The following is a 68,059-nucleotide window of genomic DNA, read 5'->3' on the forward strand; positions in this document are numbered from 1 at the left end:
GACTTCTGGCTTTTCTAGTCAATTAAAACGTAGATCATAATTTAATTGAAAATGCTAATAGGTAGATGTAATTGTTTTGTACATGAGCACATATGTTAACACAAAGAATGTTCTACATGTTGTGAATAAAAATTCATTCATATTGTATGTTTTGATTTTTAAACTTGTTTGGCTTTTTTCAATGAAGGATTTGTTTCTGTTATATTCTACATATTTTACCAAAAGTAATGATTCACCTGCAGGCTCAGATCTACCATACTCCCTACATTAAAGGGAATAGTATTTGTGAATTTCTTTTTTGTATTTGTGGTATTTTATTTTTTAAAAAAATTAATGCTTCTTTTTGAGAGAGAAAGAGTGAGAGAGAGAGAGAGAGAGAGCACAAGCAGGGGAAGGGCAGAAAGAGAGGCAGACACAAAATTCAAAGCAGACTCCAGGGGCGCCTGGGTGGCTCAGTCGGTTGGGCGGCCGACTTCGGCTCAGGTCATGATCTCGTGGTCCGTGAGTTCGAGCCCCGCGTCGGCTCTGTGCTGACAGCTCGGAGCCTGGAGCCTGTTTCAGATTCTGTGTCTCCCTCTCTCTGACCCTCCCCCGTTCATGCTTTGTCTCTCTCTGTCTCAAAAATAAATAAACGTTAAAAAAAAAAAAAAATTTAAAAAAAAAAAAAAAGCAGACTCCAGGCTCTGAGCTGTCAGTACAGAGCCTGATGCTGGGCTTGAACTCAGGAAGCATAAGATCACGACCTGAGCTGAAGTCAGAGGCTTAACTGACTGAGCCACCCAGGCACCTCTATATTTATGATATTTTAAACTGTTATAGTTGAGACTAAAATGTGTCTGCTGCCTATGGAACGGAAAAATGTAAGTTCCACAATTTACACTGAATCACTACGTGCCTTCTAATCTCACTTTTATTTTCTCCCTGGGTTCTTTGCTTCTCAATTCCACTTCAGTTCTGCCATTGTTCTGATTCTGGCTCTAAACGCAGCTAAAGAGACTGAAATCTTAATCTCTCACTTTAATTCCTGTCAATTATTTTTCCCAGAGACGGTCCTTTCATCCGCTCAGTTGAACTCCCTTCACATATACCAGCAATCCGTATGATACCATGAAATGCAGACACTTACTTTTTTACTTTTAAAGTGATTGTCAGATTATCAAATCATGATTCTTTGACTAAGGGAAGCTACCCACTCTGTCCTGGGGATCCTTTATGCTGATTAGCATGCCTCATTCTAGTTCCTGTCTCCTTTCCAAGGACTCCTAGATATAAGAGTTTGTATTAACACTTTAATTCCAAGTATATGTTCCCATTTCTTTTTTTAAAAAAACCCCATGTTGACTTTCTTTCGTAGATGAGGAAATTCTTTCTTTATAGGAAATGGAAGAATTTTCCCAGAGCTCTGGGGAAGATGGTATTGCAATGCTTTCATTGAGATCAGTAATCAAAAATCTCACAGAAGAAAACACAAACATAATCAGTGGCCCTTGCCCAGATCTTATGGAAAGTTAGATAAACTTTAAACTCTATCATACTATACATTGCTTTCTACAAAAGGAGGTAATATTTCAAAATGCACGTGTAACCAGATATCTTTTTATTCATTTGCTTAAATTCTGCAAATCTTGCTTTGGATTGCTTTCAGGAAGTTATATGTTATAAATTAAGGATAAAATTCGGGCAGTATGGCTAGGAGCAAAAGAATTTCTAAATTCATCCATCAGGCAGGCTTTATTCCCATTGAAGGGGGTGGGGCAGTTTCTAGATAAAGTGTGAAACCTGCAAGAAGTTTCAGAGGGAGTCATGTTACTCCCACTACCTGTTAACCAGTGTAGAATTGGCAAAGTGTTGAGTTTACAAGCTCTGACTCTAGATTAAAATGACCTCTAACTCCTGCCTTTGCTCATATTCCCTCTTTTGCCAAACCAAATGCAGTGTAAAATTTGGGAATAGCATACTTATTTTATCTCCTGAGAGAGATTCATAGGCCATGATGAGTCCACTAAAACTCTGTGGAGTAGAGGAGAAAAACCAAAAGCCAGTCCAAAATCGCTAGTCCTTTTTCTAGTTTCAGGTGGGAAATGGCAACAAAAATGTTGGGACATAGGTTCCTGAATTTAATGTTTCCTCACTTGCCCATCCAGAATGTGATCAAGCCAATCAATCCAATTTCTTCTAAAAAATAAGGTTAACAACTTGAACATTCTCAGCTGGGGTAAGAGTGTACAGATATACACTTGGTTAAAAAATAAGTGGGCAGAATTATATCTAACCTAGGAAAAAGAAACAAACACTCTTCTCCCTCTGCAATCTTAGTGTTTTTCTAAAATTATAAGATCAGCTTTCTCATTGTTTTTGAACTACATGCCAGGCTCATGCCTGATCTAAACTCCTTCCAAGAAACCTACACTACTTATATCACAGTGTTATTTTAGAAATGACCTAGCATATAGTACATAACAACTTGTAATTTTAAAAAATGCCCTAGGGGCACCAGAGTAGCTCAGTCGATTAAGCGTCAACTTCAGCTCAGGTCATGATCTTGCCCTTAGTGGGTTCGACCCCCGCATGGGGCTCTGCTGACAGCTCAGAGCCTGGAGCCTGCTTCAGATTCTGTGTCTCCCTCTGTCTCTGGCCTCCTCTGCTAGCGTTCCATCTCTCTCTCTCTCTCTCTCTCTCTCTCTCTCTCGTGCATATGTGTATAGAACGGTTATATCTTCTTGATGAGCTCACCCGTTTATCATTATATAATGACCTTCTTTGCCTCTTGTTATCAGTTTTGGCTTAAAGTGTATTTTGTCTAATATAAGTGTAGTTGTCCCCCCTCTCTCTTTTTAAATTTTTATTTATTATTATTGTTGTTATTATTATTTTGGTTTCTACTTGCATGGAATATCTTTTTCCATCCCTTCACTTTGAACCCATGTGTATCCTTAAAGTGGAAGTAAGAAGCTTTTAGGCACCGTGTAGTTAGCTGGGTCTTTTTTTTTTTTTAAATCCATCAGGCCACCCTGTGTGTTTTGATTGGAGAACAATCCATTTATATTTATTATAATCATTGATTTGTAATGATTTGGTAATGCCATCTTATTAATTGCTTTCTGGCTGTTCTGTAGTTTTATTGTCGTCCTCCTTTTACTTTCTTTCTGCCTACCTTTGTGGATAGGTGATTTTCCATGGTTGTGTGCTCTGATTCACTTCTCTTTATCTTTTGTGAATCTACTATAGGTTTCTGCCTTGTTGTTACTATTAGGCTTACATAAAACATCTTATAGATAAAAACAATTTATTTAAACTGATAACAACTTAAAGTCAATTGCATAAAAAGTTCTTCCCTTTACTCACCCCTTTTATTTTGATGTCACAATTTACCTCTTTTTATATTGTGTATTCATTAACAAATTATAGTTGTCATATTTATTTTTAATTATCTTTTCCTTTAACCTTTATATGTATATTTACTATTTGACTACTGTGTTGTATATTTTCATATGTTTTCATTGAAAACATGTCGGGTAAAGGACTTTTTCATTTAATTTCAGCTAAAGTACTCCTTTCACTGTTTCTTGTAATGTGGATGTGTAGTAATTTTTATTTTAAAGAACTTCTTTCATTTCAGCTAAAGAACTCCTCTCAGCATTTCTTACAATGCAAATATGGAATAATGAACTCCCTCAGCTTTTATTTGTCTGGTAAAGTCTTTATTTCTTCTTCATTTCTGAAGGATAACTTTGCCCGATAGGGGATTCTTGACTGGCAGTTTTTTCTTCTACCACTTTCAATATATCCTTTCACTTCCTCCTGGCCTGTAAGGGTTTTGCTGAAAAAAATTTGCTGATAGCCTAATGGAGGTTCCTTTATAGATTACAATCTTCTTTTCCCTTGCTTTCAGGATTCTCTCTTTGTCTTTGATTTTTGACAGCTTCATTATGTCTTTGAGAAGATTATTTTGAATTGTAGTTATGGGTGATCTATTAGTTTTGTTAAGTTGAATATCCAAGTCTCTCTCTGGTTTGAGCAGGTCTCAGCTAGTATTTCTTTAAATGAACTTTCTGCCTCCTTCTCCCACTCTTCTCTTTCTGGAATTCCAATGATTCATTTATATGTAGATAAGTTTTCTTTTTACTGATGTTCTATAGACTTTTTCCACTGTATTTTATTTTATTTTTTTTTAATTCTCCTCTGATTGGCTTATGTCCAAATTCCTATCTTCTAACTCACTAATTCTATCTTCTGTTTGGTCGATTCTGCTGTTGATGGTCTCTATTAAATAAATATATATTTTTTATTTCATCCACTGTATTCTCCAGATCTACAGTTTCTATTTGATTCTTTGTTATTTCCATCTTTTTGTTAAATGTTTTATTTTCTTCATGTATCATTTTTCTGATTTTATTGAATTATTTATGTTTTTTTTGGAGCCAATAAAGTTTCCTTAAAATGGCTATTTTGAATTCTTGATTGGGTAAGTTGCAGAATTTTGAGTCTTTGTGATAGTTACTGGACAGTTTTGTGACCTTTTGGTGATGTCATGTTTCCTTGATTTTTGATGTTCCTTGGAGTTTTGCATTTGAGGTTATTGGTCACCTCCTCCAATTTTTACAACTGCTAACAACTGAGACATACATTACATTGGTTTTGCTTATATCTGGGGCTTTCTCAGTGTTGTATGGATACACTTGTTTCATGCTTCTTGCCCCCTTTTGTGGCAGAAACCTTAAGCTTCTTATGTCTTTTCCAGATCTTAAAGCTCATCAGGCCAGTTGCTTGAAACTTTGCTTTTGTTTTCCTAAAGAGACACTACAGTTCAAGTTTGTGGTTTCTCCCTTGCCCATAGACCTTGGCTAATTTTCTGTGCACAATCCCTTTCTAACAGAGCTTACCTTTACTGCCAATCTCAGATATATGTCCAAGTAGCCATTCACAGAGTTGGGGGAAGTGTGAGTTTGGCCTTTGAGCACTGAAAAAAAATTAAAAATAAATAAAAATCATTTCAAGTGCTAAACGTACTTTGATTATTGAAGTGTAAGTGCTCAAACTAGTTTAAAGAATATTTGTTGGCAAATGCTCACCATATTTTAATTAAATGTGATTTACTTCCTACAGCTTCATCACTCACTGAAAACAGAAATTCTAGATTTGAATCTTAGAGTCCAGCTTTGATCAGGTTTGGAGAGATCAATAGTGCTACATCCATCGTTAGAATCCCTCCTTATGCAGGCAAATTCCTTCAAAGGGAATGGCCAGAATTTTGTGTTTCAAAAATAAATCACCTCAAAAAGAAATTTACATTAGATTTTAAATTTTATTATGGTATATGGAGCTATTTAGGAAAGTTGTTTCTTTCACAACTTACAGTAATTTTTCCTCATGGCTTTAAAGATATTTTACTTAGATCTTCTCCCTCTATACATATCCTTCAATAGTGAAAGTTCTCAAATGCAATTCATCTAATGAAGTTAAAGTCTTTGAATAATTATTCTTTCAAAATTGTAGGCTATATTGTGTTATTGAAAGTGTTTTTATGAATAAGTTGTATATAAAGCTATTTTCCCCGTAAACAAAATTTAGGTTCTCTTTTCTCATTCTTTCTATGTTTTCTCAAAGCTCTTTCTTTCATCTCATCTCTTTAACATATAAACACTGAGTCTTTCAGCAGAGGTGATATTAAAAATAACTCCTTCTCTGTGTTTTAAGTAATATAAGTCTCTAATAAATGACAAAATAAAAAATTATAAAGATATTGGGAAAAATTAGAAACTAATTCACAAAGATTTAACAATTCCTCACAAAAATTATTTCATGATGAGTTTTCTATGAGGAGAGACGTGTAAATATCTCAGTTGATCAAGAAGTTCATGATCTAAGATCTATAATAACAAAATAGTCTTAATCTCACAGCCTAAATCCATTTCAAAATAAAACTCTAATGATATGTTCCTGCCAGGAAAGTTTACAACAGGATTTTTTTAAGTTCATATAAAAAGTATGAGGTGATTTTAGGGAAAAAATAACATTTTTAAACTGGTACATATAAGTTTGGTATATTTCCTAATTAAACTTATCAGTAAAAATTATCTCACTCCAACTTAAACTATAACAAAACCCTTAGGGTTACAGTTACTTAGTATTTTCTTTGCAATTCAGATCATTAAAGATCTTTCCAATGATTGTCCTTAAGAATATCTTCTAATTACAAATTTGTCATTATTTCTTAACCAAACGTCCTTTCCCATTTCTTATCTTTCTTAAAGTAATTAGGCATTCAGTGGAATTCTAATTCCATGCTTTAAAAAATAGTTTTGAATGAGAAATATATGGAAAAGTATTTATCCTGTTTAAGAATATAAACTCCCAACTCAAAGGAACCAGCATATTTAATGAAAAATATACTTACACTTGAAGACATCTGACATGAGTTTCCTTAAACAAGGAGACAACGAAATAAGCATAAAATAGAAAAATAAAACACTGTAATTAGCTTTTTCAACCACACACACGCGTGTGCGCACGCACACACACACACACACACACACACACAGTGTTCTTTCTTTTCCTCAAATAATCTGGAGAGCTCTAGAGGAAATGACCATGTATCTGATTCACCAGCCCCCAGCTAACATACCATAGCACTTTTTTCTGAAACTGGGGCTAAAAATGTGAAGAAATCATTACTCAAATAATAAAGTGAGGCATTTCAAATCACATATTTTATTTTCTAACTTTATGCTTTGGTTCACTTTTTTAAATTCCCTAAATCAGACATTATTTTGATTATATCTGTTATTCACCACAGAATTGCTAAAAACCACTGATCTACAGCCAGTGAACTTATCTGTTATCAGTATTATTTGTGCAATGTTAATAGGTGCATCCTGGCATGAGTGTAAACTATTTTGTTCTTTATTAGGGGAAAAGGGTGCTTATTTTGTTTTCTTAATCTTAGGAAGTCTGGAAAAATAAGAGGGTGTGCACTCTCTCAGTTCAGTAAGTCACCAAACATCTATATTAAGAATATTCCTGGGGTGCCTGGGTGGCTCAGTAGGTTGAACATCCGACTTCGGCTCAGGTCAGGATTTCATGGTTCGTGAGTTGATGGTTCATGTAGTCAGTTCATGGTTCATGACAGCTCAGAGCCTGGAGTGGGCTTCAGATTCTGTGTCTCCCACTCTCTCTGCCCCTTCCCCACTTGCTCTGTCTCTCTCTCTGCAAAATAAATATACATTAAAAATATTTTTAAAAAAAGAATATTCCCTTGCCACAAAGCTTCTTCAGTTTCTGCTTTAATTTGTCTACTCAAGACTATTCCTAGTTGTTTGCACTGCTTAAAAATAGGTTTGGACTTCCATTTCTGGTCCTTATGGTGTTACTGTGGGCAGACTAGACCTCTACTGTAAATAAATAGAAAATGTGAAAATTATATATAACAATTATTTTCAGACATTGAATATTAGGCATCACAGGAAGATGATAACTAAAAGAAGGTAAACTAATGAAGTGAATCTTAAGGTCTCTCCAGTTTTCTGACTACAGCCACTATGTAATTTGCAAATTCAAAATAGCCCACACTATTTTCTACTAAAAATTAAGATACTGAGAAAGGGCTTTGTTTTGACACGCAAAAGTCAGTTTTCACACATGACCTTAAACTATCTTGATTTTAATACCAATTTATATCTCTCAGCCTTATCAACTGTTTTAAATGCTAAAATTCCAGGTTAATGGAATGTGACCTTTCCACAGAGCCCATGCAGATAAGAAAGATAAAGTAATTCTCAGTATACGTGGCTATTGCTGTCAGGGAAAATAGCCAGAGTGGAAAAGATCCAATTTGGGAAACTGGCACCCTCAACTATTCCATATCAGGGATACAGTGTTCGACTCTATAGCTAGCAGATTTGATATTCTTGACACTCAGTTTAAATAGTAGTTAGATCAGCTTTGGTAAATAGAAGTCCATACATGCAGGCCTAAACATGGCCTTACTGTCTGCTACGATGGTCACTTTGTTAATTTGTTATTGGGGCCAGCACTGAGATGGCTGTTTATAGACACTGGCTGAGTGATTTTGCCTACTTTAGTGTTTAGCACCTATTCCATGATAGATGTTCTCTGGTAGGCATTAACATGGCATCTCATGGTCAAGGGTTCTAACAGGGTCCTGAAACATGCCAGGATTTCTTTTTTTGAAATGCATGTAATCCTTCAGTCCAGATGGCATCATCTGGCTGTGCTGTTATCCTCCTAGGCTTGCCAGAGATTCTGCACGTATAGAATGTGCAAAGCCTTTTTGGCTGCCTATATATTTTACCCTTAGCTCTGCCTGCTGTATATAACCATATCCATAGCTTTACATGGGTTAGGACTGCCTGGTTGCCACTCTGACCTTACTGCTCATTGTGATCATTGTGACCACTTGGCTTCTAACAATTGAGTGCTGTCAACTTGTTTTTGAGCTGTTTTGTAACTACAAACAGACCTGGCCATCAGAGGACACCACACTGAGCATTCCTTATAACTTCAGTCAGTACACAATCACTGGCAGATTTTCCAGATTTATGTAGCATCTCTATCTTAATATATGCACTTCTCCAAGCCCTTTGATTCCTTCTTCCACTGTTTCCCATGGCACTTCCAGCATGTCAGTTTCACTTTGTGTGGGCCATTCCTTACCACCGCTTCCTGAAGTGTGAACAAAGGTATTGAATTCTATGTCCTGAGAGAGAGTGCTCCAAAATAAAACTATGCTTCCTTCTGCAAGCTTATATTCCACTTTCCTAAATCCAGTCCCTCAGCATATAGTTCTCTATATAATTTCCCAGTCCCCACTAGGAGATATTGGCTATGTCCTCCAGTTTTTTGAGTTTGAGTAATATCTTCCTCGTTACAACTGGCGGTGAATGAGCCAGCTCCAAAATCCAATCTCAGTGTCTACTCTGATTCCATTCTTGATTCCATTATCAAGCTGAAGATAAGCTTGCAGGGAGATTATTAAGGAGTGATCTTGGAAGCAAAGTCTGTGAAAATGAAGGATTTGAAGCAAGATTGAACAGTGGAAAAAACAGAGACAGGGCACCTGGGTGGCTCAGTTGGTTAAGCATCTGACTTTGGCTCAGGTCATGATCTCACAGTTTGTGAGTTTGAGACCTGCAATGGTCTCGGTACTGACAACTCAGAGCCTGGATCCTGCTTTGGATTCTGTGTCTTCCTCTCTCTCTCTGCCCCTCTACTTTTCGTGCTCTCTCTCTCAAAAATAAACACTTTAAAAAAATTTAAAAAGATGGAAAGAAAAAAGAAAAAAAAGAGACTTACAGTATCCCTCCCCTTATCCACAGTTTTGTTTTCTGTGGTTTCAGTTACCCCTGGTCAACTGCAGTTCAGAGGCAGATGATTCTTCTGACATATCATCAGAAAATCAAAGGTAGTCTAGTGCTATATCGCCATGCTTACATCATTCACTTCACTTCATCTCATCACATAGGCATTTTATCATCTCATGTTATCGCAAGAAGAAGGGTGAGCACAGTACAGTAAAATATTTTGAGAAAAAGACCACACTCACAGAACTTTTATTACAGTATATTGTTTTAATTTTTCTATCTGTTATTTAGTTACTGTTGCCTAATTTATAAATTAAAACTTTAGCTTAGGTATGTATGGATATGGAAACATAGCATATACAGGGTTTGGTACTATCTGTGGTTTCAGGCATCCACTTAGGGTCTTGGAACATATCCTTGCAGATAAGGGGTGGGGAGATTACTGCAATGAAGCTTCAGCCTAGGTCTCAACCAACCCAATCTGAAAGTAAGATCACCTTTAAGAGTTTCCCCAAATTGAAATGAAGAGGCAGGCATTGGATATGGGCTGCCCCAGGAAAAAGACATCACTTTAGACTACATAGTTCTGTTCAGCAGAAGCAGCTCTTAAAGGAAGCTGATAGACGAGAGCTGTCAATCTTCTCATCAGCGGAGGAATAACTTCTATATTCCCAAAAGGAGAATCTGGGTAACACATCAAACATCCACCAAAGGGCATTGCCATATTAAAGGATGTTGCAACTCTGTGGACAATGCTTTGCTTAGAATCTTCTGTCCAAATCCTTTTTAAGAGAGAATCTCCTCTCATTTCAAGTCAACAGATTATTGATAGCAAGAAAACAAACCTATTCCATGACATGAGTCTTCCTCTTTCTACTTGTAATTTGAAGAGACTTCCTGATAAGATTTTTAAAATACAATTTACATGGATTACGAAGGTAGACTGCAAAACAAAGTTCAGAAGATACCTAGAGGATAAATACTTTGTCAAAGTGTTGAGGAAGTAAAACTAACATAAGAATTTTGCAAATGTTCAGAAAAGGAAAATATCATAATTGGGAGGTAGCATTTTCAAATGAATGAAAGTAATTTAAGTGGGACTCAAAGGGCACCCAAGTATGGATAAAAAGAAAAAAAAGTAGTAGTAGTATCTACAGTCAGAAAAACAAAGGCAAAGAAATGAAATAGAGCTAAATATAACGTGTAAAATATGGAAGAGGAAATTCAGAAAGCTGGTTTGGAAATGCTCAAATCAGAATAGATTTGCTCTAACACAATGCTGCTTTCTTATCTGAAGATTCCCTATATGCAAGGTAGTTTCTTTCTAGCCCAGCGATAACAGTATTTCCAGTGATACTGGGATTAATTAGAGGCACATACAAATACAAGATCATCTACCCTTTTCCTTATTTATTTGCTTACCGAAACCTCTACTGTTAGTTCGTACCAGTTATATTTTAACTACTTCATTCATTCATTCCTGTGTGTGAATGACAGCCGCATCAGAAGTTAAGAGAGGTTTATAAAAAAAGGATTCATTTTACCAGAATGTCTAAGAAACGGACTTATCTTTCCGTGCTGTATTTTTATCTCAGCTGTGGGACCTGTGGCAAGGTGCTAATGTGGCGATTGGAATAATTGTTAAATCAATTTAAAAACAATACTGTCTGAACTTGCTCAGAGGGGTCATGAGGTGACTGTTTCATCCTTGCGGATTGCACCACACCATCTGTTCTGAAATTTGAAGTGTATCCTACATCATTTACTAAGAATGAATTTGATTTGCTTGTCATGAAAAGTTCAAGATGTGGGTATATGAATTAGCAAAGAGTAAAATGTGGACGTATGATTCAAAAATGCGAAAAAATAAATATTCTGATACTTCTCCAAAGCTCTGTGAGGGATGCAGTTTTGAACGAGGAACTTATGAAGAGACTGCAAGAATATAACTTTGATATTAGTTTTGGAGATGCCATTTCTCCTTGTGGTGAGTTACTGTCTGAATCATTTAACCTACTTTTGGCCTACCGTCTTTACTTTACCACTAGCAATATGTATGCAAAACTGTGGAAGGCTTACGTGATCTTCCTTTGTACCTGCTGTCATCTCAGAACTTAATGACAAAGTGATAATTACGAAGAGGGTGACAAATATGTTGTATTACTCCTATATTTTGACTTTGTATTTGAGACCTTTAATAAGAATTGGGATAAGCTTTACAGTGAAAGATAAGTCAGTAGTTTATTACATTTTATCTAAAGTAGGTGGAAAGAAACCTTATTTTATATATACCGTACATAGATATACTACACATAGATACATAGATATAGATGATATAGATGTAGAGTTTATATATATATATATGTGTATATATATATATATACACATATGTATATATGCATATAATATGTATATTATATATATATATAATTTTAAACTAAAGAGAATTTATATTTTCTTAGGTTTAGTGTTGAAATGGATATATAATAGTTTCTCAATCAAAATTTATCAACCATTCAAGAGAACTTGTGTAATCTAGAACTCTGTGACACTAGAGATGTCCCTCCACTTGACATTGATCTACTATATTAATATTCTTAAGGCTTTAATTATTTAAAGAGCACTGTGTTTTTCATAAATCCTGATGTCTCTGTTATTTATTGCTGTGTAACCCACCATCTTAAAACTCAGGGTTTAAACCAAACATTATTTGCTGATCCTACAGACCAGCAATTTAGGCTGGGCTCAAGGAAATGTTTCTCTTTTGGGGCTTTCCTGGGCTCACTTATTAGGCCCCAGCTAAGGAGGAATGGTCCAAAAAAGTGTCACTCACATGGCTAGGGTTTGCTAAATTAGCAGGACACTTTGATTCTCACTTCATATGACCTATCCAAAGACAAGCATGTGCTTTTTCCAGTGATAGTAGAAGTCTACAAGAGCTCACATGAAAGTTCTAGGCCTAAGCTTAGAAGTCATACTATGTCACTTTTACCACTGCTATTGGTAAAACAGGTCATGAGGCAAATCCAATCCAAAGATTGGAGAAATAGCCTCCACCTCTTGAAAGAAGAACTTGCAAAGAATATGTAGCTATTTTCAATGCACTACAGGAAGAAACTTCATTAAATATACTTATAAAATCAATGAAGGTCAGTTATGAGGAAACATATTTTCCAAACCTCTTTCTGTTTTAAAATATTCTTCATATATAAGAAATAATGACTATTTTGTGTGAACTTTACATTTGCCTGCCTTTACAATTAAAATTTACTATGCACTTATAGCTAAGGTACCTTTCAGCTTTCAAAATCAAAGTCCTGGGGCGCCTGGGTTTCTCGGTTGAACGTCCGACTTCAGCTCAGGTCATGATCTCACGGTTCATGGGTTTGAGCCCCCAGTCGGGCTGACAGCTCGGAGCCTGGAGCCTGCTTCTGATTCTGTGTCTCCATCTCTCTCTGCCCCTCCCCTGCTCATTCTCTGTCTCTCTCGGTCTCTCAAAAATAAATGTAAAAAAAAAAATCAAAGTTCTTATATCTCTCTTCTAGATTCAATTTTTTTTTTACTATTATATCTGTTCTAATTCTTTCATCTAATCATCTAATATCTCCATTAGAAAGGAAAATTGCTTCATTGTGGATAAGTTGTCTCTGGACATTATTTATATCACTCCTTCCTTCTCAATGGATTAAAAATCATCTGCTAGGTAAATCTAAAACATTGGGGATTACATTAGAATTATCAATATCTGTTTTCTAATGCTAGATTAACTACTTACTCTCAGTTTTTTTTCTGCTTGAAAAATAAAGCAAAATGTGAGGGTCCAGTATATTTGTCATATCTGAATGATTGATTTCTAATCATGATCCTATGAACACATTCATTCAATAAAGAAGTTTATTGAGCTTCACCTATGTTTCTTGTTTAAAGGGGAAATTGATAAATATTTGTTGAGAACTTACTCTCTCCCGGGAAATCTTCTATGTCCTTCATATTTATTCACTCATGGAGGACACACATAGAAATTCTTTTTATAGGCACTATTGTTCTTCTCCTTTTACAGATGTGAAAACTGAAGTACAGAAAGTTCAGGTAACTTACTCAAGTTCTCATAGGTAAGAAATGTTGGGATGGAATTGAAACACAGCAGTCTGGCCCCTGGACCTAACAAATTTGCATATTGTAATAACTGAAAGAAAAGAGAGAGACCCCAACTTCAAAACCTATTGCTGGGAGAGACACTGTACTAAGTACCAATTATACTATTATATAGAAGACCAAGAAAGTTAATTTTTCTTAATCTGAGTGGTCTTTTTTTTTTTTTTTGAGATAGAAAGAGAGAGAGAGGGAGCAGGAGTGGGGGAGGGACTGAGGGAGAGGGAACAAGAGAATCTTAAACAACCTCCACACCCAGCATATGGCCTGATATGGGGCTTGATCTCATGACCATGAGATCATAACCTGAGCCAAAATCAAGAGTCAGATGCTTAACCAACTGAGCCACCCAGGCGTCCCCTGAGTCCCCTTTTTAACAGATGCTTTCCATTGCCAGCATATGTCACCAACTACCCAAACTTAACTTTACCAAAAAAAGTGTTCTCTTATGACAATTTACTCAATAGAAAGAGCATCTTTTTGTTGAGCAGTATTATAAACATTTTGGAAACCTAAGAAAAATATCCCTTTCAAATGGAAGTTAACTACCCTCACATAAATGTCATAATTATTCTTAGGAGCTAAAAGGTATGTCAGATTAAGGTTACTGAGAAAATAAAGCTCTTAGTTATTAAAACATTAACCTGTGACTATATATTTTGTATGAGGTTACTGGAGGCAGTGGGTTAGAGAATACAAGTAAGACTAAAGCCTCTAAAATAAATCTGCTAAAAATTAAAGAATCACAGGTCATAGAAAAGAAACTCTTCTTTTAGGTAAACCTAGAACATTGGGGACTTTTTTGACTCTCTGAGATTCCATTGCAAGTTCATGAAAGGTAATGTGAAGGAAAACAGGGCATTGAATGACAACTAAAGTAGAAAGCTGGATGGTAAATGAAGTGAGAAGGTGGGCAGATCCATGATCAAAAACCAAACTGAAACACAAAAAACACTAAAGAGATAATACTAAGACCAAAGTTTCTAAGATAAATCTGCTAAAAATTAACCAAGAATCATAGGTCATAGAGAATAATCTTTTAGATGATGCAATATATGGACTTACACAATAATATGAAAGAAACAGGGCATCAAGAGGCAAACAACCAAAGTAGAAAACCGGATGGTGAGTGGAATGGGTGGTTGAGTTGATGGGTCTGTGGGAATAAAAAACTAAATAAATAATCCAAAGTCATAAAGAAGCAAGGGAACCCTTATTTTGGGTAAATAAGGGGACAAAGATGCAAAAGACTGATACAAATAAACATGTACAACAAGAAGTTTTCCAGCTTAGTTCTCCAGAAGTTGTTTGCCTTTTCTTGAACAGGCACCAGTCACAGCAGTGCTGATTTATTCTAGGCCTAGAAAGTGACAAAAGAGATCGCTTGGCTAAATTACAAATATATAAAAAGGAAAATTTACAACACTTTGAAAGTGAATCTCTCTTACCACCCACTCCACATGCTTAGTAATATTTATCTTCAGTTTTTTCATTTTATTATTTTTCTGGAGACCAGAGACACAAATTTAGAAAACATTTAATGGACTGAATCATGGAACAGTTCTTCGGCTCCCATTCTTTCCAGGCAGTTATCAAGCAGCCTTCCCTTTACATTAAATCATAATTAATTCATGTCAGAATGTTTAACGTTTCCTCAAACAGATAAAAATACATGACATGGATGTGGAGGTGAAAGACATCATTTTATGTAGTGCATCTCATTCATGATGCACTTTACTGATTACAGAAAGTCCAGGAATTTGGTCCTGCAATAACTTTTCTTTTGTAAAATATACAGGAAAGGATGAGTCTGCAAAGCTATGGAAAGGGAGGCATGTTGATTCCTGGTGAGGTGTGCATCATCAGGGAGGACCTTTGAGCCACTGGGGTTTCTCTGCTTGCCTTTCCCTATACTTCTAAAGGATAATCAGCTTCCTGTCTTTGCTGTGGTGGCTGGCTGAGTGCAACTGGAGACCAGATTGAGGTAAGTGTGATCAATGCAAAATTTTCATGCTGCAGACCCATATTTAATATGGAAGATCAGGGTGAGATTTAGACAACGCAAAAAAACCATAAAATACCTAGGAATAAATCTAACCAAAGAGGTAAAAAATCTATACACTGAAAACTATAGAAAGCTTCTGAAAGAAATTGAAGAAGACACAAAGAAATGGAAAAGATTCCATGCTCCTGGATAGGAAGAACAAATATTGTTAAAATGTCGATACTACCCAAAGCAGTCTACATATTCAGTGCAATCCCTATCAAAATAACACCAGCGTTCTTCACAGAGCTAGAACAAATAATCCTAAAATTTGTATGGAACTAGAAAAGACCCCGAATAGCCAAAGCGATCTTAAAAAAGAAAACCAAAGCAGGAGGCATCACAATCCCAGACTTCAAGCTATACTACAAAGCTGTATTCATCAAGACAGTATGGTACTGGCACAAGAACAGACACTCAAATCAATGGAACAGAATAGAGAACCCAGAACTGGACCCACAAATGTATGGCCAACTAATCTTTGACAAAGCAGGAAAGAATATACAATGGAATAAAGACAGTCTCTTCAGCAAGTGGTGCTGGGAAAACTGGACAGCGACATGCAGAAGAATGAACCGGGACCACTTTCTTACACCATACACAAAAACAAACTCAAAGTGAATGAAAGACCTCAATGTAAGACAGGAAACCATCAAAATCCTCGAGGAAAAAGCAGGCAAAAACCTCTTTGATCTTGCCTGCAGCAATTTCTCACTCAACACGTCTCTGGAGGCAAGGGAAACAAAAGCAAAAAATAACTACTGGGACTTCATCAAAATAAAAACCTTCTGCACAGGGAAGGAAACAATCAGCAAAACTAAAAGGCAACTGACAGAATGGGAGAAGATATTTGCAAATGACATATCAGATAAAGGGTTAGTATCCAAAATCTATAAAGAACTGATCAAACTCAACACCCAGAAAACAATCCAGTGAAGAAATGGGCCAAAGACATGAATAGCACTTCTCCAAAGAAGACATCCAGATGGCCAAGTGACACATGAGCAAATGCTCCACATCACCCATCATCAGGGAAATACAAATCAAAACTACAATGAGATACCACCTCACACGTGTCAGAATGGCTAACATTAACAATTCAGGCAACAACAGACGTTGGCAAGGTTGCAGAGAAAGAGGATCTCTTTTGCATTGTTGGTGGGAATGCAAGCTGGTGCAGCCACTCTGGAAAATAGTATGGAGGTTCCTCAAAAAACTAAAAATAGAACTACCCTACACCCAGCAATTGTACTACTAGGCATTTATCCACAGGATACAGGTGTGCTGTTTTGAAGGGGCACATGCACCCCCATGTTTATAGTAGCACTATCAACAATAGCCAAAATATGGAAAGAGCCCAAATGTCCATTGATGGATAAATGGATAAAGAAGAGGTGGTATATATATACAAAGGAGTATTACTCGGCAATCAAAAAGAATGAAATCTTGCCATGTGCAACTATGTGGGTGGAACTAGAGGGTATTGTGCTAAGCGAATTTAGTTGGTCAGAGAAAGACAAAAATCATATGACTTCACTCATATAAGGACTTTAAGAGACAAACGATGAACGTAAAAGAAGGGAAACAAAAATAATATCAAAACAGGGAGGGAGACAAAACAGAAGAGAATCATAAATATGGAGAACAAACTGAGGGTTGCTGGAGGGGTTGTGGGAGGGGGGATGGGCTAAATGGGTAAGGGGCACTAAAGAATCTACTCCTGAAATCATTGTTGCACTAATTTGCTAACTAATATGCTAACTAATATGCTAACTAATTTGGATGTAAATTTAAAAAAATAAAAAATAAAACGAGTTAATAAATGAGACATAAATAAATAAATAAATAAACATTAAAAAATCAGTAAAAAAAAAAAGAAAAAGAAAACAACTTCTTATTCAGTCACTCACATCAACCTTGGGGCATTTCTCCATTTTCAGTGAGGAGCAAAGTGAGTTCCGAGCTGGGTCCAGGTGCCATGTGAAACTCAGTCACATGTGTCTTCGTCAAATGATGAGGATCATTAGCACGGAAAATAAAGCACACTTAAAATGCCATAGGGTTAAGTAAAAATACCACAAATATCATAAAAGAGACACAAGCCTAATGATACGGAGATGGAAAACAAGATAGCCATTTAGAATGTAATATAAATCATATAAATGCTCACAGAGAAATACTCACAGACATATCAGTCATCTTGAATTTGTAATACATGAAAGAAAATGACTTTTTATTGAATATTTGAACCTAGAAAGGCTGCAGAAGTGGGAGTATTTTATTAAATACATAACCTTTTCACGCACAGGTTCTTCTTTTCATTTTTGTTTAAATGTTTGTTTAAACTTTAAAACACGGGCATACTTTGAACATCCTGCCCCACAGAGATCTGAAACTGTATTACTATATCTTCTAAGAAATATAAACAAAAATTCACAAACTAATATATCTTTGTTTCTCTATTTTCTTTTTCAGGAAGATCCACTACATTATGTGAAATGATGGGAAAAGCTGGCATGTGGCTGATACAAAATATTGGGATTTTGAATTTCCTCACCCCCTCCTCCCTATCCCGCCCCCATTAACTAATTTTGCATTCATTGGAGGACTCTACTGAAAACTTGCCAAAATATTGCCTAATGTAAAACTTTAATCCCTTAGAAAGAGTCTTCCATCCGACATTCAGGCATCTTACCGAAAAGACATGGGGCAATGTGTAAAATTTCTTCACACCAGTCCCTCACATGACAGTGTTTCATAGTTCACCTATCACCGAAGATTCTGGGCTACGTAACCGTTGAGAAAAGTGTGAAAGAAGTGTAAGATCATGTGGATATAGCCACTATAAAACAGTCTTTCACTGTCCAACATGTAAGAAAGGATAATTTTTCCCACAAATGTGTGTGCTGCTTCCGCTAGATGCTAGATTCCACCCTCTGCACTGAAGGAGAGTGAATGACATAAATGCAGTCACTGCTCTTGGGAAACTTATAGAATAAGCAGCTATGAAAACTACAGATGTTGGGGCACCTGGGTGGCTCAATCAGTTAAACACCTGACTCTTGATTTCAGCTCAGGTCATGAACTTACTGCTCATGAAATCAAGATAAGATAGAGTCTAGTGTTTTGATACATTGTATTATGATAGCCAGAAAATATACAAAGACCCCAATCCTGACAGTAATACCTTTTCCGTAAAATATGGTTGTACAAGAAAAAAAAAAAGAGAGAAAAATGGGAAGAAAAAAAAAAAAAAGGTTTTGCATACCTACCTTATTGGATCGGTGTGAGAATAAAAAGCTCTATGACAGTCATTTTTCATTATTTGCAGATGACATATTTTCAAACTTGTCTACTCACTAAAGTTTATTGGTAACCCCCAAACCAATACGTGTAGCGCTTTCATGGTCACTCACAGATATGCACAGAGCAGCAACAAACATAGATTCACCCAATAGGCATGTTCCCCGTTGAGGCTGAATAAGGCCATACTCTGCCTTGTTGTTTCATTTCAGATTATAAACAAGTGTCCCTTTCCTAGTATATTTTATTACATATCTTTTGCATTTCTGTGCTCTTTCTTGGTGATTTCATTGTTTAGAATGGCCCCTGAGGACAGTGCTGAAGTGTTTTCTAATGTTCCTAAGAGGAGGCAAGAAGATTGTGATGTGCCTCAGAGAGAAAATATGTTTGTTGGCTAAGCTTCATTCAGTTCCATTAGTTATAGCACTTTTGACTATGAATTTGATGGTAATGAATCAATAATATATATTAAATAAAGTGTTTTTAAACAGAAATACACCTGAAACAAAGTTATATGTGTATCAACTGAGGAAAATGTGAGGAGAGACTAGTAGGAACCTAACTGTATATTTCCCCTGGGAGCAATGATTTGATATTTGCTAACACATTCTGTTATAGAACATAACTACTGTGAATAGTTTCTGAGAAACCTTTCTCAGAAATTATTTGTTCTGGTGCACTAAAATTCATTCTTTAGTGCATAAACTGAATAATTTTATTTCAATCATTTAAATTGCTTAGTATCACTGGCTAGGCTTGAGACAAATATAGTAAGATACCAGGAAGGAAATATCCAGTTTAATGTTAACCTACACAAGAAGCCACAAAGTTAGAAATACAAATAAAATAACTTTATGTAATGCACTCCAATTAGTTTATATATAGACTGATTAAATGTCTTATCCATTACATCACACTGTCAAGGAGTAAAATCCACCTGAAATAGTTTATAAGCAAAATTTGTCACACTCATTATTATAACTATGGCTCTGGCTCCCTTTAAATATCTGGGCCCGGATCAGAAATAGCATCACATTTATATACAAGATTTAATCATTTTATATAAAAATAATGTTAATGCACATCATTGCAATTTTGTTAGAACTCTGAGTAAAAAGTTCTGAGTAAAAACGAAGAAAAAAAGTATACGAGGTTTTGAACAGTTATTTCCTTAATGTGAGATGAGATTAATATACCATGCCAGATATTAGCAGAGCATAAGGCAGAAAGAAAAAAGATATAAAACCTTAAGAAAAGGAAAATATTTTCATAAATCTTTGTCTCCATCAATTAATATAATACCACCAGAAAAAAGGATTAATGGATAAATCTTAGCTGAAGCTTAAACTTGGGGAGCCTACTGATAGTGGGAATTTGAAACACAAGGAAAGGTTGTGGTTAATAAATGGAGGGTTCTTTCTTATGTGCATTTCAATGTTTTAACAAGAGTGCTGTCCTTCTCTTACCAAAGTAGTTATATGTAATCTCATAATTAGGTTATATTATCATATGTAGCCTTCACAATCAGGAAAATCTATATATCAAAAGAGACTTCATGAAATGTTGTCAAGAAGAAATATGGATCGATTCAATAACACCTTTTTGGACACAATGACACACAAATGTAAGAAGCTTAGTTATGGATTTGTCTTTCACTGTATTCAAGGATTTCTGTTAGCAGTTCAGATCCTTTTGAATATATAAGTCAACTGCCAACTCCTCAAAAGAATACAAAAATAAATAAATAAATTAATTAAAAGTTGATCAATCAAAGCTAGGTTTATTTGACATAACAAGAAGGGAGAACAGCACCTTGACAGGGTTTTACTATGATTTGAGAAGAAGGAAGTCAAGGGAAGATCATTCTAAGGTGCTGGGGCCTGGGTTGGTGATCACAAGGAAGATTTTGTAAAGCATGGCAATGATTGGAACTGGGAAAAGTTTATGACATAACTTTGGATTGTTGGACACAGTGAGGTGAGATCTTGAAACTTGTTTTCGTGAATAACCTATGTGTTTTAATAAGTAAACTACATTAGTGGTTACAATTTTTGTTTAATCGACCCTTAAATACACCCTTGGAACATAATGTCCTTGATCTGCTTTCGAGATATGACTATAATTCTCAAACATCTCCTCCCCAGTGGCCTACCAGCACATACTCCCCAGCCACCGGAGTTATAAAAGCAGGTCTTACAGGAGGTGGAGTTGTGAAGATCTACTTGCAGCTACCTAAGATGTGTTTCTGCCCTTAAGTCCCCTTAATAAACCATTTATTGTCAAGCAGGACTTGTCAGTCTTTATATTTTGTCTTATGGTTCCTCTGGCCTTTAGAGATCATTTTGCATATATCTCCCTTTCATGGAACACATGATATATTCAAAGGGCTGAAAGGAAAAAACTTCAATCAAGAATACTCTACCTGGGAAGGATGTCATTCAGAATGGAAAGAGAGATAAAGAGTTTCCCAGAATAGAAAACCTAGGAATAAAGGAAGCTGAAAAGAGCTGAAAGACCTACTCAAAATTATAAAACGGTGATGAAATAAATTAAAAATGACACTAACAAATGGAAAAATATTCTATGCTCATGGACTGGAAGAAGTAACATTGTTAAAATGTCCATACTACCTAAAGCAATCTACAGATTCAATGCAATCTCTATCAAAATACAATAAAATTTTTCATAGAACAAAAATTAATAATACTAAAATTTGTATGGAACCACCAAAGACTCCAAATAGCCAAAGCAATCTTGAGAAAGAAGAACAAAGCTGGAGGCATCACAGTCCCACATTTCAAGACAACTACAAGACTATAGTAATTAAAACAGTGTGGTACTGACACGAAAGCAGGCACACAGATAAATGGAACAGAATAGAGAGCCCAGACATCAACCCACACTTATATGGTAAATTAATCTATAATGAAGGAGGTAAGAAGATACAATGAGGAAAAGACAGTCCCTTCAGTTAAAGCTGCTGGAAAAACTGAAAGTTATTTGCAAAAGAATAAAACTGAACCACTTCCTTACAACATATTCAAAATTAAATTCAAAATGGATTACAGACCTAAATATGAAACATGAAATCATAAAGCTCCTAGAAGAAAACATAGGCAGCAATCTCTTTGACACTGTTTGCAGCAACATTTCTCTAGGTATGTCTCCTCAAGCAAGGGAAACAAAAGCAAAAATAAACTTCTATTTTTATTATTGGTAATACACCAAAATAAGGTTTTGCACAGGGTAGGCAACCATCAACAAAACATAAAGGCAAGTTACAGGGAGAAGATATTCACAAATGACATATCCACGAAGGGGTCAATATTCAAAATATATAAAGAAATTATACAATCCAACACCAAAGAAACAAAATAATCCAATTAAAAATAGAGGACCTGAATAGACACTTTCTAAAGAAGACAAATAGATGAAGGGGTGCCTGTCTGGCTTAGTCAGTAGAGCTCATGACTCTTGGTCTCAGAGTTGTGAGTTCAAGCCCCATGTTGGGCATGGAGCCTACTTAAAAAAAAAAAAAAGAAGAAGAAGATGACAAACAGATGGCCTACAGACACATGAAAAGATGCACAACATCACTAATCATCAGGGAAATGCCAATCAGAACCACAATGAGACATCACCTTACATCAGTCAGAATGGCTAGAATCAAAAAGACAAAAAATAACAGCTATTGGCAAAGATGTGGAGAAAAAGGAACCACCACCCTGTTGGTGGTGCAGCCACAATAGAAAACAGTATGGAGGTTCCTCAAAAAATTAAAAATAGAAATACCATACGATCCAGTAATTCCACTACTGGGTATTTACCCAGAGAAAACAAAAACACTAATTCAAAAATATATATGCACCCTATGTTTCCTGCAGCATTATTTGCGATAGCCAGCATATGGAAGCAACCCAAATGTCCATCGATAGATGAATGAATAAAGAAGATATAGTATATATAGACAATGCAATGTTACTCCACCGTAAAAAAAAGAAAAAAGAATGAGATCTTGCCATCTGTGATAATATGGACAGACCTAGAGGGTATTATGCTAAGTGAAGTAAGTCAGAGAGAGAAAGACAAATACCATATGATTTCACTTATATGTGGAATCTAAAAAACAAAGCAAATGAATAAACAAACCAAAAGCAGAAAGACTCAAAAATACAGAGAACCGATGGTTGCTAGAAAAAAGAGGGGGAAGGGGAAAGCAAAATGGGTGAAAGGGAGTAGGAGACACAGGCTTCCAGTTATGGAATGAATGTCAGGAGGATAAAAGGTACAACATAGGGAATATAGTCAAAGTTACTTCAATGGCGCTGTATGGTGACAAATAGAATCTACATTTGTGGTGAGCGTAGCATAACAGATAACTTGTTGAATCACTATGTTGTAACCTAAAACTAATATAACATTGTGTGTCAACTATGCTTCAATAAAAAAAAGAAAAGAAGATTATCTTTAAAAAGTCCATGCCACAAAAAAAAAATTTGTGAGGTGAAGGATGTGTTAACTAATTTTATGGAGTAATCATTTCACAATATATTTGTACACCTTAAACCTGCACAATGTTATATCAATGATATCTCAATAAAGTCAGAAAACAAAATTTTAAAATAAAGCATTATGCTAATTATAGTACCGGCACAAAAGACAACATAATGTATAATTTCATTTATATGAAATGCTCAGAATAGGCAATATATAAGACAGAAAGTAGATAAAATGTTGGCTAGGGCTGAGAGATGAAGAAAATGGAGAGTTTCATTAGAGGGTAAAGGTTTCCATCTGGGGTGAAGAAAGTGCTCTAAAATTGATCAGTTTTGTTCACGATGGTTGCACAATTCTGTGAATATACTATGAAATACTAAATTGTACACTTTAAATTTGGCAGTTGTATAGTATGTGAATTACATGTCAATAAAATTTCTATGAACAGAACAAAAAAATCCCTTGAACCATCATATCCAAGAAATATAATTCAACTGTATAATAACTTTAATTCTTGTGTCAAGAAGATTGCAGACACAGTTACCTCTTGCCTCTTCAAAATATATTACGTAAGATAGGTGATTTGCGCATGCAAGGTCATTGGCTCTTAGCTAGATAATAGAACTTATAATCATCAGACACTAAGCACATGTGTACATAGATGAAGTCATCTGCCTTTGACTTTTTCCGCTTGCCATCCAAATGCTTTGACTGTTCATATAATGTGTTTACCTTGAGTGTAAGCGTTACATTTTAACTTCTTGATTGACTTCTCCTTGGATATTAGCACAAGCGATGGTAGAAGGAAACAGGAATTTGAAAAGAAGCATTACATTCCACCAGGATGTCTATGAAATGGATTTCAGTTTTTCTGCTGTTACAGCTGAGCTGTTACTTTAGCTCTGGGAGTTGTGGACAGGTGCTGGTGTGGCCCACAGAATACAGCTACTGGATCAACATGAAGACAATCCTGGATGAACTTGTCCAGAGAGGTCATGAAGTGACTGTTCTGACATCCTGAGCTTCCATTCTTGTTGATCCAAGCAAATCATCTACTATTAAATATGAGATTTATCCTACACATTTACTGAAAGATGATTTTAGGATTCTCTTCAGAAAATTGGTCACCAAATGGACATGCGATTTATCGAAAGATACATTCTGGGCATATTTTTCACAACTGCAAGAAAACTCGTGGGAATATTCTGACTGTATTGAAAAGCTCTGTAAAGACGCAGTTTTGAACAGGAAACTCATGACAAAATTACAGGAATCAAAATTTGATGTCATACTTGCAGATACCGTTGGACCCTGTGGTGACCTGCTGGCTGAGCTACTCAAAATACCTTTAGTGTAGAGTCTCCACTTCTCTCCGGGCTTTACATTTGAAAAGTATAGTGGAGGACTTTCTCTCCCTCCATCCTACGTACCTGTTATTATGTCAGAATTAAGTGATCAAATGGCATTCATGGAAAGAGTAAAAAATATGATATACGTGCTTTATTTTGACTTTTGGTTCCAAACATTTAATCAGAAGAGGTGGGATCAGTTTTACAGTGAAGTACTAAGTCATGTTTTTCACTGGTGGCATGAAGTCTTAATTATCCTAGTGCCTCGGAAGGTACATTTGTATAAAGTCAGAGGAATTTGTCTTTTATAAGTGAAACGATGAAATGAAAATATGAAATGATCTCTCAATCCTCAATCTCATAAATATTACGGAAAGACTTATACAACAGGGTCAGTTTGAACCTGTGGTCCAGTATTAATACATTATACTCCAGGAAGTCAATACCCATAAATAAAGCACTGAGGATTTCTTGAAGCAATTACATATCCATTATTTGTGTGTTTGTTTTTAATATTTAAACTTTTTTTTTTTTTTACTTTTTTTCTGGGTAAAGTGTTTAATCCTTCCTTTGTTTATTAAATACAGGGTGAAAATATTACTTATGATATACTTTATTTTTTAGAATAATTTTAAGTCACAGCATATTGAATCGAGATTTCCCATATAACCCCTGTCCCCACACATTCGTAACTTCCCCCATTATCAACATCTCCCACCAGAATGGTACATTCGTTACAACTGATGGACCTATTTTGACACATTATCATCCAAAGTCCATAGTTTACAATAGAATTCACTTTTGGTGTTGTACATTCTATAGGTTTTAACAAATTTGTAATGACATGTACCCGCCACTATTATATCAGAGTAGTGCCTTAAAAGTCCTCTCTGCTGCACCTATTTCCTACATATCCATTTTACTATACTTTTCCCATCTTTAAGAAAAGGCATTAGAAATTTCACCATCTTGATGTAAGCAGACGTGTAGACTAAGGAGTTCCATATTTCTAGCACAACAGTCTGTATAGAGTATTGAGGACATTATTTTCATTTGTTTCTCCTCAGTTTCCTCATTTAAAACTTAAAGTGTTTTGTCACATTACCTGAAAGATTCCTTCACAATTGGAAGATATGGTGGCTCTATCCCAGACTCAGGAACCTATAATATGAAGTTTCTAATGATTACACATTCTTTCACAAGGCCTTACAAATCATGTTTTAAAGGCTTAAAAATCTTGTTGAAGGGTGCACACAACTATGTCACTCCATTAAAGACAAAATGAGCCAAAGTTAACAGTGCACGTGTTTCCATACTTGATGAAAATATTCCAGCTGTTATTTGCAAATATTATTTAATACACAAAAATTATTAAGCTACTCATATGAACCAACCGCAATGGTAAGCACAAGGAATCAAGCCATACCCTCAAAGCCTTACAGTTTTCTTGGAAAATCTAGGATCAAGGAAATAACTTGCTAAATTATAGAAATTAGAAAAGATTCTAGGGAAAGGTGTTTCCATTGGTTAACTGATTGGGGAGCTCAAATAGTTGCTTACATTTGCATCTGTTACTTTTGCAGCATTTCAGAGTAAACAGATGTGTGTTTAATTTGATAGTGGCTTAGGTTTAATAATCGTTTATGATTGTGAATGTACTACTGTGATGTTAGAAATGAGCCTCTTACACTTTGTCTTTTATATATACATGTGAACAACATATACATGTAAATATATATTTGCATCATTATATATGTTTGCATCATCATACATGCTTTGTATCATATATGTATTGTGTGTGTGCATAATTAAACCACAAACACTTTTAAACATTTTTGGCTAAATTATTCCAAACTCCTTTCAGAAAATTCCCTCATATATTCACATTATATTACTTTCATCTCCTCTACCTTTTGCTTGGTGTGGGTTTATTTATTTATTTACTTATGAACTTACTTATTTACTCTTTTTTTCTATTAAGTTTTTATTTTGATTCCAGCATAGTTAACAGACAGTGTTATGTTCATTTCAGGTGACAATACAGTGAATCAACAATTCCATCCATCACTCAGTGCTCATCACAACAAATGTGCTCATTAATCCCCATCACCTATTTTACCCATTCCCCTCATTCACCTCCCCTCTGATAACCATCAGTTTGTTCTCTACAGTTAAGAGTCTGTTTCTTGATTTGTCTCTCTCTCTTTTTTTGTCCTTTGCTTGTTTGTTTCATTTCTTAAATCCATACATAAGTGAAATCATTTGGTATTGGTCTTTCTCTGACTTAATTTCACTTAGCATAATACTCTCTAGCTCCATCCATGTCATTGCAAATGGTAAGATTTCATTTTTCTGTATCCATTCAATCTACAGACACTTGGGCTGTTTCCATATTTGGCTATTATAGATAATGCTGCTATAAACATATGGGTACATGTATCTGTTTGAATTAGTATTTTTGTATTTTGGGGTATATGGTAGTGCAATTGCTGGATCGTAGGGTAGTTCTATTTTTAACTTTTTGAGAAATCTCCACACTTGTTTGTGTTTTTTATTTTAGCCATTCTGAAAGGTGTGAAGTGGTATCTCATTGCAGTTCTGACTTGTATTTCCCTGATGATAACTGATGTGGAGCATCTTTTCATGTGTCTATTGGCTATCTGTATCTCTTCTTTGGAGAAATGTATGTTTATGTCTTCTGTCCATTTTTAATTGGATTATTTGGTTTTGCGATGTTGAGTTGCACAAATTATTTATATATTTTGGATAACTTACGCTTTCTTGTATATATCATTTGCAAATATCTTCTCCCATTCAGTTAAATTGCGCTTTAGTTTTGAAAATTATTTCCTTCATTGCACAGAAGGTTTATTTTATTGTGATGTAATCCCAATAGTTTACTTTTGCTTTGGTTTCCCTTGCCTCAGGAGAAAAATCTAGAAAACCATATCTAGAAAAATATTGCTACTGCTCATGTCAGAGACAGTACTCTCTTTGCTCTCCTCTAGGATTTTTACGTTCTCAGGTCTCACATTTAGGTCTTTAACATATTCTGAATGTATTTTTGTGTATGGTGTAAGAAAGTGGTCTAGTTTTATACTTTGTATGTGGCTATCCAGTTTTACCAACATCATTTGTTGCAGAGATTTTTTTCCCATTGGATATTTTTTCCTGTTTTGTCAAAGATTAATTGGCCATATAATTGTGGGTTCATTCTGGGTTTTCTATGCTGTTCCATTGATCTATGTGTCTGTCTTTGTGTCACTACAATACTGTTTTGATTACTACAGCCTTGTAGTATAACTTGAATTCAGGAATTGTGATACCTCCAGTTTTTTTCTTTTTCAAGATTGCTTTGGCTATTTGGGTCTTTTGTAGTTCCATACAAATTATAGGATTGTTTGTTCCAGCTCTGTGAAAAATGCTGTTGGTGTTTTGATAGGGATTATATTAAATCTGTAAATTACTTTGGGTAGTGCAGACAGTTTAGTATTTGTTCTTCCAATCCATGAGCTACCCTGAGTATCTCAGTTAGTTAAGCATCCAGCTCCTGATTTCGGCTCAGGTCGTGATCTCATGGTTTATAAGTTCAAGCCCCACATCTGGCTTTGTGCTGACATTGTGGAACCTGTTTGGGATTCTCTCTGCCCATCCCCCACTTGTGCTCGCTCTCTCTCTCAAAATAAATAAACTTAAAATAAATGAATATAACCACTAACACCTGCATCCTATTATAAAATTGAACTATGTGAAAGTCTTTGATTTCATGACCAAATTCTCTTTTCTTCCTGACCTTTAAACATATTCACGTGACTGGGGCTTCTGAATGGCTCAGCCAGTTAAGTGTCTAACTTGGCTCAGAGCATGATCTCATGGTTCACAAATTTGAGCCCCGCATCGGACTCTGTGCTGACAGCTCAGTGCCTGGATCTTGCTTCAGATTCTGTGTCTCCCTCGCTCTCTGCCCCTCCCCCACTTGCACTCTGTCTCTCTCTCTCTCAAAAATGAATAAACATACATATTTAAAAAAAAATATTCACCTGGCTGCTTTCACTCTCATATTCAGCCTTTGATAGGTAACAGATGTAAGGTCTTACTACCTGGTTAACCTCTTAAGGCTCAACACAGAGGCAGCAGACAGAAATGCCCATCCTCCAGTCTTTCCCTGAAAGAGGTCTATTTCATACTTTAAAAGCTGCTTCCCAAGGAATAGGCTTCCAATTCAGCACAAATCTATCAACAGATTGCAATCCTCCCCGGAGTCCAGGGAGGCCTGTGGGTACCATTTTCATGTTCACATTTTTGCCCATTGCAGATTACCACTGCTTCACTGGAATGAGGTTGTACACACGTCTGACATGCCAGTTTTTGTGGCAGCTGCACAGGAAACACCAAACTTGATCCTTGGTTCTGGGATATTCTTCAAATACATCACACATTAGGTCACAAAAATGTCTAAATAAACTTAAGAAAATTGAAATCATATCAAGCAACTTTCCTGACTTGGTCAGAAGTGTCAGAAGTGTTGTATTGTGGAATAATAAGAAATATATAGATTGGTCTTGATTCCCAGGTCCTGACAGAGAGCTCCTAAACTCCTTATAAATTTCTTAGTGGTAAGTACACTAGAACATCTTCTATTCTAACAATTGGTCTTTGATCCCTGTCCCTGACACAAGGCTTCTAAAACTCTTATATATTCCTAAGTGATAAGAACACTAAGAGCATCTTTTATTCTAATGAGGTAACTCTAGGCCGACTCCTGGGTGGGATCTGGTCACCAGAAAGACCACAGCATAATTTGATCTTGCAACTTTCAACCTCACTCCCCACTGCTTTAGACAGAGCAAAGGAGCTAGGACTGGAGTTAATATTGATCATGCCTACATGAGGAAGCCTCTATAAAAACTCCAAAAAGTACAAGGTTCAGAGAGCTTTTAAATGGGAGAACACATCCATGGATTGGGGGAACAATGGAACAAATGGAACATAGAACAAATGGAACATGGAACAAATCTACTGATATAGAACCTACTACAATCCAAAACCTCTAAGACTTTGTCTTACGTGTCTTCTCATTTGGCTGTTCACATCCTTTAATACTCTGATAGACATAATTAAGTGTTTCCCTGACTTCTGTGAACTGTTCTAGCAACTTATCAAATCCAAAGAGGGAGGAGGCCATGGAAACTTACAATTTGTAGCCAAGTTGAACAGAAGTTGAGGGTAACCAGAGTATGGACTACTTGTAATTGGCATCTGAAGTGACATCTCATGGGACAAGAGCACTTAACCTGTGAAATCTGTTGCCTCCAGGTAGCTGGTGTCAGAATCAAATTCGAGGACACCCAGGTGGCATCACAGAGAATTTCTTGATATGGTAAAAAACAAAACAAAACACATATTTGGTGGCCAGTTGTGTCAAGAATGTTTTTAGCATGGTAGTAGTATAAGAGTAAGGAGAAACACAGGAAGAAGACTGGAATGTTTTCTTACATTAAGAAACTAGAAATCAATTCAAAAAAGAAAAACTGGTAAATTCACAAATATGTAGAGATTAAACAACATACTACTAAACAACCAGTGGGTCAAAGAAGAAATTAAAGGGAAATCAAAAAATATCTTAACGATAAATGAAAATACAGGTATAAAGTAAGAAAATTTATAACATGCAGCAGAAGCAGTTCTAGAGAGAAGTTCATATGGATAAACACCTATACTAACTTTATTTTTTTAATGTTTATTTTTGAGACAGAGAGAGACAGAGCATGGAAGGCGGTGGTGGGCGGGGTGGTCAGAGAGAGGGAGACACAGAATCGGAAGCAGGCTCCAGGCTCGAGCTGTCAGTGCAGAACCCGACGTGGGGCTCTAACTCACAAACTGTGAGATCATGACCTGAGCTGAAGTCGGACACTTAACCGACTGAGCCACCCAGGCGCCCCAACATCTACACTAACTTTAAAAGAAAGATCCCAAATTAAAAAAAGTTTTTTTACACCTCAATGAACTAGAAAAGGAACAAACCACACTCATTATTAGACGGAGGGAAATAACAAAGATCTGAACAGAAATAAATGAAATAGAGACTAAAAGACAATAGAAAAGATCAATGAAACTAAGTGCCATTTTTTAAAAAGATGAACAAAATAGAAAACCTATAGCTAGACTTACAAAGAAAAAAGAGAAAAGACTCAAATGAATAAAATTAGAAATTAAAGAAGAGACGTAACAACTATAACACACAAATATGACAAATCATAAGAGGCTACTGTGAAAAAATACATGCCAACAATTTGAACTACCTACAAGCAATGGGCAAATTCCTAGAAACACACAACCCACGGAGACTGAATCATGAAGGAATAGAAAATCTGAACTGACCACTTATCAGTAAGCAAATTGAAACAGTAATCATATCACTCAAAAAATAAAAGAGCAGGAGCAGGTAGCTTCACTACCAAATTCTACCAAACATTTAAAGAAAAATTATAGCCAATCCTTCTCAAACTCTTCCAAAAAAATAGGAGAGAACAGTCCAAATTTATTTTATGAGGCCCACATTAACCTGAAACCAAAATCAGACAAGAACACTATAAGAAAAGAAAATTAGAGGTCGATATCCCAGATAACACGGATGTTAAAATCCTCAACAAAATAATAGCAAGCTGAATTTAACCACAGATTAAAGGAATGTATTAAAAAATTGCATACCATCAACAAGCGGAATTTATTCCAAGGATGGTTCAACATCTGCTAGTCAATCCATGTAACATACCACATCAAAAAAAGTACAGATGAAAGTCATATGATCATCTCAATAAATGCAGGAAAAAAACCTACCTACGAAAGTCAACATCCATTTATGACATAAACTCTCAACAAAGTGGGTATAGAAGGAAAACACCTCAACATAATAAAGGCCATTTATGGCCATCTCACAGCTGGTACTCAAAGGTGAAAAGCTGAAAGGTTTCCCTCTAAGATAAGGAGCAAGACAAGATACCCACTCTTGCCACCTTTATTTAACACAGTACTGGCAGTCCTTCCCATAGCATTAGGCAAGAAAAAAATAAAATCACCCACATTGGAAAGGAAGGATTAAGACTGTCTCTATTTTCAGGTGACATAATATTATATGTAGAAAACCATAAAGACTACACACACACATAGACACACACACTACTAGAAGTAATGAAGGATTTCAGTAAACTTGTAGTGTACAAAATCCAAACACAAATCTCAGTTGCATTTCTATACCCTAACATCAACTATCAGAAAGGAAAATTAAGCCGTCTTCCTCAGTGCTACCTGAAAAAGTGGCAGCCATCTCCTACTGGGCATCATGGCCACCCTCAGACCTCTGGTGAAACCAAAGATCATTAAAAAGAGGACCAAGAAATTCATCCAGCACCAGTCAGAAATTCAATATGTCAAAACTAAGTGCAACTGGAAGAAACCCAGAGACATTGGCAATAAGGTGCACAGAAGATTCAATGACCAGATCTTGATGTCCAACATTGGCTATGGGAACAAGAAAGTAAAGTACATGCTGCCCAGTGGCTTCCAGAAGTTCCTAGTCCACAACATCAAGGAGCTTAAAGCACTACTGTTCTTCAGCAAATCTTACAGTGCAGAGATTGCTCACAATGTCTCCTCTAAGAACTGTAAAGTCATTACGGACAGAGCAGCCCAGCTGGCCATCAGAGTCACCAATTCCAGTGCACGCTGCACAATGAAGAAAATGAATAGACAGCTTATGTGCATGTCATATTTGTGTTAAAAAAAGAGAAATTAAGAAAGCAACCCCATATATAATTGTACCAAAGAGAACAAATACTTAAATACATTTAACTAGGGAGGCGAGATATCTGTACACTGAAAATTAAAGAGACTGATGAAAGAAACTGAGGAAGACTCAAATAAATAGAAAGATATTTCATGCTCATGTATGGGAAGAAGTAACATTGTTAAAATGTCCACACTACCCAAAGCAATCTATAGATTCAATGCAATCCCTATCAAAATTCCAGTAGTATTTAGTATTTTCCTTTTTTTAAAAATGTTTATTGATTTTTGAGAGACAGAGAGAGACAGAGCATGAGCGGGGAAAGGGCAGAGAGAGGGAGACACAGAATCTGAAGCAGGCTTCAGGTTCTGAGCTGTCAACACAGAGACTGACGCAGGGCTTGAACTCACGAACTGCGAGATCATGACCTGTGCCGAAGTCAGATGCTCAACCGACTGGGCCACCCAGGCGCCCCTTAGAATCTTTCATGGAAGTAGAGCAACCCTAAAATTTGTAGGAAACCACAAAAGGCGCCAAATAGTGAAAGCAATCTTGAAAAACAAGTACAAAGCTAGAGGTGTCACACTTCCTGATTTTAAATCATGTTACAAACCTATAGTGATCTTAACAGTAAAATATTGGCAAAAGAGATCAAAGGAACAGAATAAAGAGCCCAGAAATAAACTCACACATATATGGTCAATTAACTTAAGACAAAGGAGGCAAGAATATGCAATGGGGAAAGGACACTATTTTCAATAAATGTTGGGGAAACAGGACAGTCACATGCAAAATAAGAACACTGGATCCCTATATTGCGCCCTACACAAAAATTGACTCAAAATGGATTGAAAACTTAGATATGAGACCTGAAACTATAAAACTTCTAGGAGTAAAACATAGGGGATCTGCTCCTTGATACTGGTCATTGCAATAACTTTTTAGATATAACACAAAAAGCAAAGGCAACAAAAGCAAAATAAACCAGTGGGACAACACCAAAATAAAAGGCTTCTGCATAGCAAAGGAAACTGTCAACAAGATGGAAAGGTAATTTGTAGAATGAGAGAATATATTTACAAATTATCTTCCTGATAAGCAGTTCACATCCAAAATATATGTAAATAACTCATGTAACTCAATAGCAAAATAACAAACAATCCAATTAAAATAATGGGTAAATGAACTGAATAGACGTTTTTCCAAAGGAGACACACAAATAGCCAACAGGTACATGAAAAGATGCTCAACATCACTAATCATCATGGAAATGCAGAAACAAAATAATGAGATGTCACCTAACACTTATTAAAATGGCCCTTATCAAGAAGACAAGAGGTAGCAAGTGTTCGCAAGGATGTGGAGAAAAAGAAACCCTTGTGCACTTCAGTGGGAGTGTAAATTGGTGCAGCCACCACAGAAAACACTAGGGAGATTCTTTAAAATATTAAAAGTAAAACTATTGTATGACCCAGCCACCCAAGGAAACGAAATCACTATCTCAAAAAGGTATCTGCACTCCCGTGTTTACTTTGGCATTATTTACAATAGCCATAACATAGGAACATTCTAAGTGTCCATCAGTGATGAATGGATAAAGAAAATGTGGTGTATTGATATATACCTAGGGATATTATTAAGTCATAAAAAAGAAAGAAATCATGCCATTTGTGACAACATGAATGGACTTCAAGGGCATGATGCTAAATGAAATAAATCAGACAGAGAAGACAAATACTGTATAATCTCACTTGTATGTGAAATCAAAAAAATTGAACTCACAGCAATGGAGAACCGGCTGGTAGTTGCCAGAGATAAAAGCTGGAGTTTGGGGGAAATGGGTTAAGGTGGTAAAAAAGTACAAACTTTTAGTTATGATATAAATAAGATCTGGGGATGTAATATACAGCATGTTGACTATAATCAATGATGTTGTATTGTATATTTGAAAGTTGTTAAAAGAATAGATCTTACAAGTTCCCATTACAAGAAAAAAAATTTGTACCTATGTGAGGTGATGGATATTAACTAAACTTATATATATATATATATATATACACACAATATATACATGCACCAAATTATTAAGTGGTATACCTTACAGTGTTATATGCCAATATCTCTTAGTAAAACCAGAAAATAGATTTTTAAAACACAGACACTAGAAAAAGAAGAGCAAACAAAACCCAAATATAGTAGAAGAAAGGAAATAACAAAGATTAGAGCTGAGATACCCAAAAACGGAGAATAACAAACAATAAAGCAAAAGAACAGAACCAAAAATTTGGTTCTTTCAATATATCAACAAAATTAATAAATCTCTAGCTAGATGGACACCCCAAAAAAGAAAAGACACAAGTTTCTAAAATAAGAAATGAGATTGGAGATACAACTAGCAACCTTAGGCAAATAAAAAGGATCATAAGAGAACATTAACAGAAACTGTATGCCAACAAATGAGATATAGGTGAAATGGACAAATCACTAGATAGACATGAATATGAAAAGAACTCAAGTAGAAACAGAAAATCTGAATAGACCTATGACAACAACAACAAAAAGATTGAATTAGGGATCAAAAAACTACCACAAAGGAAAGCCCAGGCCCAGATGGATCCATTGAGTGATTCTACCAAGAATTTAAAGAAAAATTAGTATCAATTATTTTTTAAAATTCTCCAAAAAATACAAGAGCAGAAAATACATTCAATAAAACATGATACTAAAACCAAATAATGACATCACAAGAAAACTACAGACCAATATCCTTTGAATATATCCAAAAACCCTCAACAAAATGCTAGTGAACCAAATCTTTAACCATGTAAGAAGAATTATACACACACACACACACACACACACACACACAAATGGAACTAATCCCAGGAATGCAAAGTGGCTTTAATATCTGAAAAATCAATTAATATAATACCACATACAAATAGAATAAAAGACAAAACTGCATGATTATCTCAATACATGCAAACAAATTCACGGTTGTTATTCTATGAACTCCAACAACCTTCATGACAAGAATACTCAATATATCAAGGAATAGAAGTGAGCTTCCTCAAACTGAGAAAAGGCATCTACAAAAAATCCATGCCAACATCATACGTAATGGTGAAAGACCTAAATGCTTTCATTCTTAGATAAGGAAAAAGACAAGGAAAGCCAGTCTCTTCACTTTCATTTAATGTAGTATGTAGGTACTAGCTAAGACATTAAACAAGAATATGAAATAAAATAAATCCTAATTTGCAAGGAAGAAGTAAAACTATTGACTGATGACATGATCTTATGTAGAGAAAATCTAAGGGTGACACTAAAATAATATTATATCAAAACACAAACTAAGGAAGTTTTCAGGATACAAGATCAATACACAGAAAGCAATTGAGTTTCTATATATTTTGCAATGACCACTCCAAAATGAAATTAAGAATACAATTCCATTTACAATACCATCAAAAAGAATAAAATACTTAGGAATAAATTTAACAAAGGAAATTCAAAACTCACACCATTGAAAACTCTAAAATACTGTGGAAGGACATTAAAGACTATCTAAATCACTTCCTGATTTCAGAGCCAACTATAAATCTACAGTACTCAAGGGAGTGTGTTACAGGCATAGCGATAGATGTATAGATCAATAGATTTTAAATCCAGAATAATTCCTTCTGGGAAAATTAATTATCCACATGTGAAAGAATGAAGTTGGATCACTCTACCTCAAACCATATACAAAAATTAGCTCAAAATAAATAAAAAATCTAATGTAAGACTTAGAAAAATAATTTGAAAAGCTCTTAATAAAAAACATGGGGTAATATTTGTAACCTTAGATTCAAGAATGTTTTCTTAGGTAAAACACCAAAAGCACAAACAACCAAATTAAATTTGTATTAGTTGAACATCAAAATTAAAATTATTGTGCTTCAAAGGATATCATCAAAAAAGTGAAAAATAAACAACCCACAGAATTAGAGACTATATTTGCAAATCATGTCTGATAATGAGCTTGTACTGAAAACATATAAAGAAATACTACAACTCAATAATAGGAAAATAACCAATAAAAAATGAGTATCTAAAGTATCTAAAACAAATTTCTACATGGAAGATATACAAATGACCAATAAGCACATGAAAAAAATGCTCAACATCATTAGGCATCAGGGAAATATAAGTGAAAACCACAATGAGATACAACTTCATGCCCAGTACCATAACTATAAACAAAAAGACAATAACAAGTGTTGACAAGAATGTGGGGAAATTAAAATCATTATATATTGCTTCTAGGAATTAAAAATGGTACAACCACTTTGGAAAACAATTTGCAAATTCCTCAAAGGTTAAACAGAGAGTGACTATATGAACCAGCAATTCCACTTCTCGGTATATACCCATGAAAAACGACAACGTGCACATGTGCAGATTTTTCACCTCCCGGTTAAATGTTCACCTAACAATTTTATTCCCTTTGATGCAACTGTAAGTGGGATTCCTTTCTTAATTCCTCTTTCAGATAGTTCATTGTTAGTGTATAGAAACTCAACTGGGTTTTGTATGTTGCTTTTGATCCTGCAATTTTACTGAATTCATTTATTAGTTGTAACAGTTTTTTGGTGGAGTCTTTAGCATTTTCTATATATATCATGCCACCTTCAGAGAGAATTTTACTTCTTTTCTGCTTGGGAGCAGGTTCCATATTGTCAGTGCAGAGCCCAGGGCAGGGCTCAAACTCATGAACCTTGAGATCATGACCTGAGCTGAAACCAAGACTTGGGCTCTTAACCAACTGAGCCACCCAGGCATCTCTCAAATTTTTATCAAGCAGTATGATGTTAGAGGTGAGCTTGCCAGATATGGCCTTTATTATACTGAAGTATGTTCCTGGTATACCTAATTTGGTGGGAGCTTTTATCATGAAAGGATGTTAAATTTTGTCAACTGCTTTCCTGCACCTATTAAAATAATTATATGACTTTTATCCTTCATTCTGTTAGTGTGATGTATCATGTTAATTTGTTGAATCATCCCTGCATACCAGAGATGATTTCCACTTGGCATGGTGAAAGATCTTAATGTGCCTTTGAATTTGGTTGTTAGTATTTTGTTGGTGAATGTACTGATGTGAATGACATTAGAGATAAAATGTTCCTCTCACATTTCTCTCACGTCACCTTTCATATATATATATATATAAATATATATGTAGATCTATATAGATATACACAACACCCACACACAATTGCTTTATCAAAGAACACTGTCAAACATCTTTGGCTCATCATTCCAAATTGCTTTCAGAAAATTACTACAGTCACATGACAAAATTCTCATTTCATCTAACAGTTGTTTTATGTTTTTGTATGTGTTTTTCCACCCACAAAGAACCAATATATTATCTGAGTTAATGGCGAAGGCTCAAATATGGCTCATTTGAACCTACTGGGATTTTGAATTTTCTCGTCCACTCTTACCACATTTTCATTTTGTTGGGGGACTCACCTGCAAACCTGCTGAACCCCTGCCTAAGGTAATATATTTCTTTATTTTGCTTTGGTCACTTTGCATTTTCAATATGAATGATTCTATTCTTTACTTAGACAGTTTATTTATAGTGAGAGAGATATGGGAAGCTAAAGTGACCTGCCAATTAGAAACTCACGTATTTCTATACAACACAAGTACCTGAATTTCGTTAACATTACAAAATAAAGTGGAATTCCTGGGAGACTTTGAGAATAGTGTCAGTTAAATCAAGGCCTAAATTATTCAATACATAAGTAAGTAGCAGATATTCACTAAAAGAATACTTCCAAAGTAGTTAGCATATTCTAAAGGTAAGTGCCAACATGCAGGGAAACTGTAGAGTTTCGTGACCACCGACCTGACACTCTATCTGGAAAGACAGAATACAAGCACATAATAAAAACAGAATGAAACATGTTATAATAACGAAGGATCACAGCAGTAAGGAACATTCAGTGGGAATCACAGAGAGCATATCTCAGTCATTGATAATCAAGGTGCAATCCACGGGATATGCAGAAGGATATACAGATGGATATGTAGAAGTGATGGGAGCAGAGAGTAAGGAAGACACAAAAGCAAAGCATGTAAAAGAAGAATGACAGTTCTCAAGAGCTCCAAATTTAGCCTAGCAGGAAGATGCCAAGTGAAGGACAGATGATGCTGGAGGGAGAAGCTGGAGACAGACAATCATAAGGAGGTTCAAACCTCTAGTAAGGGCATTAAGGAGAAAACGAAAAGGTTTAAGAAAGGGAGTAATATGATCACATTTCCTTCTTTAAAAAATCCCTCGGGATGTAGTCACTGAGTTAGCCTGCAAAAGAGCAAGAGTGAAAAGGGGGACCACTCAGCAGGCTGTTGCAAAATATAGGCAGCAATTATGGAAAACTACACTACACTGTTCATAGAGAGATGATAGTAATAATCATCATTGCTCATATTGCTGTTGTGGAGGAAAAAATAGTACACATAAAACATCCCAAATATCTTTGGCACATACTCAGTAATCCAGAAGAAATGTTAACTCGGTATTATTGTTATTTTGGTACTATCACATACTATTAATAATCAACCCAACGGTGCCAACCACCCAGATCTAATTCCTCATTTAATAGGAACTGGTTTTCTAACACATCAAGATTATACTCTCTAGAAAAGTCCTAGAGAGCAGGTATCCTATGGAGTTGTTTAAAAGTATATGTGTAAGGATTGGCAATGAGACAAGCATGTTAAAATGCTCACCTTTTTTGGTAAGGGTTAAGGCTCTTTGCCAGTTCTCTAACTAAAAGGAAAACCATTCCTCGATGATATAAATGTGTTCCCTAACAATGTTGGAGCTAAATCCAACATTTATTTGCATCTGCTCCAGCATTTAAATCACTCCTCAACTACGTGAGTGGAACTAGAGGGTATTATGCTAAACGAAATTAGTCGGAGAAGGACAAATATCATATGATTTCACTCATATGAGGACTTTAAGACAAAAAACAGATGAACATAAGGGAAGTGAAAATAATATAAAAACAGGGAAGGGGACAAAACATAAGAGAGTCTTAAATATAGAGAATAAACAGAGGGTTGCTGGAGGGTTTGTGGGAGGGGGGGTTGGGCTAAATTGGTAAAGGGGCATTAAGGAATCTACTCCTGAAATCACTGTTGCACCATATGCTAACTTGGATGTAAATTGAAAAATAAATAAATTATTAATAATAAAAAACATTCCTCATATGAAATCCCATGATTTTACATCTTAGAGCATTTAAAAAAGTTTTTTTTTTATGTTGTTATTTACTTTTTGAGATAGAGAGAGACAGAGCATGAGCAGTGGAGGGGCAAAGAGAGAGAGGGAGACACAGAATCTGAGGCAGGCTTCAGGCTCTGAGCTGTCAGCACAGAGCCCGATGCGGGGCTCGAACTCACAAAGTGTGAGATCATGACCTGAGCTGAAGTCGGACACTTAACCGACTGAGCCACCCAGGCACCCCCCATCTTAGAGCATTTTAAAAGAGTGACTTAGTCTGTTAGAACAGATGTTTTCTTCCTACACCAAATTTACAGAAAACCTCAGTAAAGCTCCCCTAGGGAATATAGGTCTCAACATCATAGCTGCCTGACAGAATGAGCCCAGAGAAAATGTAGACTTCATATATAATAAGAACCATAAATTCTGCCATATAATAAAGATCAAATAATCTCTACCACTTGAATCTTAAAACTACCCACAGTTTAAAATTACAAACAATTCTATTCAGTTTATAGGATGATATTCCTTATGAAGGAAAACAATAATCTAATACATTTTAAATTGATAAATCTTTAAAACATAAATAGGAAGCAAATGATCTTTAGTGGACTACTTTACAATTCTTAAGAGATCCTTTTGTCTACCTCTTTACTGGTAGCAACATAAAACTGGTATCTTATTTGAGAGTAAAACACAATGTATCTTTTGATTGCAAATTATTTATGCTACCTCTGATAAGTTTCACAAAGTTCAATGACAGTGGTAAGATTAGTGAAAGTTCTACCTTAGCTAACCTTATTCTTAAAAGATTTCCTCTTTCAGTTTTGAGAAAATAATTGTCAGTAGGAAGGAGAAAAAAAAAGGAGGAAGAGAAGGACAAGAAGGATGTGTGGCAGATAATAATGATTGCTAATAGTAGCTGTTGTTATTAAGTTGCAAAAACAAGATTTGAATCCATGTCAGTGACTGTGAAGACATTGTTACACAAAGAAATGGTTTCTACACACTACTTACTTTTCCATTAATTATTACCTTCTCAGAAAATTTTTGTACACTTTTTAAGAATTAAGACATTTGGCAAGATGCATCAAGAGTCTTAAAAATGTTTATAGCCTTTGGCTTCATAATATACTCATAAAACTATACAAAGAAAAATAATCCAGAGGTGCAAAATCTATTTTGGGCAATTATTCATAAGAGTAAACACTGTAAATAATGGAAGTATCGTAAATATCCAAAATTAAGCAATGAGTAAATAACTTATATTTGTGCATATTACACCATTATAATCGGTTTAATCAAATAATGCTTAATTACACTAAATTAGCTGTAATATGAGGTTTAGTTGAAAAGAAAGGGACAAAATGATAAATATAAGAGCACAATTTCCTTATAGAATGAAAAAAAGTATAAATTAGGATTAAAATTTTCAAAACATGTCATAATATAGATTTAATTATATGAATAAAGATTAGAATAAAAACATACAAATTTTAGCATAATGTCCTCAAGCTCCATCCATTTGGTCCCAAATAGCAGGATTTCCTTTGTTTTCATAGGTAAATAATATTCCAGTGTGTGTGTGTGTGTGTGTGTGTGTGTGTATATATATATATCACATCTTCTTTACCACTCATTTGTTGATGGCCACTTAGGCTGTTTCCCTCGATTGTTGTGAATAATGTTTCTATACATATGGGAGTGCATATATCTTGTCAATATCCTGTTATTTCTTTTGGGTATACACCCAGAAATGGAATTGTTGGATTATATGGTAGATATATTTTTTGTTTAGTGTTTTATTTTTGAGAGAGAGGGAGTGTGAGTGGAGAAGGGGCAGGGAGAAGGGGACGGAAAATCCAAAATGGGCTCTGCACTAACAGCAGGGGCTCAAACTCACAAACTGTGGTATCATGACCTGAGCCAAAGTTGAGCCATCCAGGAGCCTTGGCAGATCTATTTTGTTTTTGAGGAATCTCCATATTGTTTTTCATAGTGGCTGAACCAATTTACATTCCCATGTACAGTGTACAAGGGTTCCCCTTTCTCCTCATCCTCACAAACACTTATCACTTCCTGATAATAGCCATTCTAACAGATGTGAGGTTATATCTCATTGTGGTTTTGATTTGCATTTCTTTGATGATAAGTGATACTGAGCATCATTTTGTGTACCTCTTGGTTATTTGGATATCTTCTTTGGAAATATGTCTATTTAGTTCCTCTGCCCATTTTTTAATCATATTGTTTGTTTTTTTGTAATTGAGTTGTAGGAGTTCCTTATATATTTTGGATAATAACCACTAATCCAATATATGGCTTGCAAATATTCTCCCATTCTATAGGTTGCCTTTTCATTTTGCTGTTTGAAAGCTACTAAGTTTGATGTAGTCCCACTTGTTGGTTTTGTTTTTGTTGTTTGTGGTTTTGGTCTCATGTCCAAAAAAATCACGGCCAAGACCAATGTCAAGGAGCTTCTTCACTATCTTATCTTTTAGTAGTGTTATGGTATCAGATCTTATGTTTAAGTCTCTGATTTATTTGAGTCAATCTTCGTGACTGGTATAAGATACAGGTCCAATTTCATTTTTCTGACACAGTTTTCCTAACACCATTCATTGACAAGATTATCCTTTCCCCATTGGGTATTCTTGGTTCCCTTTTTGAATATTAGTTGACCATTTATATAGGGTTTAATTCTGGACTCGGTATTCTGTTCTAGAGGCCTATATGTCTATTTTTATGCTGGTCCCATAGTGTTTTAATTACTATAGTTTTGCAACGTAGTTTGTAATCAGGGGGTGTTATGACTTCGGCTTTGTCCTTCTTCCTGAGGGATGCTTTGCCTAATTGTAGTCTTTTGTGGTTCCATAACAGTTTTATGCTTGTTTATTCTATTTCTGTGAAGAAAGTCATTGACACTTTGATAGGGATTGTATTGAATCTATAGATGGTTTTGGGTATTATGGACATTTTAGCAATATTAATTCTTTACATCCATGAACATGGGAGGTCTTATCATTTGAGTCTTCTATTTTTTTTTCCACAATGTCTTATAGTTTTTGTTGTATAGACCTTTCACTTATTTGGTTAAATTTATGACTAGATACTTTATTGTTTTTTATGCTTTTGTGAACACGACAGTTTTGTTTATTTTTTAGATGTTTCACTACTGGTGTATAAAAATGCAATTGATTTCTGTATGTCAATTTTATATTCTGCAACTTTACTAAATTGGTTGATTAGTTACAACAGTTTCTTTGGGTGAGTCTTTGGAATTTTCTATATACAAAATTATATAATCTGCACAAAAACACAACTTACTTATTCTTTTCCAATCAGATGTCTTTTACTTCTTATTTTGCCTAGTTGTTCTATCTAGGACTTCTAGTACTATATTGAATAGGGCTGGCAAGAGCAGTGTACTTATCTTCTTCCTGATCTTACAGGATAAGCTTTCAATTTTTCACCATTTAGTATAGTGTTAGTTGTGGATTTGCCATATATAACCTTTATTATGTTGAGTTGTATTCCTTCTATGACCAATATGTTGAGGGTTTTTTTTTTTATCATGAAAGGATGTTGTATTATTATTTTTTTTTGAGGAGTTCACAATTAAATTTATTTATTTATTTATTTTTTAATATATGAAATTTATTGTCAAATTGGTTTCCATACAACACCCAGTGCTCATCCCAAAAGGTGCCCTCCTCAATACCCATCCCCCACCCTGCCCTCCCTCCCACCCCCCATCAACCCTCAGTTTGTTCTCAGGTTTTAACAGTCTCTTATGCTTTGGCTCTCTCCCACTCTAACCTCTTTTTTTTTTTTTTTTCCCTTCCCCTCCCCCATGGGTTTCTGTTAAGTTTCTCAGGATCCACATAATGGAGAGTGTGATGCTAAGTGAAATAAGCCATACAGAGAAAGACAGATACCATAAGGATGTTGTATTATATCAAACCTGTATTTGTATCTATTAGGATTGGATTATTTTATTTTTTATTCTATTAATGTGATGTATTAGAGTTACTAGTTTCCATATATTGAACTATTCTTGCATCTCAGGAATAGTTCCCACTTGGTCATGGTGTATAATCCTTTTAATATGGTCTTGAATTCAGTTTGCTAATATTTTGTTGAGAATTTTTACATCTATATTCATCAAGGATATTGATTTGTAGTTTTCTTTCTTGAGGTGTCCTAATTTGGCTTTAGTATCAGGGTAATGCTGGCCTTGGAGAATGATTTTGAAAGTGCTTCCTCCTCTTCAAGTTTTTGGGAGAATTTGAAAAGGATTGGCATTAATATTTCTTTATATGTTTGTTAGACTTCACCAGTGAAGCTGTCTGTTCCTGGGAATTTCTGTGTTGGAAGGTTTTTGATTACTGATTTGATCTCTTTACACATTATTGGGCTGTTCAGATTTCTATTTCTTCATAATTCAGTCTTGATAGGTTCTGTGTTTCTAGGAATTTATCCCTTTCTTCTAGGTAATCTAATTTGTTGGCATATAATTGTTCGTAGTAGTTTTTTGTGATCCTATGCATTTCTGAATTATCAACTATAACGTCTTCTAATTTTGAGTCTTTTTTCTTAGTCTATCTAAAGCTTTGCCAATTTTGTTTATCTTTTCAAAAGGGTAGAGAAAAAATATGCAATATCTCTTATATGTGGAATCTAAATAAGCCAAACTCATAAAAAACAGAGAGCGGTTAGTGTGGTTATCAGGGGCTAACCACCAAAAAAAGTGGAGAAATAGCAGAGATATTGTTTAAGGGTATGGACTTGCAACTAGCAGTAAGTACGTCTTAGAAAGCTAACGCATAGTGAATACAAAAATAATGTATTATAGTCTTCAAATTTGCTAAGAGACTAGATCTTAATTATTCCAACCACAGAAAGGAAATCATTATGTGACAATATAGAGGTGCTATAATTACAATGGCAATCATATCACAATATACAAATATATCAAGTCAACTTGTTGTGTACCTTAAATTACACAATGTTATATATCATATTTCAATTTAAAAAAAGAAAGCATACAAAATATTAAGCCAGGCATATCCTGATATAAAGCATGAGTAACTCTTATTTCCTTCTTTGTAATTTTTCATACTTTTGCAAATTTTCTTGCAATAAGCTTAAATTATTTTCATAAGCATGTCAGGGAATGAGAACAACCAGTCCACATCAGTCATTAATCCACAGAGGATATATTACTGTAATACCATAAGGAACCATCTTCCACAGTACAAATGAAGCTTTAGGCCAATGAAACAAAACACTGAACACAGGTAACCTTAACTGTTGGTACACATCACTGAAATCACACATGTTACAAGGATGCACTAGGTGAATTACAGGAAAGTTCAGTGATCCTCATATTAAAAATAATGTCATCTGGGTGGAATTATACTTTGAAGAATGCTCTACAAAAATAGTCCGCAGGATCACCAAAGCTTGAAAACAGTTTCCTTTTTCTGTAAAAACAATTTTGAAAAGAAGTTTTTTGACAATGATTAGGATGAGAAAGTAGAGTTTTTATATTGGAAAGTTAGATCATTATGTTCCAGAGAGAAAAGAACTAATAACCAATTTAAAGAAAAGAAGCAAAAAAAAAAAAAAAAAAAAAAGACAAAGATGAGTATATGGTTTCGACCAGGTATCCAGGAAACTTTTGTTCCTCTACAATTTTTTTTTTCTTTTTTCTTTTTTTGGTAGGAGGGTACACTGAGCAACGTGGAGTTAGTCTAGCGTAGAAAGTAATATTTGTTTTTAATCGGCATGGATCAGGGACAAGACATGATGATTCTGAAACATTTGCAGGCAAATACGTCCTCACCAGGAGCCTTATATAGTTTGAACCGAGCTACTAAGGAGGATGACCACATGTCTGCTGGACAAAGCCCTGCATACTTCTCCCACCGTAGTGCAAGTGTTCTCTGAGACACTCACTGTGGTGATGACCAGGACCCCTCCATTCACTTCCAGCTACACAGAGCACATTCTGATGAGACATCAATTTTACAATATAATTTCAGGGCATATGGTATCATATGTAGACAAACCCAGCAATATTGTTACTCAAATATGTAACTACAGAAGTATATTTCCGGGTTATAAAGAGGATTCGTAGGATGCTTTCACAAAAGTTCAAACTATAATACCATACTCCTCAATGTCAGCAATCAGTAATTTAAGGAGAGAGTTTGGGAAATTTCGAAAAATTTGAAGGTAAGGTATAAAGAATTATAAGGCTGAGATAATGTTACATATAAACTCATCTTAATCGTAAGTAACATTTTCCTAGTGCTCATAGTCAGGTAAATGAAATTCTAATGAGTAAAATAATTCTCCAGAAAACCTGCCTGGAATAAACACAAATGATTTAGTAGAAGTATAACAACAAACGATAAATGCTGTGTGGCTCTCTGAGAAAGACAGATACCATATGGTTTCACTCTTATGTGGATCCTGAGAAACTTAACAGAAACCCATGGCGGAGGGGAAGGAAAAAAAAAAAAAGAGGTTAGAGTGGGAGAGAGCCAAAGCATAAGAGACTGTTAAAAACTGAGAACAAACTGAGGGTTGATGGGGGGTGGGAGGGAGGGGAGGGTGGGTGATGGGTATTGAGGAGGGCACCTTTTGGGATGAGCACTGGGTGTTGTATGGAAACCAATTTGACAATAAATTTCATATATTAAAAAAAAAAAAAAAGAAAGAAAGAAAGAAAAAAAAATGCTGTGTGGCTCTCTTCCAAAAATCCACAGTAGAAATTAAAAAAAAAAAAAAGTTTTTTAAAAAAAATATTTATTTATTTTTGAGAGAGAGAGAGAGAGAGAGAGAGCGCATAAATGCGGGAGAGGAATAGAAAGAAGGAGACACAGAATATGAGGCAGGCTCCAGGCTCTGAGCTGTCAGCACAGAGCCCTACACGTGGCTTGAACTCACGAACTATGAGATCATGATCTGAGTCAAAGTCGGACGCTTAACTGACTGAGTCACTCAGGGGCCCCCACAGTAGTAACTGATAGCATTATTTATAAAGAGTCTGAATATAATACTCTCTAAGAGTATCTCCTCCACACTATTGTGTACTGGCTCTATTTAATTTCTTGCTTACACACACATACACTCATTTGCACAAATATATATAATAGAGGAAATTGACCTCATGGACACATCTCTTTCCCAGGATATGAGGGATTAGATCTGTTAAAAAACAGCTATTACTGAAAACAACAAGGAGTTTCCTCAAAAGATTAAAATAGAATTATCAAATGGTCCAGCCATTTCATTTCTGGGTATATATCCAAAAGAACTGAAATCGGGATCCAGATGACAGATTTGTACAGCCATGTTCACAGCAACACTATTAACAAGTGCCAAGAAGCAAAAGCAACCCAAGTGGCATCAAGAGATAAAGTAATAAACTAAACATGGTATAAACAAAAAATGGAATATTACTTGGCCTTTAAAAGGAAGGAAATTCTGACACATGTCACAACACGGACTAAGTTGACAGTAAGCGAAAGGAGCCAGTCACAAAAAGACAAATACTGTGCAATTCAACTTACATGAAGTATCTAGACTTGTCAAATTCATAGAAACAGAAAGTAGAATGATGATTGCCAAGGGCTAGGGAAGAGGGAGATAGAGAGTTTTAATAGGTATAGACTTCCAGCTTTACAAGACAAAAAAGTTCTGAAGATTGGTTGCACAACGAATACACTACTGAACTGTACACTTAGGTATAATTAAGATGGTAAAATTTATATGCATTTTACAATTTAAAAAAAACAGCTGCTCCCTTAATCCCTGATTATATTTTACGTGTTTGTTTCTACAGGTATCCTTTAAATAGTGTTGGCTTTGCTGTTCCTTTTTTTGTGATGGAGCAAATTCTTTTTTCACAGGAAATGGGAAAGTTTTCCCAGAGCTCTGGAAAAAAATGGTATTGTGGTTTTTACTCTGGGGTCAATGGTCAGTAACATGACAGAAAAAAGAGCCGACGTGATCGCATCAGCCCTTGCCAGATTCCACAGAAGGTAAAGTATCTTATAACAAATAGCTATTTAATAAGTCAAGCTCTGTAAAAGTTTTGATTATAAACATTTCCTGCAAGACAGGTAACTATTATGCCTACAAATTTACCTCAGATATCCATTTAAAAACCAAAATAAAACACAGCAGGGGCTAAAGTAGTACTGAGGGTGTCTGACAGTAACTTTGACATTGACACTGTAATATATATCTATATACCATATATAAATTATATATATGTGTGTGTTTGTGTGTGTGTGTGTGTGTGTATATATTTATATATGAGGTACACGATTAAATTTTGGTATTATAATGGTATTGTGGGCAGGTACAAAATCACTAAATTCGACCTTATCATTTGCTCCTTTTCACTGAAGGATTCCTGAGGACACTGTGCACGCTGTAGATGTTATCAGAAAAAAAGTTAAACTTTCACAGTAGCTGTACTAGCACAATAATGTTAAGCAATATTGATAAAAATCTGAATGCATCATGCAGTTTTTACACATGCCATATAATCCTTCTTTTCTTTCCTCTAAATTTTGAATAGGCCTATTCAGTGTGCTTTTCAGGATGGCCAGAGATCACCAAGCCGTGTCCAGGTATCTAAGCCAGCCACGATGATTTAGAGAAAGAAAAATCAGTCTGTCCTGGTTGACTGGGCCCTACTAAAATCTGAAACAAGAAAATAAAAGATAGTTGAGATGGGTCCTGTCCTTAAGTGAACCCTGTGCATTATAAAATCTGGCCTCAAATGGACTCTGCTTCTAACTACTGCTCCTGATGGAGAAAGAAGGAATAAAAGGAGTCAAGCAGAGGGAAGACTGCATGTAAAGGGCTCAGATGCATCCTTCACCTTAAGATATAATAGTTTCTACTAACATATAAAAAAATACCTGGGGTCTTTGGGTATTTGTGAACTACTTTTTAGTTTCCCATCTGATAGAATCTTCACTTAATCACCTATGCTCATTTTTTGCTGAAAATCTAAAGTTACTTTACATTCTGCTTAACAAACAGAAGTTAAACCCTAGTAAATTATAATCCAAGTCATGGGGATTGCTTGGAAATTCCAAAACTGGCACCGTATTTTGGTACTGGTATATACATAAACCATGTTAAACAATGCCGTCAATGCTTTGTGCTTCATTTTTTAAGTACTAGAAGTCAGCTGAATAAATTTTAGCATTACAATTTTGGAACTTTTTCAACAGCCACACTGCTATTTATACATTATCAACATCGAAAGAATTTCCAAACCAGCAGTAGTGTTAATACTCTGGATTCATGTCAAAACTTATCAATTGACATTTTTCTTGGGGGTAGTGTTTTAACAATCTATAATCTAAAAGAAGTTATATTTATTTCCTAAGCCGAATTAATTATGAATTATAAGGAAATACAAATACTTCTCATAAGTAGTTGATTGCATATATTAGCCTTTTTGTATATCAAAAGATACAAAACTCCATGCAATAACTTGAGAAACAAGTGGATATAAGTAAATTCCCTTCTATAAGAGCCAAAAACAAATACAGGCTAATATTAAGTTTAGAAAATGAGAGCTAGTATATATAGTAACATAAATGTGTAGATTAATTTGCCACTGTTTTCTGCTCTAGAATCATGACAGTCTTACAATTTCTTAAATATCTGAATTTGTCATTGATTATGCCACTACGATTTGCCTACACCATAATATGTGACTTTACTCCATAGTTGACTTAACATAAAAAATATGTACATGTTATATGAGCATTTCTATTATAACAGTGTCTTACTGGTTCTCGTTACCTAACACCTCCTGTCCTCATTTCTTCATCCATCATATGGAAGGGATTTAACTGGATGTCTTTGAATCACCCTAGAATCCTAATACGATGTAACTTTGAAGTTCAACTACAGAAAAGTATTTTCTTTATCTTAACAGGTTTTATGGTGATTTGATGGCAAGAAGCCAGAAACCTTAGGACCCAATCAATTCTCGGCTGTATATGTGGATCCCCCAGAATGACCTTCTCGGTATGACTCAGGAGAACAAAAACTGAAAACATAACAGCTGAGCAATGCGATAATAGCTCAACAAAAAACAAATTTAGTGAGCATTTATTATTGAAATATTAAAAAATAAAACAAGTTATTTTTATTATTTCCAGTCCTAGGAAAATTAAGGAAAAAATGTAAGAGTTGGCATTTCATTACATTCCTTATGGCCCAAATCAAAATACCTTTATTTCAGGTGTAATTACTTTTCACAGGTGAATTTTTCAATAACTTCCAAAATTGTTGCTGTCTTTTAATTCTCTCCATACACCTATCTATCTTTCTCCTAGTTGCAGGGGTATTTCAAATGCTATTGAAAAATAACAGCGCTTTTATTGTACTCCATTTTCTATAGGAAAAAGTATACAATGTTTTTCATTAATTAATAATACGTTTCATGAATAAATGTGGATTTTCCTAATTCTGTTTCCAGTGCCACCACCATCACCCTTTCTGCTGCCCTGAAGTCCTTTATATTAGACTCAATGACTTCACTACTTTAAGAGAATGTTTCCAACATGCCCCCTGCTTTTTTGCACATGTTTCTTTTTATCCAAAATGTTCTTCCAATTTGTTCACCTGCCAATCTTGTGTTCATTTTTGAAGTTCAAATGACACACCACTTCTTTCATGTAGTCTTCATTTACCTCTCCAGCAGACTTACATGCTTCTTGCTCTGAGCTCTGAAAGCAATTTAAATGCAATTTCACATATATAATATTCTGTTATCTAAAAAATACTGCCTCTAGATTCAGTGCATTATAATGCTCATTTCTCATTTTAAAGACTTATAAAATAATTTTAGTAAAATTCACTCAATTCTAGGTCATCCAAAAACTGAAGCTTGTATAACTCATGGTGGAACTGATGATCTATCACGGGGATCCAATGGTGGGCATTCCTTTGCTTGTGGATCAACCCGGTAACATCACTCACATAAAGGCCAGAAAAGCAGCTGTTAGACTGAACTTGAACACAATGTCAAGTACAGATTTGCTCAATGCATTGAAGTGAGTCATTAATGATTCTTCACGAGTACAATTTTTTTTTTACTAGATACTATTTCTAGAGAGATGCTAATATGAAGGTCAGGTGAGCAAAAATGAGTCCTGACATGAACACAATTATGAGTAAGATCTGCTCAATGTTTTGAAGATAGCCATGAATAACCCATTTTGAGTGGCACAGTAAATTTTCTTCAATGGTTTTAGGGGAAAAGTTTGTAACAGTTTTAAAAACAGTGGAGAAATTTTAGGGTGTCTGGGTGGCTCAGTCAGTTAAGCATTTGACTTCAGCTCAGGTCATGATCTCATGGTTCGTGGGTTTGAGCCCTGAGTCAGGCTCTGTACTGACAGCTCAGAGCCTGGATCCTGCTTTGGTTTCTGTGTCTCCCTCTCTCTCTGCACCCCCCACCCCACTCACACTCTGTCTGTCTGTCTCTCTCAAAAATAAATGTTTAAAAATTTTAAAACAAAGAATAGTGGATAAATTTTGAAATATCAATAAAAAGAATCACTGAAATGGTTAACAGAAAGATTAAGAGGAAGCACTGAGAACAAAGTTGAAGTCGGGAACCATGAATGTTGTTACAGTGATGCCAGCTGGGTTCCTTCGCACGGGTACCACTTGTACTGGCCTTGCCACTCTGCCCCTTACCTGCAGCCCTGAACTTTAAACCCAAGGATTAGGGCAAAAATGAAAAACAAAGCAGGGTGCCTGGGTGGCTGTTGGTTGGGCGTCCTACTTCAGTTCAGGTCATGATCTCGCAGTCCATGAGTTCGAGTACCGTGTTGGGCTCTGTGCTGACAGCTCAGAGCCCGGAGCCTGTTTCAGATTCTGTGTCCCTCTCTCTCTGCCCCTCCCCCACTCATGCTCTGTCTCTGTCTCTCTCTCTCTCTCTGTCAAAAATAAATAAAACATTAAAAAAAAAAAGAAAAACAAAGCAAAACAAGAGAACAAACCATAATACAAAAAAACAAGGAGAAATAAAACAGCCAAATATCAAAACAACCAACACACCTGGCCCTATGCCCTACACTGGGAGACTATACCCAGAAGCTTTCTAAGGAGCAGAGACTAGTGTCTGTATCTTCAAACATACTTTGTCTAGGCTCTGACATGTATAATCGCAAAAGCAGTTTCTCCAAACACCTCTGTCCAAAGAATCCGTTTGGACGTCTGGAGAAGGAAAAGGAGGAAAATATCAAAACTGGCATCATCTGCGAGGTTCAGAAAAACAGGAGGTACAGAGTACGCCTGCTTTCCAACACTCCCCACAGGGCTCTGAACCAACACACAAGTCTCAGAAAACCAGGAAGGAAAACTGAGTTTTACAGAAACTGGAATAAAACTGACCAGTCTAGTTTCATTACCCAAGCTAGATGGGAAATGCAAAAAAAAATCAAAAAAAGTAAACAGAAAAAAAAAAAAAGATTAGTACTGTTATAGTACTAATCTGCACAATTATGATTTTCTTTCAGCATGAGAACTAAATTGTTTTAAAACTCGTCTAAAATAGTTTACTTTCTGTAAACCAGTATGACCTGATCAGTCGCAAATTCCCATTAAATACTTCCAAAATTTTCTATGGTAATATTTTGCTCCCACCACAGATAAATGATAAATAACTAGGGCTTTCAAATTTACTCGATTAAAAATTATGTGAACACTACTTATAAATTTAGTTAAATTCTATTAATTTTGTTTATACTTGTTTTTGTCTTATTTGGTAGAAGAACCATAAAATCAAAAAGCAATTGACTTAGAAGAGATATATTGGAATATTCCTTTTAAAAGTCAAATTTTCTGTATCAGAAATATTTGGTTTCCAAATTAGTTCAGGATGTTACTATTCCTATTATTATTAATATCATAATTATGTATACATTTTCTCTTTTTGGTTTCATAATGACTTTAGAAATAAAATTTTGCTTGAATATATATTGGTTATAGTATCATTTGCATTTTAAATGGACATTTGCATTTTAAAAACAATGTTGTCTAGTTTTAATTTAGTCCAACTATTATTCATCTTAAATAAGCACCACGAGAAGCACATTTTTTTTAAGGATTGTATCTTCCATTTGGTGGTTTTATGTCAAATCACATCTTTCTAATATAGATGTCTTTCTACATTTTAAAATTTTTAATAAGGTAAAGCTGTGCCCAAAAAAGAAAACTAGCTGATGTATACTGAATGTTTGTGATATGGTACACATTGTACTAGTAAATTCTTTGTAGGGAGTAAGTAACTTCTTCACTATAGTCTTTGCCTATTGTATTACAAATGTGTTTCAGGATTACTTCTCTCCTCTCAAAAACCCAGCATTCTCACTGGTTTTTACAGGACAGAGACAGATATTACCTCCACTGTACCGCTACAGTCCCATGTTATAGCACTTTGTGATTTAAAGTTTGTAAGCCCTCTTTATTTAGCCTTCTTCCTTGTCTGTTAGTTCATAATCATTTCAACAGTAGAAACCAATGAAACTGGCAATGCCTGAAAGTGGAATGCTGAGCACTCTCCAGATTCTAAAATGACAATACCAACAAGAAAAATCACAACAGCAAACACAAACTGGGTCACCAAATGATAGGGTCAAATCCAAGAATCAATACATCATTCCTCAAAATAATCAGATAAGAAAAGTACTATTCCTATCCATTCAAAAATGAAAACCCGAGGAACAGAAACACTAAAAAAAGCACACAAGTGTCAGAGTCAGGATTCAAGCCAATACAATCCACTTCCACACTTCTAATCACTAATTTCACTGCTATCATGTCAATACCAGCTCCTGATCAGCTCTGCCCGGACATGTCCATTAACCTCATCATGGACTTATATCCTATCTCTGGATTATAATAATATTTTGAAACTTTCTCAACAGATCTATTAACAATTCCTTACTGGATAATTCAAAATTTGCACACAGAAATCATGTATTTCATTTTTTTTTCTTGCCTTTCTAAACTAGAAATACTTGTCCTTGCCCAACTTCTCTTTTTCTTCACAGCTTGAAATCCTAGACATTAGCAAATTCTAGCCCATTAAGATCTCTATAATCATCTCTAAGAAAAATGATAGATTTTTCTTCCAGGGTTATGTGGCACTCATTTTTACCCTCCACATGAAAATCAACATACTTCTCCAGTTTGTTCTATAAATTATTTGATTTTCCTCCAGCTACAAAGAGAATGCTATGTGGTTATCAACCATTCATCATGATCAGCTTCTAAAGCCTTTGGATGGAGCAGTCTTCTGGACTGAGTTTGTCACACGGCACAAAGGAGCCGAGCACCTACGGCCAGCTTCTTACAACCTCACCTGTTTCCAGGACCACTCTTTGGATGTGATCGGATTCCTACTGGCTTATGTGGTAATTGCTACTTTCTGTGTCATAAAATGTTGCTTGTTTTGTTGTCAAAAGTTTAAAAAAGAAAATAAGAAAAAAACAGGGAGTAGGCTTTTGAGACACAGTAGGCGTAGTAAACATTTGAAATAGCTAGTAAGCACAAGCAAAGTCATTCTATTTAATTCAACCACTGTGGATCAAGTTGTGACAGATTCTCCTCCACATGTTGTAAGATGTGTGCCATATCCAAATATTTTCCTCTTGGCTAAACATATTGTGTTAGTTAACCCATCCCACCCTAAGGGAGAAATAACTCTATGTATTTTTTGACAAACACTTCTTCAATATTTATCTTGAGATTCTTCAATTCTGTTCATCAAATCAAAGAAGATGTGGTACCTATAGATGGATTATGCTCAGTTTATAATTCTAATTGTATAAATCCTCAAATAATTCTACTTTAATACTGACATATATAATTTCCTAACTGAAAAAAAACAGGGATTTCACTAGAGCCTTATTCTGTGATTTAAGAGTGAGAAGCCTGATTGTTTTTACCAAGCATTTTCAGAAACATCTACTGTATAGGGTTGATGGGGGGTGGGAGGGAGGGCAGGGTGGGAGGGAGGGCAGGGTGGGTGATGGGTATTGAGGAGGGCACCTTTTGGGATGAGCACTGGGTGTTGTATGGAAACCAATTTGACAGTAAATTTCATATATTAAAAAATAAAAAATAAAAAAAAAATGAATTCAAGAAAAAAAAAAATAAAAAATAAAAAAAAAATAAAATCAATCAAATAGAACATATGTGTCCCTGACAAAGAAAAACACAACTGAACAGTTGTTAAAGGTGGCAAGATAGATTTTATTCATCCATTTATAGAAGAGGAGAGAGATTCCAGTATGAAATGAGTTCAACTCCAACTAAGATAAAGGTGACTGATGTTTTTAAAGGGAGAGCAGACAGGGAACAAAAAGGAACTATGGAAAAGTAAAAAGGGAAACAAAAAAGAGACGAGGTGACTACATGGAAATGGAAGATTACAGAAAGGAGTAAGTAGAAAATTACTGAAAATGGCTTGGCAAGTTGGGTTTGACAATGTATGTTTTGTTGTTTGGTAGGATCATAATTTCTTGAGCAAAGACTTTTTTTAATGTTTATTTATTTTTGAGAGAGAGAGAGACAGAGTGTGAGTGGGGGAGGGACAGAGAGAGAGAGAAAGACACAAAATCTGAAAGGCTCCAGGCTCTGAGCTGTCAGCACAGAGCCCGATGTGGGGCTCAAACTCACAAGCCGTGAGATCATGACCTGAGCCGAAGTTGGACGCTTAACCGACTGAGCCATCCAGGCGCCCCAGAGCAAAGATTTAAATAAGGAAGCTGGAGCCAGTTTGAAGGACACAAACCATGACCTACATACAGATGGAAGAGAAGTTAAAATTTGGACAAGTCCCTTAAGCACAGTGTTTAGGCAAGTCCTTTGTGTTTACAGTTCACAACCCTCATGAAGTACAAAATATTCCTTCCTGTAAATATCCTTTGTTACAGGAATCTGAATGGTTCTTACTGGATTCCTACCTAAATCTGGGCAACCAGTAAAAAAGATCTTTGGTTAAAAAGACTAAAGATAATTTCCACACAAAGCCTTGGATATGTTTCAATTACTCTTCTCAATCTATCGAACAATGCTTTATAAATGGATGGTAAAACACAAAATAAAAGGAGGGTAGGAATGCTAGGTGAGGCCCAGCAAGATTTGGCCCAACCCTCTGGATTATGTTAGATTTCCCTCCTCCTGCAATATGATCGCCCATATTTTGGTCTTACCTTGTCAAGTCAGTCAGATATTTCCAACTCTAATACCTGGGATATTGAGAATATCAAAACAGAAACTTATATAATCTTTTTGTTGATTTTTTTTCCACACATCTCATAGAAAAATAAATTGCAGATGGCATAAAGAACCAAATATTGTATGCAACAATTTTTAAGTCCATGCATAAGAAAACATTTGAAATAGCAAAAAGATCTCCAAAGCTTGCCTTTAAATATTGGTAATCGAGCCTTTCGAACACAACTTAAAAAGTGAACCACAAAGAGAAGAAAGAAACCAAGTTAAGAGCAGTTCTTCTGCCTGACAAGAGACATGTTTAAACAGTTGGACAGAAATGAGGCATACTTTGCACTTTTGATATACGGGGATATTTTTATAGCATTCTTCTATACAACAAAATTATTTTCAGCAATAATCACTGATGAAGCTAATTATAATAATATCCAGAAAGGAAACAATGAATATTTATTAAACTTGGAACATATAATAGTAAAGTACAAAAAAGAAAAAAAGTAAGGCATTAGTGTTCTTTAGTACATTAATATCTTTTTTAAAAAAAATAGGAGAGCGGGGGAGGCATCAGAGGAGAGAAACCTTACACATATGTATACATTAGCATGAGGTATAAGGAAGCCCCACTGTGCAATACTGAAACTGAATTCCAACCTATTGGTTTTCTTAATGAAGTTAACTTCTGCAGATTAGGTAATGACTTTGTCAAAACTGATCTTTTCAGGAGGAGGAGCCAAGATGGCAGAAGAGCATGGAAGTTTTTTGTATGTCTTGCGTCCATGAAATACAGCCAGACCAACACTAAACCATCCTGCACACCTAGAAAACTGACTGGAGGATTAACACAACAGTCTGCACAACCTGAACCACAGAATTCAGCAGGTACGAAGCATGGAGAGGTGAACTTGGGGAGAGAGAAGCCACGGCGGCCAGGGAGGTGCTCTTGCGTGCAGAGAGAGGATGGAGATGGTGGGGAGATTACGGGAAAAGCACCCCTCCCCAAAAGCAGCTTGGAGAGAAAGTGGAAAATTGGAAACAGCCGCAGGGACTAAACTAAAAAGGGAGAAAGGAGAAAGGATAAAGGAGAAAGGAGAGGGTTTAAATTCCATTAAGACTGTAAACAGGGGGGAGCGCAGAGTCTGAAACTCCGCAGCTCAATACCTGGCGGTGCTCTGGTGGGAAGGGCGAATACCCAAGAGCAGAGTGGGGTCTAGGAGGTTCTTGGGCCACATGGGGAGAAGTGGTTCCACTGCTGGAAGGACATTTGGTAGAGGCTGTGAGACCACCTGGGCCCAACAGACCCCAGAGAATGGCCACATTTGCTGCTACTGGAACAAGTTCATTGTGGGTGAAGCCTGGTGCCAGATGTGTGTTGTGATTTTCCATAATCCCTGAGGCACTGCTGCTACACTGTCTTGCAAACTTTTTCTGGGGTGGGCTGGCACCTGGCCACAGTCTATGGGCATCGGCAGCAGCACCGTCCCACAAGCATTCCTGGGTGCGGCCGGCACCCGGCCATTGCTCGGTGAGACCCTCCACAGAGGGGGAGAGTGGGTCAAAGCTGCAGTTCCTCAGAAGTGGGGGGCTGGAGAAGGCAGCTGCATCTGAGACAAAACTCAGGAGGGATGTGCTTCCTGGAGCTTGGTCATGGACAGTGTGGAAAAGAGGGGTGGACTGAACCCAAGACGGACTGGTGCTTGATTGCTGACCAGGGAGAATAGAGTTCCAATACTAGAGACTGAGTAGGTGGGTGATGCCATTTTCACCACTCCTGCGCATGCACATACGCACCTACAAGCGCCACAACAATTCACCCCAGTAGGCTAGCAGCGCCATCTAGTGGATAACAGAGCCGTTACACTAAGCCCTGCCCAACTGGGCCAACCTCGCTCTTCAGGAACACAAGTCTCATGTCTACTTAGTTTATGAACTATAAAGCGCCTCATAGTTGGACTTCTAGGGGAAAACGAAGGAATTTCAGTCATGTTTGAGTCTGTTAGCTGGTCCATCTATTCAATTTTCTTTCTTTATTTTTTTTCTTTTTCATTTTTCTTTTTCTTGAATACAGAAAAAGAAAAAAATCATTTTTATTATCAATTTTTATTAAAAATATTTTTAAAAATTTGTTTCTACTATATTTTTTACTTTTGTGAAAATTTATTCAAATTCTGTTTTACTTCCATCATCTCATCTTAGTCTACTTCAGTGTATTCATTTTTTCAAATTTTCAAACAATTCTTTTCCTCTTTTTTTCTCTAATCTATCAAGCCACTTTCCACACACAGAGCAAAACACACCTAGGATCTAGCATCAGCTATTCAATTTTTTGTGTGTGTGTGTTTCGAATTTTTGAATTAATATTTTTTTAATTTTAATTTTTTCTACCTCACTAATTCCTTTTCTCCCTTCAAAATGACAAAACGAAGGAATTCACCCCAAAAGAAAGAGCATGAAGAAACGACAGCCAGTCACTTCACCAATACCGATACAAGCAAGATGTCTGAACCAGAATTTAGAAACATGATAATAAGAATACTAGCTGGAGTCGAAAATGGATTAGAATCCCTTTCTGCAGAGATAAAAGAAGTAAAAGCTACTCAGGATGAAATTAAAAATGCTATAACTGAGCTGCAATCACGGATTGGTGCAGTGGTGCCAAGGATGGATGAGGCAGAACAGAGAATTAGCGACATAGAGGACAAACTTATGGAGAATAATGAAGCAGAAAAAAAGAGGGAGATTAAGGCAAAAGAGCACGATTTAAGAATTAGAAAAATCAGTGACTCATTAAAAAGGAGCAACATCAGAATCATAGGGGTCCCAGAAGAGGAAGAGAGAGAAATAGGGTTAGAAGGGTTATGTGAGCAAATCATAGTGGAAAACTTTCCTAACCTGGGGAAAGACACAGACATCAAAATCCAGGAAGCACAGAGGACCCCCATTAGATTCAACAAAAACTGACCATCAACAAGGCACATCATAGTCAAATTCACAAAATACTCAAGCAAGGAGAGAATCATGAAAGAAGCAAGGGAAAAAGAGTCCCTAACCTATAAGGGAAGACAGATCAGGTTTGCAGCAGACCTATCCACAGACACTTGGCAGGCCAGAAAGAAGTGGCAGGATATATTCAATGTACTGAATCAGAATAATATGCAGCCAAGAATTCTTTATCCAGCAAGGATGTCATTCAAATTGAAGGAGAGATAAATAGTTTCCCAGACAAACAAAAATTAAAGGCGTTTGTGACCACTAAACCAGCCCTGTAAGAAATTTTAAGGGAGCTCTCTGAAGGGAGAAAAGATGAAAATATAAATAAATAAATAAATAAATAAATAAATTCCAAAAGCAACAAAGATTAGAAAGGACCAGAGAACACCACCAGAAACTCCAACTCTACAAGTATCATAATGGCAGTAAATTCATATCTTTCAGTACTTACTCTAAATGTCAATGGACTCAATGCTCCAATCAGAAGACATAGGGTAACAGAATGGATAAGAAAACAAGACCCAGCTATATTCTGTTTACAAGAGACCCACTTTAGACCTAAAGACACCTTCACATTGAAAATAAGGGGATGGAGAACCATCTATCATGCTAACGGTCAACAAAAGAAAGCTGGAGTAGCCATACTTATATCAATCTAGACTTTAAAATAAAGACTGTACCAAGAGATGCAGAAGGGCATTATATCATAATCAAAGGCTCTATAGACCAAGAAGACCTAACAATTGTAAACATTTATGCGCCAAATGTGGAAGCACCCAAATATATAAATCAATTAATCACAAACATAAAGAAACTCATCAGTAGTAATACCATAATAGTAGGAGACTTCAACACCCCACTCACATGATGGACAGATTGTCTAATCAAAAAATCAACAAGGACACAATGACTTTGAATGACACACTGGACCAGATGGACTTAACAGATATATTCAGAACATTTCATCCTAAAGCAGCATAATATACATTCTCCAGTGCACATAGACCAGAATAGTCTATTCTCCAGAATAGACCATATACTGGGACACAAATCAGCCCTCAGCAAGTACAAAAAGATCGAGATCATACCGTGCATATTTTCAGACCACAATGCTATGAAATTCGAAATCAACAACAAGAAAATTTGGAAAGGTAACAAATACTTGGAGACTAAAGAACATCCTTCTAAAGAATGAATGGACCAAAAAGAAGTTAAAGAGGAAATTAAAAAGTATATGGAAGTCAATGAAAATTATAGCACCACAACCCAAAACCTCTGGGACACAGCAAAGGCAGTCATAAGAGGAAAGCATATAGCAATCCAGGCCTTCCTAAAAAAGGAAGAAAGATGTCAGATACACAACCTAACCTTACGCCTTAAGGAGCTGCAAAAAGAACAACAAATAAAACCCAAAACCAGCAGAACACATGAAATAATAAAGATTACAGCAGAAATTAATGCTATCAAAACCAAAAAAATAGCAGAACCGATCAATGAAACCAGAAGCTGGTTCTTTGAAAGAATTAACAAAATTGATAAACCACTAGCCAGTTTGATCAAAAAGAAAAAGGAAAGGACCCAGATAAATAAAATCAAGAATGAAAGAGGAGAGATCACAACCAACACAGCAGAAATACAAACAATAATAAGAGAATATTATGAGCAATTATATGTCAATACAATGGACAATCTGGAAGAAATGGACAAATTCCTAGAAACAGATACACTACCAAAACTGAAATAGGAAGAAATAGAAAATTTGAACAGACCCATAACCAGTAAGGAAATCAAATTAGTAACCAAAATCTGCCAAAAAGCAAGAGTCCAGGGCCAGATGACTTTCCAGGGGAATTCTACCAAACATTTAAGGAAGAGTTAACACCTATTCTCTTGAAGCTGTTCCAAAAAATAGAACTGGAAGGAAAACTGCAACAATTCCACTGCAAACAATTAACGTGATTCATCACATCAATAAAAGAAAGGACAAGAACCATATGATCCTCTCAATAGCTGCAGAGAAAGCATTTGACAAAATACAGCATCCTTTCTTGATAAAAACCCTCAAGAAAGTAGGGATAGAAGGAGCATACCTCGAGATCATAAAAGCCATATATGAACGACCCAACACTAATATCATCCTCAATGGGGAAAAACTGAGAGCTTTCCCCCTAAGGTCAGGAACAAGACAGGGATGTCCACTCTTGCCACTGTTATTCAACATAGTATTGGAAGTCTTAGCCTCTGCAATCAGACAACACAAAGAAATAAAAGGCATCCAAATCGGCCAGGAGGAGGTCAAACTTTCACTCTTTGCAGATGACATGATACTCTATACGTAAAGCCCAAAAGATTCTACCAAAAAACTGCTAGAACTGATTCATGAATTCAGCAACGTTGCAGGATATAAAATCAATGCACAGAAATTGGTTGCATTCCTATACGCCAACAATGAAGCAACAGAAAGAGAAATCAAGGAATCGATCCCATTTATAGTTGCACCAAAACCCATAAAATACCTAGGAATAAATCTAACCAAAGAGGTGAAAAATCTATACCCTGAAAACTATAGAAAGCTGATGAAAGAAATAGAAGAAGACACAAAGAAATGGAAAAAGATTCCATGCTCCTGGATAGGAAGAACAAATATTGGTAAAATGTCAACACTACCCAATCTACATAGTCAATGCTATCGCTATCAAAACAACACCAGCATTCTTCACAGAGCTAGAACAAACAATCCTAAAATTTTTATGGAACCAGAAAAGACCCCAAATAGACAAAGCAATTTTGAAAAAGAAAACTAAAGTCAGGAGGCATCACAATCCCAGCCTTCAAGCTATACTACAAAGCTGTATTCATCAAGACAGTATGGTACTGGCACGAGAACAGACACTCAGATCAAGGAACATAATAGAGAACACAGAAATGGACCCAAAAACGTATGGACAACTAGTCTTTGACAAAGCAGGAAAGAATATCCAATGGAATAAAGACAGTCTTTTCAGCAAGTGGTGCTGGGGAAACTGGATAGCAACATGCAGAAGAATGAACCTGGACCACTTTCTTACACCATCCACAAAAACAAACTCAAAATGGATGAAAGACCTCAATGTAAGACAGGAAGCCATCAAAATCCTTGAGGAGAAAGCGGGCAAAAACCTCTTTGATCTTGCCCACAGCAACTTCTTCCTCAACAAGTCTTCAGAGGCAAGGGAAACAAAAGCAAAACTGAACTACTGGGACCTCATCAAAATAAAAAGCTTCTGTACAGCGAAGGAAACAATCAGCAAAACTAAAAGGCAACCAACAGAATGGGAGAAGATATTTACAAGCGACACATCAGATAAAGGGTTAGTATCCAAAATCTATAAAGAACTGATCAATCTCAACACCCAAAAACCAAATAATACAGTGAAGAAATGGGCCAAAGACATGAATAGACTCTTCTCCAAAGAAGACATCCAGATAGCCAAGCAACACATGAACAAATGCTCAACATCACTCATCATCAGGGAATTACAAATCAAAATCATAATGAGATACCACCTCACACGTGTCAGAATGGCTAACATTAACAACTCAGGCAACAACAGATGTTGGCAAGTTTGCAGAGAAAAAGGATCTCTTTTGCATTGTTGGTGGGAATGCAAGCTGGTGTAGCCACTCTGGAAAACAGTATGGAGGTTCCTCAAAAAACTAAAAATAGAACTACCCCACGACCCAGCAATTGTACTACTAGGCATTTATCCATGGGATACAGGTGTGCTGTTTTGCAGGGAGACATGCACCCCCATGTTTATAGCAGCACTATCAACAATAGGTAAAGTATGGAAGGAGCCCAAATGTCCATCGATGATGAATGGATAAAGAAGATGTGGTATGGGGCGCCTGGGTGGCTCAGTCGGTTAAGCGTCCGACTTCGGCTCAGGTCACGATCTCGCGGTCCGTGGGTTCGAGCCCCGCGTCGGGCTCTGGGCTGACGGCTCAGAGCCTGGAGCCTGCTTCTGATTCTGTGTCTCCCTCTCTCTCTGCCCCTCCCCCGTTCATGCTCTGTCTCTCTCTGTCTGAAAAATAAATAAAACGTTAAAAAAAAATTAAAAAAAAAAAAAAGAAGATGTGGTATATATACAATGGAGTATTACTCGGCAATCAAAAAGAATGAAATCTTGCCATTTGCAACTATGTGGATAGAACTGGAGGGTATTATGCTAAGTGAAATTAGTCAGAGAAAGACAAAAATCATATGACTTCACTCATATGAGGACTTTAAGAGACAAAACAGATGAACATAAGGGAAGGGAAACAAAACTAATTTAAAAACAGGGAGGGGACAAAACAGAAGAGACTCATAAATATGGAGAATAAACTAAGGGTTACAGGAGGGGTTGTGGGAGGGGGGATGGAATATTCTTCCTTTAATTCCTGAAGAGGCCTACATGTCACTGTGTTCCTTTTAAGGAGGGCAACCAATGAATGACAAAACTAAAAACTGCAAAATAAAATGCGTGTGTTTATTTGGGATCTTAGGAATTGCAATCTGGGAGAGAGAGTTGACTAAAATCAAACATGTGCTTCTGAGAGACAAAGAAGTTTAGGGTTTTTAAAGAGGAAAGATACAAGTTGCTTTGAACGAAATCTGATTGGTGCTGGTATAGCTACAGTTACATGAATCTATATGTGATTGGTTACTAGGGCAAATGCTAGGCAGAAAGTCCATTTATGTCTATTCTAATATGCATCAGATTCCTTGGCTTTTTTTTTATTGTTATTTTTTTTCAATATATGACATTTATTGTCAAATTGGTTTCCATACAACACCCAGTGCTCATTCCAAAAGGTGCCCTCCTCAATACCCATCACCCACCCTCCCCTCCCTCCCACCCCCCATCAACCCTCAGTTTGTTCTCAGTTTTTAAGAATCTCTTATGCTTTGGCTCTCTCCCACTCTAACCTCTTTTGTTTTTCCTTCCCCTCCCCCATGGGTTTCTGTTAAGTTTCTCAGGATCCACATAAGAGTAAAACATATGGTATCTGTCTTTCTCTGTATGGCTTATTTCACTTAGCATTACACTCTCCAGTTCCATCCACGTTGCTACAAAGGGCCATATTTCCTTCTTTCTCATTGCCATGTAGTACTCCATTGTGTATATAAACCACAATTTCTTTATCCATTCATCAGTTGATGGACATTTAGGCTCTTTCCATAATTTGGCTATTGTTGAGAGTGCTGCTATAAACATTGGGGTACATGTGCCCCTATGCATCAGTACTCTCGTATCCCTTGGGTAAATTCCTAGCAGTGCTATTGCTGGGTCATAGGGTAGGTCTATTTTTAATTTTCTGAGGAACCTCCACACTGTTTTCCAGAGTGGCTGCACCAGGTTGCATTCCCACCAACAGTGCAAGAGGGTTCCCGTTTCTCCACATCCTCTCCAGCATCTATAGTCTCCTGATTTCTTCATTTTGGCCACTCTGACTGGCGTGAGGTGATATCTGAGTGTGGTTTTGATTTGTGTTTCCCTGATGAGGAGCGACATTGAGCATCTTTTCATGTGCCTGTTGGACATCCGGATGTCTTCTTTAGAGAAGTGTCTATTCATGTTTTCTGCCCATTTCTTCACTGGGTTATTTGTTTTTCGGGTGTGGAGTTTGGTGAGCTCTTTATAGATTTTGGATACTAACCCTTTGTCCGATATGTCATTTGCAAATATCTTTGCACAGCAAAGGATACAACCAACAAAATTAAAAGGCAACCAACGGAATGGGAAAAGATTCCTTGGCTTTTAACTGAGTTCAGCAACAATTCTGAGAATTAGAGACAGGAGATGTGCATAAACCCTAGTTCCTCAATGTCCTCCTAGCTCCATTTTAAACAACACTTTTAGCAATGTTTATTTCATTTTATTCTCTCCTTTATCAATGGAGAAAATGGCAAAATGTGAAAATACATTCTCTTTGGGACGTGTCAAGGTTTATCTCCCACTTTCTGGATCTCATGTATCTCACACAAGTGTCCAAAATCCTAGCCACTTCTCACTCATTCTGTGTGATTTACATAATGACATCAACATAGTGGATTAGAGAAATTTTCTGAAGGATTTCCATATAATCCATATCTCCTGGAGCTAAGTTATTTTATATAATCCTGAGGCAGAACTGTAAATGTATGGCAATGACTGACTGCTCCAACAGAATGAAAATTATAAGAATGAGAAATGTTTCTGATCCTCTTTCCAGATAAGGTTGGAAGAGGACACCAAAGCAATGGCCTCAAAGATGAGTTAATCTGATCAGTCAGGGAGCGCACCTCTGGCACAAGAGATGATACTGGAGCAGCTACTTGGTAAAGTTTCCAGGAGTCTACTATCAGTCTTCAGGATCTGTTGGTTTGCAGTGGCAAACTGCAACAGAGCTAATGGAAATGTAATGGAATCCATCATTCTACATCCTTTAAATTATTTTAGAATTTAAGACATTTAATGTCCACCCATCCCCCAGAGATGTGATATTATATTCTATTCGTCTTTTGGTTGTGGCCAGGGAGATGATGGAAGGAAGTTATTTCAAGGATATAGAGGGTTCAATAGTGGTCCTTCCAAAAATAGGTCCAAGTCATAACATCCAGAATATATGAAAGTGACTTTATTTAGAGAAAGAGTCTTTGCAATATAATTAAGTCAAGGATATCAAATACATTCCTTTGGGTTTAGGATGGGCTTTAAATCCAATGACAGGACTATTTATAAGAAGAAAGATGGAGGTAGATTTTGATACCTATAAAAGAAAAGGTAATGTGAAAATAGTGACAGAGATTGGAGGGAAGCCACAGCCAAGGAACACCAAGGGTTGTCAAACCATCAGATGGTAAAAGAGTGGCATGGAATGGATTTTTCCCCAAGCCTCCAGAAAGAATGGACCCTGACAACACTTTGACTTCAGACTTCTGGCCTCCAGAACTATTGGAACAATAAATTTCTATTGTTTTAAGCCACCAACTTTGTGTTAATTTGATACAGCAGCTTTAGGAAACTCATGAAAAGCGCTTCTATTTGGTCTTTTCTATTATGACCTTATCCCATAGGCTGAGGATGCAATCTGGGGCTTGTGCCAATGACAAAGTATACCTCTTCAATTATATATTTTGGGGACTGAGAAAATCATCAGTTGTTCCAGGGATTCTGTTGTCCCTTTAGGAAAAAATTGAGGGAGTTATTAGCAAGTACACGCACTGTGATGTTACAGGATTTTTTCTCTGGGGGACCCACTCTTATATCAGTCAATGAATTTGAGGTATGAAAATACTCAGGTCCAAAAACTTGGCAAGTGATTGTGATTCTAGGGAAGCAATTGTCCTCACCCTTTAGATATCTATCTTTGAAGTAATCTGGTAGTATAGACTGAGCAATGCCGTTTTTGGTGGCTTATCTATTTTGTCCCTAGCTCTGCCTGCTGTATAACCATATCCATAGCTTTAGGCCTGCCTGGCTGCCACTCTGACCTTACTGCTCATTGTGATCATCCTTTTTGGTTGACTTCTGATGACCGAAGCACCATCAAGTGTCTCTATTATTTTCAGATTTGATTATAATTAACCTAAAACTCAGTTTTGTAATAACCAAAAGAACTAATTGTCAGAGAACAGCCACATTGAGCATTTCTTGTAACTTAAGTAAATAATCACTGGTAGATTTTCCAGACTTATATAGTACCTCTATCTTAGTATATCCACTGCTCTAAGCCTTTTGATTCCTTCTTCCACTATTTACCATGGCACTTTCAGCCTGTCAGTTTTACTTTGTGTAGGCCATTGCTTTTCCCAAGGTTCTGTGGGCATCCTAGTAGTCTGTTACCACCATGTCCTGGAGTTTGAACACAGGTATTCTGTGTTTTGAGAGAGTGCTACGAAATAAAACTATTCTTCCTTCTGCAGTTTTACATTCTACTTTCCTTAATCTTGTCCCTCAGCATACAGTTTCCAATATAATCTCCTAGTTACTACTAGGAGATATTTTCTAGGTCCTCCAGTTCTTTTGAATTAGAGTAATATCTTTTCTCCCTTAATAGGTCCAGCTTATACCTGGCTGTTGACAATGTGATTTAACCCTACTTATTGAACTATGGCCAAGAGCTATGGTTCTGAGAGGGACACATGAAGCCCTGTGGAAAAGATCATAATATATCATCTTCAAACAATGGAAAAGTGTTATTTCTTAACAGCGAGGAGCAGGCCACTGTAGACTCAAAGCGTTCAGGGGAATCTTGGGATTCAAGATTGCCAAATACAATTAACCATTTCTCATATGACTTGGGATTCTATTCTCTTTCAACTAGGGCCCTGACATTGGTAAGAGATCAGACTAGGTTGGGAATTTAAGTAGAACTGGAAATGTCCTATTTTAAAAATATACACTTTTTTTTTTGCCTTTTGCTAGAGATGAGAATCTCTTTATATGCCACAAAGGAGGCCTCTCTGGCTTTCACACTTTGCCTTAATTTGATGGTTAATAACCATCACCTTTTCATTTTATTTTCCAAAGCATGAATTTTGCAGAAACCACTATCTCCACTGTCTTCGTAATTTGTCCTGTGTTCAAACTCCAGGAGATGGAGTTGTTTATCAAATACCTGAAATATCAAACTACTAGTGCCTTTTCTCCCAAAATATATGAACCCATTCACCATAGCTGAAAGTAATAAATATTTCAGTTCACACTGTCCAGGGGCTCTCTGGGTCAACAATGGAGTATTAGGTAAGTGAATTGTTTATTTATTACATTTTCCCTGCAGTTAAATAGAAACTTTGATTTGTGTCATATGTACATATGTATGTTTGTATGTATATATATATGTATATATATATATACACACACACACATATATACACACATAATCATTATAACAATTTAATATGATATATTATATATTATACACGTACATAATACATATATTCATATATGTTTATATAATACATATATTCATATATGTTTATATAATACATATATTCATATATGTTTATATAATACATATATTCATATATGT

At 36.0% G+C, this 68,059-nt stretch overlaps 1 protein-coding gene and 1 pseudogene across 1 annotated transcript; both read left to right on the forward strand.

Moving 5' to 3' along the window:
• Nucleotides 1-24,151: 24,151 nt before the first annotated feature.
• On the forward strand, nt 24,152-54,333 carry LOC125922363 (UDP-glucuronosyltransferase 2B31-like; annotated as a pseudogene).
• On the forward strand, nt 32,008-32,445 carry LOC125923519 (60S ribosomal protein L32-like). Its single transcript, XM_049631862.1, has one exon. It carries the CDS (start codon nt 32,008-32,010, stop codon nt 32,443-32,445), a length of 438 nt encoding a protein of 145 aa, XP_049487819.1.
• Nucleotides 54,334-68,059: the final 13,726 nt, after the last annotated feature.

This window comes from Panthera uncia, chromosome B1 (genome assembly GCF_023721935.1).
Source record: "Panthera uncia isolate 11264 chromosome B1, Puncia_PCG_1.0, whole genome shotgun sequence".
Lineage (NCBI taxonomy): Eukaryota > Metazoa > Chordata > Mammalia > Carnivora > Felidae > Panthera > Panthera uncia.

Coding starts and splice junctions, on each gene's coding strand:
- LOC125923519 (XM_049631862.1), top strand. CDS start 32,008: ATGGCCACCCTCAGACCTCTGGTGAAACCAAAGATCATTAAAAAGAGG.